Source organism: Nerophis lumbriciformis, linkage group LG03 (genome assembly GCF_033978685.3).
Source record: "Nerophis lumbriciformis linkage group LG03, RoL_Nlum_v2.1, whole genome shotgun sequence".
In the NCBI taxonomy this organism is placed as follows: Eukaryota; Metazoa; Chordata; class Actinopteri; order Syngnathiformes; family Syngnathidae; genus Nerophis; species Nerophis lumbriciformis.
The window spans coordinates 35,658,359-35,730,447 of NC_084550.2; the positions used below are offsets into that span (position 1 = coordinate 35,658,359).

Consider the following 72,089-nt stretch of genomic DNA (forward strand, 5'->3'; position numbering starts at 1 on the left):
TATATATATGTATATGTATGTGTGTGTGTATTTATGTATATTTCTATATATACACACGTATATATGTGTATGTGTATATATGTATATTTATATATATGTGTGTGTATATATATATATATATATATATATATATATATATATATATATACACATATATATGTGTATATATATATATGTTTATAAATATGTATATATGTGCATGTATATAAATGTATGTATATATATGTGTATACATATGTGTATGTATGTATGTTTGTATATATATGTGTGTATATATATGTATGTATGTATGTATATATATACATATATATATGTGTGTGTGTGTGTGTGTGTGTGTGTGTGTGTGTGTATATATGTATGTATGTGTATATATATATATATATATATATATATGTATGTGTGTATATATATATATATATATATATATATATATATATATATATATATATATATATATATATATATATATATATATATATATATGTATATGTATGTATATATATATATACATACATATGTGTGTGTGTGTGTATATATGTATGTATGTGTATGTATATACAGTATGTGTGTGTGTGTGTGTGTGTAAGTATGTATGTATGTCATTAAAAAGCATTAAATTAGATGTGCTGTAACAATGTTTAAGGTAGTTTTATCATGCAAATATCTCCAGATGTCAAAACGTAAGAAATGGACCATTATGAATCTTTCCATCCAAACTTTGCGTACAAGTGAGACATTCAGGTGTGTGGCTTTTTTCGGCTTCAAGTGAGACAAAACTCGCAAAAAAAAAACGTGCACCTGGATGCGTGGTTCTCCTTCCATGTTCGCGCTCAATGTTTTAATGCGCGGCAGCATTCCAGGCGAGTTGCAACACGGCGGCCTCGTCAACAGTCAAAGTGGCAGACGGCTCAAAAACATTCCCCGACGCGAGCTGCAAACGCTGAGTTTCAGAGCCAGGCTGGATTTAACTTCTGCAGCCTTTAGTCCCTTTTAAACATCTAGTCATGCACTTGAAAAAATAAAATAAAAACATCTGAGTGAGCTGATTTACATAAAAGAGCAGTCCGTTTTGTCAAGTAGCATCCCTGGGTAATGAAAGCAGGGATTTTATCAGGCGAGTTTATTATCATTTCCATAAACAGGGAAGGTTGGGAGAGTATACAAGTACTTCTACTCCCTTGTGCTCTCAGTAGTCATAGCTGTGATACGACAACACAGCTATTTTTATTTATTCATTAAAGTCTCCTGTTTTTCTTCTGTGTAATTCATGTAAAGCGTCTTTGAGAACTTACAAAAGCGCTATATAAATTTAATGTATCATCAATTCATCCATTTTCTACTGCTTGTCCCTTTGGGGTCGCGGGGGTGCCGGAGCCTATCCCGGCTGCATACGGGCGGAAGGCGGGGTACACCCGGGACAAGTCGCCACCTCATCACAGGGCCAACACAGATAGACAGACAACATTCACACACTAGGGCCAATTTAGTGTATTATTATTATTATTATTAGAGACTCATTTTACATTTTTTTAAAAGTTGTTATTTTAGGAGGAAAACATTTTATGGGAATAGTTGTTGTTGTATAATGAGAATAAAATAGTGTAGTTATGCTACAATATAGCGCAAATAGTACAAAACCAGTGAAGTTGGCACATTGTGTAAATGGTAAATAAAACAGAATATAATGATTTGCAAATACTTTTCAACTTATATTGAATTGAATAGATTGCAAAGACAATATATTTAATGTTCCGTTTTTTTGTTGTTGCAAATAATCATTAACTTAGAATTTAATGGCAGCAACACATTGCAAAAAAGTTGTCAGAGGGGCATGTTCACCACTGTGTTACATGGCCTTTCCTTTTAACAACATTCGGTAAACGTTTGGGAACTGAGGAGACACATTTTTGAAGCTTTTCAGGTGGAATTCTTTCCCATTCTTGCTTGATGTGCAGCTTAAGTTGTTCAACAGTCCGGGGGTCTCTGTTGTGGTATTTTAGGCTTCATAATGCGCCACACATTTTCAATAGGAGACAGGTCTGGACTACAGGCAGGCCAGTCTAGTACCCGCACTCTTTAACTATGAAGCAACTTTGTTGTAACACGTGACTTGGCATTGTCTTGCAGAAATAAGCAGGGGCGTCCATGGAAAAAGAAGTTGCTTGGATGGCAACATATGTTACTCTAAACCTGTATGTACCTTTCAGCATTAATGGTGCCTTCACATATGTGTAAGTTACCCATGCCTTGGGCACTAATACACCCCCATACCATCACAGATGCTAGCTTTTCAGCTTTGCGCCTAGAACAGTCCGGATGGTTCTTTTCCTCTTTGGTCCAGAGGACACAACGTCCACAGTTTCCAAAAACAATTTGAAATGTGGACTCACAGAACACTTTTCCACTTTGCATCAGTCCATCTTAGATGAGCTCAAGCCCCGCAAAGCCGGCGGCGTTTCTGGGTGTTGTTGATAAATGGCTTTCGCTTTGCATAGTAGAGATTTAACTTACGCTTACAGATGTAGCGACCAACTTTAGTTACTGACAGTGGTTATCCAAAGTGTTCCTGAGCCCATGTGGTGATATCCTTTACACACTGATGTCGCTTTTTGATGCAGTACCGCCTGAGGGATCGAAAGTCAAGGCCTCGCCATTTACGTGCATTGATTTCTCCAGATTCTCTGAACCTTTTGATGATATTACGGACCGTAGGGGGTGAAATCCCTAAGTTCCTTGCAATAGCTCGTTGAGAAATGTTGTTCTTAAACGGTTGGACAATTTGCTCACGCATTTGTTCACGAAGTGGTGAGCCTCGCCCCATCCTTGTTTGTGAATGACTGAGCATTTCATGGAAGCTGCTTTTATACCCAATCATGGCACCCACCTGTTCCCAATTTGCCTGTTCACCTGTGCGATGTTCCAAATAAGTGTTTGATGAGCATTCCTCAACTTTGTCAGTCTTTTTTGCCACGTGTGCCAGCTTTTTTAAAACATGTTGCAGGCATCAAATTCCAAATAGGCTAATATTTGCAAAAAATAATGTGTCTCAGTTCGAACGTTAAGTGTCTTGTTTTTGCAGTCTGTTCAATTGAATATAGGTTGAAAAGGATTTGCAAATCATTGTCTCCAGCACCTCCCGCGGTAGAAAATGGATGGATGGATGTATTGTGTTTTTATTTACGATTTACACAACGTGCCAACTTCACTGGTTTTGGGTTCTGTACAACAAAGTTAGTAACTAAAAGACATTTATTTGTATAGCACCTTTCACAGACGGAAAAAAAGTTAGGATATCAGAATCTAATATAAAAGGGCAAAATAATAACTGTTGTGCCGGATAACACAGCCGGTGTTTCATTGTTTACATTCCCGGAAGATGACAGTCAAGCTTTACCATTGGCCTGTGGAGAACTGGGACAACAGAGACTGAGTTGGATGCGCAGACGCGGTACCGTGAGTACGCATGCAGCTGCGGCTTCCAAACATTTGATCGCTTGCCCGTACGTGCGTGCCGCTATGTGCATGTCACGTACGTAACTTTGGGGACTTTGGGGAAATATATGTGCTGTATGAACTTTGGGGAGGTGAACGGTACTTTGGGCTGTGGGATTGAGTGTGTTGTGCAGGTGTTTGAGTTGTATTGGCGGGTTATATGGACGGGAGGGGGGAGGTGTTTGATATGCGGGATTAATTTGTGGCATATTAAATATAAGCCTGGTTGTGTTGTGGCTAATAGAGTATGTCTTGTGTTTCTTTACTGTTTTAGAATATAAAAACACAGTGGGAATAAACAATATTAAAACAAAATGAAAGCCAACATAAAAATCATAGCAGTCCAAGAGGAGGTAGTTACAAGCCTGATCACAAACAAGTCTTCAGATTGCCTTTGAGTCAAGTTGTTGTTGTTGGGTTTTTTTTTATAGCATATTATCAAGTTAAAATATTCAGATAATAAAATGACTTCTTTTTTTTTTTAATGAGCACTCTCAACTTATTTGCCAATAAACTACACATTATTTTCTTATATTCTGTTTTTTAAAGTGTGGCGCGAATACTACTTTGTGTATCATAGGTAATCATGAGTATGACAAGTCATTATATAGACACAAACACACACAATCATGAATTTGACAAGTCATTATATAGACACAAACACACAATCATGAACATGACAAGTCATTATATAGACACAAACACACACAATCATGAACATGACAAGTCATTATATAGACACAAACACACACAATCATGAACTTGACAAGTCATTATAGAGACACAAACACACACAATCATGAACGTGACAAGTCATTATATAGAGACAAACACACACAATCATGAACTTGACAAGTCATTATAGAGACACAAACACACACAATCATGAATTGGACAAGTCATTATAGAGACACAAACACACACAATCATGAATTTGACAAGTCATTATATAGACACAAACACACACAATCATGAATTTGACAAGTCATTATATAGACACAAACACACACAATCATGAACATGACAAGTCATTATATAGACACAAACACACACATTCATGAATTTGACAAGTCATTGTAAAGACACAAACACACACAATCATGAATTTGACAAGTCATTATATAGACACAAACACACACAATCATGAACATGACAAGTCATTATAGAGACACAAACACACACAATCATGAATTTGACAAGTCATTATATAGACACAAACACACACAATCATGAACATGACAAGTCATTATATAGACACAAACACACAGTAGGGAAGGGGGGGCCGTGCAACTATTTGGGTGTGGAATGGCTTCCAGGCACGAGGAGGGTGGGGGTTGGGGGGGGGGGGGGGGTCTGGCCCTGTTGCTGCCACGCCATTGGTGGGAACGTGGGACAAAAAAGCCTGCACCTAGCGCAGGTAAACAGACGTCCTCCAGGATTTACTGCAGCACAGACGCGGACCCGTCCGAAGCGAGGCTCTTTGTTTGGAGCAATGTAATCTGTTACTTTCCTTGCCAGTTACTGTTAGGTGTAGCGTGGTGTCAGGCAGGTGAGTTGAGGTCGTCCTCTTTGGACTGTCTTGCAGGTCTCGTCACGGTTTAGCCATATCTGTGCTTGCTCACGGAAGAGTCCGGAAAGGTGGGAAAGAAAACTTGCCATGCCCTCACCTGAATGCCAGTGGTTGTTTTGATGCGTCCGACGGGCCTGAGGCTTCCTTTCCGCTGCACGGATTAAGTATTTTTGTTGCAGCTGCGTGAGACCTCCTTGTATTCTATCCTTCATTCCACCGGAGTCTGTCTATCTCTACTAATCAGATTTCAGTGGCTTGAAGAGTAAGATACATGGAACTTGTCGTCTGGACCCCGTTTTCTTCTTGGTTTTACAGATCGTGCTTTCATCTCTGGTGCACAATAAAATACTTGCAGCAGTTCTGCACAAGCAAACCCATCCAAACCACCTCCATCATTACTGCATGGGTTGTAGCAATAAGATCCATGCCTTATTTACTGGCTAATTAAGGGAAACATGCCCTAATGTTCCAAAAACACCTTTAATTGGATCCGTCAATTATGCCCCACCCCTTCAAAAAACTACTTTTTTGTTAGTTGTCCTTCCCCAGCAGGCACAAGGCATTGATACAACATTGATTATTCATATGTTTTGTTAATTGAGTTGATGAACAACGTTGGATCCACGTTGTTGGTTGGGAAATGACCAAAATTCAATGGTCAAATCAACGTCACGACCTCATATTGAATAAACGTTGTCAAAAAGTATGTTGTTTCAACATTGTATTTGTGTTGTAGAATATTGGTTGGGAAATGACCAAATTTCAATGGTCAAATCAACGTCAGAACCCAACATTGAAAAAAAATTGTTGTTAAAAAGTATGTTGTTTCAATGTATTGCAGAATATTGGTTGGAAAATTACCCAAATTCAATGGTCAAATCAACGTCAGAACCCAACATTTAATAAATGTTGTTAAAAAGTATGTTGTTTTACTGTTGTACAATATTTGTTGGGAAATGACCAAATTTCAACGATCAAATCAACGTCACAACCTGACATTGGATAAACGTCGGCAAAAAGTATGTTGTTTGTGTTGTAGAATTTTGTTTGGTAAATGACCCAATTTCAATGGTCAAATCAACTTCAGAACCCAACATTGAAGAAACGTTAAAAAGTATGTTGTTTCAACATTGTATTTGTGTTGTAGAACATTGGTTTGGAAATTACCAAATTTCAATGGTCAAATCAACGTCAGAACCAAACATTGAAAAAAAATTGTTGTTAAAAAGTATGTTGTTTCAACATTGTATTTGTATTGTAGAATACTGGTTGGGAAATGACCAAATTTCAATGGTCAAATCAACGTCAGAACCCAACATTGAAAAAAAATTGTTAAAAAGTATGTTGTTTCACTGTATTGTAGAATATTGGTTGGAAAATTACCCAAATTCAATGGTCAAATCAACATCAGAACCCAACATTTAATAAATGTTGTTAAAAAGTACGTTGTTTTACTGTTGTATTTGTGTTGTACAATATTTGTTGGGAAATGACCAAATTTCAATGGTCAAATCAACGTCACAACCTGACATTGGATAAACGTCGGCAAAAAGTATGTTGTTTCAATGTTGTTTGTGTTGTAGAATTTTGGTTGGTAAATGACCCAATTTCAATGGTCAAATCAACTTCAGAACCCAACATTGAAGAAACGTTAAAAAGTATGTTGTTTCAACATTGTATTTGTGATGTAGAATATTGGTTTGGAAATTACCAAATTTCAATGGTCAAATCAACGTCACGACCTGACATTGAATAAACGTTGTCAAAAAGTATGTTGTTTCAACATTGTATTTGTTTTGTAGAAAATTGGTTGGAAAATTACCCAAATTCAATGGTCAAATCAAAGTCAGAACCCAACATTTAATAAATGTTGTTAAAAAGTATGTTGTTTCACTGTTGTATTTGTATTGTAGAATACTGGTTGGGAAATGACCATGTCACAATCTGACATTGGATAAACGTTGGCAAAAAAGTATGTTGTTTCAATGTTGTTTGTGTTGTAGGAAAGTAATGGGTCCCATTTTTATAGTCTTTGGTATTACTTGGCCGGGGTTTGAACTCACAACCTACCGATCTCAGGGCAGACACTCTAACCACTGAATGTTGTTTCAATGTTGTTTTCGTATTGTAGAATATTGGTTGGAAAATTACCCAAATTCAATGGTCAAATCAACCTCAGAACCCAACATTTAATAAATGTTGTTAAAAAGTATGTTGTTTTACTGTTGTATTTGTGTTGTAGAATATTTGTTGGGAAATGACCAAATTTCAATGGTCAAATCAACGTCACAACCTGACATTGGATAAACGTCGTCAAAAAGTATGTTGTTTCAATGTTGTTTGTGTTGTAGAATTTTGGTTGGTAAATGACCCAATTTCAATGGTCAAATCAACTTCAGAACCCAACATTGAAGAAACGTTAAAAAGTATGTTGTTTCAACATTGTATTTGTGATGTAGAATATTGGTTTGGAAATTACCAAATTTCAATGGTCAAATCAACGTCACGACCTCACATTGAATAAACGTTGTCAAAAAGTATGTTGTTTCAACATTGTATTTGTATTGTAGAAAATTGGTTGGAAAATTACCCAAATTCAATGGTCAAATCAAAGTCAGAACCCAACATTTAATAAATGTTGTTAAAAAGTATGTTGTTTTACTGTTGTATTTGTATTGTAGAATACTGGTTGGGAAATGACCAAATTTCAATGGTCAAATCAACGTCACAATCTGACATTGGATAAACGTTGGCAAAAAGTATGTTGTTTCAATGTTGTTTGTGTTGTAGGAAAGTAATGGGTCCCATTTTTATAGTCTTTGGTATTACTTGGCCGGGGTTTGAACTCACAACCTACCGATCTCAGGGCAGACACTCTAACCACTGAATGTTGTTTCAATGTTGTTTTCGTATTGTAGAATATTGGTTGGAAAATTACCCAAATTCAATGGTCAAATCAACATCAGAACCCAACATTTAATAAATGTTGTTAAAAAGTATGTTGTTTTACTGTTGTATTTGTGTTGTAGAATATTTGTTGGGAAATGACCAAATTTCAATGGTCAAATCAACGTCACAACCTGACATTGGATAAACGTCGTCAAAAAGTATGTTGTTTCAATGTTGTTTGTGTTGTAGAATTTTGGTTGGTAAATGACCCAATTTCAATGGTCAAATCAACTTCAGAACCCAACATTGAAGAAACGTTAAAAAGTATGTTGTTTCAATATTGTATTTGTGTTGTAGAACATTGGTTTGGAAATTACCTAATTTCAATGGTCAAATCAACGTCACAACCTGACATTGAATAAACGTTGTCAAAAAGAATGTTGTTTCAACATTGCATTTGTATTGTAGAAAATTGATTGGAAAATTACCCAAATTCAATGGTCAAATCAACGTATGAACCCAACATTTAATAAATGTTGTTAAAAAGTATGTTGTTTCAATATTGTATTTGTGTTGTAGAATATTTGTTGGGAAATGACCAAATTTCAATGGTCAAATCAACGTCACAACCTGACATTGGATAAACGTCGGCAAAAAGTATGTTGTTTCAATGTTGTTTGTGTTGTAGAATTTTGGTTGGTAAATGACCCAATTTCAATGGTCAAATCAACTTCAGAACCCAACATTGAAGAAACGTTAAAAAGTATGTTGTTTCAACATTGTATTGGTGTTGTAGAACATTGGTTTGGAAATTACCAAATTTCAATGGTCAAATCAACGTCACGACCTGACATTGAATAAACGTTGTCAAAAAGTATGTTATTTCAACATTGTATTTGTATTGTAGAATATTGGTTGGAAAATGACCAAATTTCAATGGTCAAATCAACGTCAGAACCCAACATTGAAAAAAAATTGTTGTTAAAAAGTATGTTGTTTCAATGTATTGTAGAATATTGGTTGGAAAACGTCAGAACCCAACATTTAATAAATGTTGTTAAAAAGTATGTTGTTTCACTGTTGTATTTGTGTTGTAGAATATTTGTTGGGAAATGACCAAATTTCAATGGTCAAATCAACGTCACAACCTGACATTGGATAAACGTCGTCAAAAAGAATGTTGTTTCAATGTTGTTTGTGTTGTAGAATTTTGGTTGGTAAATGACCCAATTTCAATGGTCAAATCAACTTCAGAACCCAACATTGAAGAAACGTTAAAAAGTATGTTGTTTCAACATTGTATTTATGTTGTAGAACATTGGTTTGGCAATTACCAAATTTCAATGGTCAAATCAACGTAAGAACCCAACATTTAATAAATGTTGTCAAAAAGTATGTCAACACCGTGTATGGTGAGGATGGGGTTCTGCTGACCTCGACTGCGGATGTTGTGGATCGGTGGAGGGAATACTTCGAAGACCTCCTCAATCCCACCAACACGTCTTCCTATGAGGAAGCAGTGCCTGGGGAATCTGTGGTGGGCTCTTCTATTTCTGGGGCTGAGGTTGCTGAGGTAGTTAAAAAGCTCCTCGGTGGCAAGGCCCTGGGGGTGGATGAGATCCGCCCGGAGTTCCTTAAGGCTCTGGATGCTGTGGGGCTGTCTTGGTTGACAAGACTCTGCAGCATCGCGTGGACATCGGGGGCGGTACCTCTGGATTGGCAGACCGGGGTGGTGGTTCCTCTCTATAAGAAGGGGAACCGGAGGGTGTGTTCCAACTATCGTGGGATCACACTCCTCAGCCTTCCCGGTAAGGTCTATTCAGGTGTACTGGAGAGGAGGCTACGCCGGATAGTCGAACCTCGGATTCAGGAGGAACAGTGTGGTTTTTGTCCTGGTCGTGGAACTGTGGACCAGCTCTATACTCTCGGCAGGGTCCTTGAGGGTGCATGGGAGTTTGCCCAACCAGTCTACATGTGCTTTGTGGACTTGGAGAAGGCATTCGACCGTGTACCCCGGGAAGTCCTGTGGGCAGTGCTCAGAGAGTATGGGGTAACGAACGGTCTTATTGTGGCGGTCCGCTCCCTGTATGATCAGTGTCAGAGCTTGGTCCGCATTGCTGGCAGTAAGTCGAACCCGTTTCCAGTGAGGGTTGGTCTCCGCCAGGGCTGCCCTTTGTCACCGATTCTGTTCATAACCTTTATGGACAGAATTTCTAGGCGCAGTCAGGGTGTTGAGGGTATCTGGTTTGGTGGCTGCAGGATTAGGTATCTGCTTTTTGCAGATGATGTGGTCCTGATGGCTTCATCCGGCCAAGATCTTCAGCTCTCACTGGATCGGTTCGCAGCCGAGTGTGAAGCGACTGGGATGGGAATCAGCACCTCCAAGTCCGAGTCCATGGTTCTCGCCCGGAAAAGGGTGGAGTGCCATCTCCGGGTTGGGGAGGAGATCTTTCCCCAAGTGGAGGAGTTGAAGTACCTCGGAGTCTTGTTCACGAGTGAGGGAAGAGTGGATCGTGAGATCGACAGGCGGATCGGTGCGGCGTCTTCAGTAATGCGGACGCTGTATCGATCTGTTGTGGTGAAGAAGGAGCTGAGCCGGAAGGCAAAGCTCTCGATTTACCGGTCGATCTACGTTCCCATCCTCACCTATGGTCATGAGCTTTGGGTCATGACCAAAAGGACAAGATCACGGGTACAAGCGGCCGAAATGAGTTTCCTCCGCCGGGTGGCGGGGCTCTCCCTTAGAGATAGGGTGAGAAGCTCTGTCATCTGGGGGGAGCTCAAAGTAAAGCCGCTGCTCCTCCACATCGAGAGGAGCCAGATGAGGTGGTTCGGGCATCTGGTCAGGATGCCACCCGAACACCTCCCTAGGGAGGTGTTTAGGGCACGTCCGACCGGTAGGAGGCCACGGGGAAGACCCAGGACACGTTGGGAAGACTATATATCCCGGCTGGCCTGGGAACGCCTCGGGATCCCCCGAGAAGAGCTGGACGAAGTGGCTGGGGAGAGGGAAGTCTGGGCTTCCCTGCTTAGGCTGCTGCCCCCGCGACCCGACCTAGGATAAGCGGAAGAAGATGGATGGATGGCTGGATGGAAATCAATATCAGAATCCAACATTGAATAGACGTTGTTAAAAAGTATGTTGTTTGAACTTTGTATTTGTGTTGTAGAATATTGGTTGGCAAAAAATGTCAATAGTCAAATCAAGGTCAGACGTCAACATTTATTAAACGTCAAAAAAGATGTTGTTACAACGTTATGTTTGAGTTGCTCAATATCAGGACCTAATTCAACAAGTTTTCAACGTTGTTTCAATGTCTTGTACCTGCTGGGACAGACCAACAGCAATAACAGCCCATTTCACCATTGTGACAAGAGTTTATTAATGCCACACCCTTCTTTCTTTATTCACGAAAGAGCAATTAGACCAAATATTACTCATAATTGCACGCATATGTCCCCAAAAAGTCCTCGCCTTGTACGTTTCCTCCAACAATTTGACATTTTTGCATGTATTTCCGCACCAAACAACTATTGTCCCGCATTTTGTTTTCAACTCTCCCTCTGGGAGACACTTCAGGGACCTCATTAGCATAGGATAGTCCCCACAGCGCCCTAATTGGCGCTGAACAGGCCGCTGCAAGACATCTAGCCCTGAATCACTTCTAAAATATCACCACGTCTTTTTGGTGGCTGGGAAATAAACAAACAAAACAGCATTAAGAGCAGAGAGTCATTGAGAGCGACCGCAGTGCAATAAATGTGCCGCAAGAGCAAGGTTTATTTCAGCCTATTTAATACAGGGAGCAATGAAATTGTGAAATGTTTACAAGACACCGAGCGCATAAATGCACGATAGAACAGATTCACTTTGTTAAAAATGAGAGGAAAAATTGTCCTTTGGATAGCACACAGTCATGGAGCTATTACTATAACTCAAGTTGTCCTTTTTTTCTCTCGCATGGTGAGTGTGCTGCCCCCTGCTGCTCATCAGACAGAATGCATTTTGGCATGTGGCCAGGGTTGGAGGGCCATATTCTGGCATACTTGCCAACCCTCCCGGATTTTCCGGGAGACTCCCGAAATTCAGCGCTTCTCCCGAAAACCTCCCGGGACAAATTTTCTCCCAAAATTCAGGCGGACCGTAGTGACGTGTCGACAGCCTGTTTTCACGTCCGCTTTCCCACAATATAAACAGCGTGCCTGCCCAATCACGTTATAACTGTAGAATGATCGAGGGCGAGTTCTTGGTTTCTTATGTGGGCTTATTGTTAGGCAGTTTCATTAACGTCCTCCCAGCGCGGCAACGACAGCAGTCACGTTTTCTTCTACCGTAAAGCAGTTTGTCTGCCGTAAACAGCAATGTTGTGACACTCTTAAACAGGGCAATACTGCCATCTACTGTACATGCATATGTGATATTAACATCTAGGGCTTTTAGACAGTGCAGTGCACAGCTGCGCACAGAACAAGGAGACGAACCAGAATGCATCATCAGAGAGGGTGTTCAGCATGGTTAGTAAATAGTGACAGAGAATAGAACAAGGATGGACAATTCAACCCTTAACCCTTAACCCTTAACCCTGGCTCAGGCAGTCATCCCATCCTGCCTGAAGTCATCTACAATAATCCCGGTGCCGAAGAAGTCTCCCATCACCAGCCTGAATGATTACCGACCAGTGGCCCTCACTCCGGTAATCATGAAGTGCTTCGAGCGACTTGTTCTCCAGCACATCAAGGACCATATCCCTCCAGACTTCGACCCCCACCAGTTCGCATACCGGGCGAACAGGTCCACAGAGGACGCCATCGCTGTTGCTCTCCACTCTGCTCTGAACCACCTGGAGCAGCAGCAGAGCTATGTCCGGATGCTCTCTGTGGACTATAGCTCTGCCTTCAATACAATAATCCCGGACAGACTCTACAATAAACTGGACACTCTTGGCCTCCCCCCTCTCACAAACGCCTGGATAAGGGACTTCCTAACGGACCGACCCCAGAATGTGAGACTTGGCCCGCACCTCTCATCCTCCCGCACGCTGAGCATCGGCTCCCCACAGGGCTGTGTGCTGAGCCCCCTCCTCTACTGCCTTTACACCCATGACTGCAGTCCGGCCCACAGTGACAACCTTACCGTCAAGTTCGCCGACGATACCACAGTGGTCGGGCTCATCTCCAGGGGTGACGAGGCTGCCTACAGAGAGGAGGTCCTGAAGCTGATGGCCTGGTCTTCGGAGAACAACCTCGCTCTCAACACCAGCAAGACCAGAGATATCATCGTCGACTTCAGGAGGAGCAGCACCGACCCTGCCCCCCTCTACATCAACGGCGAGCGTGTAGAGAGGGTCCACACCTTCAGGTACCTTGGAGTCCACATCTCTAATGACTTCTCCTGGACAGTCAACACCACATCAATCATCAAGAAGGCTCAGCAGCGGCTACACTTCCTTAGAGTCCTCGGGAAGTACAACCTGAAGCCTGACCTGCTGCTGACCTTCTACCGCTCGTCCATCGAGAGCCTGCTGACCTACTGTATTACGGTATGGTACGGCAGCTGCACTGCAGCAGACAGGGAAAGGCTGCAAAGAGTGGTCAAGACGGCTCAGAAGATCATCGGCCGCCCTCTCCCCTCTCTGACGGACATCTACACCTCCCGCTGCCTCAACAGAGCCAGTGCCATCATCAAGGACAGCACCCACCCTGGCTCTGACCTGTTCCACCTGCTGCCCTCTGGGAAGCGCTACAGGTGCATTAAAACCAAAACAAACAGGCTAAAGAACAGCTTCTTCCCCAGGGCCATAACCATCCTGAAGGGACTGCCCCATTGTCCCTCATAACTGCCTTCTCTTCGGTGCAATAACCCATTCCACCAACCACCCTGTTTTTTTTTTGTTTTTTTTTCATGTATATATTAATTTCACACCATATTCATTGCACTTCTACATTTTTTATATTTTTATATATTTGCACATTGTTTTTCTAGCATGCACACATCGCACTGTATGGAATGGCCTCAATCTCGTTACCTTGCGTAATGACAATAAAGCTGATTCTGATTCTGATTCTGAACAATGAGTAGATGAGTGTTATGTGTGTATATGTGTAAATAAATGAACACTGAAATTCAAGTATTTCTCTTATAAATATATATATATATATATATATATATATATATATATATATATATATATATATATATATATATATATATATATAAATATAGCTAGAATTCACTGAAAGTCAAGTATTTCTTATATATATATATATATACATATATATATATATATATATACAGGTAAAAGCCAGTAAATTAGAATATTTTGAAAAACTTGATTTATTTCAGTAATTGCATTCAAAAGGTGTAACTTGTACATTATATGTATTCATTGCACACAGACTGATGCATTCAAATGTTTATTTCATTTAATTTTGATGATTTGAAGTGGCAACAAATGAAAATCCAAAATTCCGTGTGTCACAAAATTAGAATATTACTTAAGGCTAATACAAAAAAGGGATTTTTAGAAATGTTGGCCAACTGAAAAGTATGAAAATGAAAAATATGAGCATGTACAATACTCAATACTTGGTTGGAGCTCCTTTTGCCTCAATTACTGCGTTAATGCGGCGTGGCATGGAGTCGATGAGTTTCTGGCACTGCTCAGGTGTTATGAGAGCCCAGGTTGCTCTGATAGTGGCCTTCAACTCTTCTGCGTTTTTGGGTCTGGCATTCTGCATCTTCCTTTTCACAATACCCCACAGATTTTCTATGGGGCTAAGGTCAGGGGAGTTGGCGGGCCAATTTAGAACAGAAATACCATGGTCCGTAAACCAGGCACGGGTAGATTTTGCGCTGTGTGCAGGCGCTAAGTCCTGTTGGAACTTGAAATCTCCATCTCCATAGAGCAGGTCAGCAGCAGGAAGCATGAAGTGCTCTAAAACTTGCTGGTAGACGGCTGCGTTGACCCTGGATCTCAGGAAACAGAGTGGACCGACACCAGCAGATGACATGGCACCCCAAACTATCACTGATGGTGGAAACTTTACACTAGACTTCAGGCAACGTGGATCCTGTGCCTCTCCTGTCTTCCTCCAGACTCTGGGACCTCGATTTCCAAAGGAAATGCAAAATTTGCTTTCGTCAGAAAACATGACTTTGGACCACTCAGCAGCAGTCCAGCTCTTTTTTTCCTTAGCCCAGGTGAGACGCTTTGCGCGCTGTTTCTTGGTCAACAGTGGCTTGACACGAGGTATGCGGCAGTTGAAACCCATGTCTTTCAAGCGTCTCTTGGTGGTGGATCTTGAAGCACTGACTCCAGCAGCTGTCCACTCCTTCTGAATCTCCCCCACATTTTTGAATGGGTTTTTTTTCACAATCTTGACCAGGGCGCGGTGATCCCTATCGCATGTACACTTTTTCTGACCACAGTTTTTCCTTCCCTTTGCCTCTCCATTAGTGTGTTTGGACACAGAGCTCTGAGAACAGCCAGCCTCTTCAGCAATAACCTTTTGTGTCTTTCCCTCCTTGTGCAATGTGTCGATGGTTGCCTTTTGGACAGCTGTCAAATCTGAAGTCTTCCCCATGTTTGTGTAGGCTTCAGAACTGGACTGAGAGACCATTTAAAGCCCTTTGCAGGTGTTTTGAGTTAATCAGCTGATTAGTTTGTGGCACCAGGTGTCTTCAAAATTTAACCCTTACACAATATTCTAATTTTGTGACACACGGAATTTTGGATTTTCATTTGTTGCCACTTCAAATCATCAAAATTAAATGAAATAAACATTTGAATGCATCAGTCTGTGTGCAATGAATACATATAATGTACAAGTTACACCTTTTGAATGCAATTACTGAAATAAATCAAGTTTTTCAAAATATTCTAATTTACTGGCTTTTACCTGTATATGAAATACTTGACTTGGTGAATTCTAGCTGTAAATATACTCCTCCCCTCTTAACCACGGCCCCACCCCCGACCACGCCCCCCCACCTCCTGAAATCGGAGGTCTCAAGGTTGGCAAGTATGTATTCTGGGCCCCCATTCACAAGACTCCTAAAGGGGCCCCCCCATCCCACCCTAAACCCAAAGTTGCTGCCCCAATACACACACACACACTCACTTACGTGGTATGCTTTCATGCATTAAAAAACAAATAATTGAATGTTGGAACCAGCTTTTTTAAAATGCATGTAAATAAAAAAGATTGTTTCTCAATGACCTTCCCAAACAATTAAAAAAAAAACATTTTTTTGTTTGTTTTTATTTTTTACAGGAAAGTGCCAACAAATTCATCATAAAATGACCAGGATATTGATTTAAATAACCATATAAGCTGTCATTAATATGATTTTCAATTTGTCAATTTGTTTCCTTTCTTTTAGAGCAGAGATGTAACAGCAAGTGTGTGTGTGTGTGTGTGTGTGTGTGTGTGTGTGTGTGTGTGTGTGTGTGTGTGTGTGTGTGTGTGTGTGTGTGTATATACAGTTGTGCTCATAAGTTTACATACCCTGGGAGAATTTATGATTTATTGGCCATTCTTCAGAGAATATGAATGATAACACAAAAACCTTTCTTCCACTCATGCTTAAAGGGGAACATTATCACAATTTCAGAAGGGTTAAAACCATTAAAAATCAGTTCCCAGTGGCTTATTTTATTTTTCGAAGTTTTTTTCAAAATTTTACCCATCACGCAATATCCCTAAAAAAAGCTTCAAAGTGCCTGATTTTAACCATCGTTATATACACCCGTCCATTTTCCTGTGACGTCACATAGTGATGCCAACACAAACAAACATGGCGCATAGAACAGCAAGCTATAGCGACATTAGCTCGGATTCAGATTCGGATTTCAGCGGCTTAAGCGATTCAACAGATTACGAATGTATTGAAACGGATGGTTGTAGTGTGGAGGCAGGTAGCGAAAACGAAATTGAAGAAGAAACTGAAGCTATTGAGCCATATCGGTTTGAACCGTATGCAAGCGAAACCGACGAAAACGACACAACAGCCAGCGACACGGGAGAAAGCGAGGATGAATTTGGCGATCGCCTTCTAACCAACGATTGGTATGTGTTTGTTTGGCATTAAAGGAAACTAACAACTAACAACCTGTAACACCTGTAACAAAATAATGGGGAGACTTCACTCAGGTTAACCATACCTAAATAGACACAAAATACTGCATTACACAAGACTACCCGAATGTACTCGAATGATTGAAAAAAATAAATGTTTTTAAGCTAAATTATTGGTAAACACAGTTTATGTATAATAATTTACGTAAAACCGCGAGTAATGAATAAAGTTTTCATCAATTAATATATTCTGTAGACGTACCCTCATCCGCTCTCTTTTCCTGAAAGCTGATCTGTCCAGTTTTGGAGTTGATGTCAGCAGGCCAGGGAAGCTAGGGTCGATATTCTTCTCTTGATCATCTTCGGTGGCATAAGGGACGGTGTGAGCCAAAACATCCAGGGGGTTTAGCTCGCTCGTCTGCGGGAACAAACTGCTGCCATTGCTTGCCGTGCTACCGAGGTCCTTTGTCCCTGAATTGCTCACACACTCCGGATATCCACACATTCTTGCCATCTCTGTCGTAGTATAGCTTTCGTCGGTAAAGTGTGCGGAACAAACGACTGACCATTTCGTCGGCTTTCCCCACATCCTCGTATTTTGAACAAATTTCGTCCAATTTCTTGCCACTTTCGCATCTTTGGGCCACTGGTGCAACTTGAATCCGTCCCTGTTCGTGTTGTTACACCCTCCGACAACACACCGACGATGATGTGTTTGAGAAAATGCCGGATTGCTTCCCGGTGTGACGTCACGTTGTGACGTCATCGCTCTGAGAGCAAATAATAGAAAGGCGTTTAATTTGCCAAAATTCACCCATTTAGAGTTCGGAAATCGGTTAAAAAAATATATGGTCTTTTTTCTGCAACATCAAGGTATATATTGACGCTTACATAGGTCTGGTGATAATGTTCCCCTTTAATGGTTGTGTGAAGCTATTTATTAGCAAACAACAGTGTTTACTCTTTTCAAATCAAAATGACAAAAGAAAATACCCAAATGACCCTGATCAAAAGTTTACATACGCCAGTGACTTTGATCTGATAACATGCACTAAAGTTGACACAAACAGGTTTGAATGGCTAATCAAGGTTCCAATCCTCACCTGTGACATGTTTGTTTGTAATGAATGTGTGTGTATAAAAGGTCAGTGAGTTTCTGGGCTTCTGACAGACCATTGCATCTTTCATCCAGTGCTGCACAGATGTTTCTGGATTCTGAGTCATTAGGAAGGCAAAAGAATTGTCGAAGGATCTGCAAGAAAAGGTAATTGAACTGCATAAAACAGGAAAGGGGTATAAAAAGAAATCCAAGTAATTGAGAATGCCAATCAGCAGTGTTCAAACGCTGATTAAAAAGTGGAAAATGAGGGATTCAGGTAGACCAGCAAAGATTTCAGCCACAACTGCCAGGAAAATTGTTGGAGATGCAAAGAAAAATCCACAAATAACTTCAGCTGAAATACAGGACTCTCTGAAAAATTGTGGTGTGGCTGTTTCAAGATGCACAATAAGGAGGCACTTGAAAAAAAATGGGCTGCATGGTCAAGTCGCCAGAAGAAAGCCATTTCTGCGCATATGTCACAAAGTATCCCGCTTACATTACGCCAAACAGCCCAGAGGCAAGCCTCATAACTTCTGGAACAAAGTAATTTGGAGTAATATAAATGTATATGTATAACGAATAAATGTATACGTATATATGAATATAAATGCATAAGGATTAAGGATTTGCCCAATGATAACACATAATTGCCTCTGTATTGTATTTTATACTTTTTAAGTACGTTGTTAAAAAAAACAACTACATTTTGCAGTGAAAAATTTTGCAGCTCACTCGCCAGAATATTACCGTAAAATTGAGTGTTTTTTTTTAAGCATATTACTTCAAATGTAAAAAAACTACCACAGTTTTTTTTTTTATAGAATTTAAAGTTGTATTACTGCAAATGGAAAAAGTTTTTAACAGTAAAATTCTGGTAAGGGTGAGGGATAACTTGCTTTAAAAACATAATTCGCGCAAGATATTTAAGTATTTATTTTTATTACGACGTATACATGTATATTATTTGTTGCATGTGTATGTTATATTCAGATGTAGAAGATATGCAATTAAGTATTTTTTTTCCTGTCAAAATGGAAAGAAGTAATACATTTAGAAAGACATTTCTTTATTGATGCATATTATTTCCAGCCTTTCCATCCATATAAAATGAAGTGGCCCCTGGACCTTGAAATGATCACTCTTGCTTTAGAGTAGCGATAAGATGCTACACGTAGAATTATCATTAATGGATAACTCAAATAATAATAGATCATTTTACAATTATAAGTATATCATTATTAATGCATTTCCTATAGGAGTTAAGTCCACCCGTGTCTTTGAAACTACTGTTTCTAACTTTCATTGAGGGTCCCTGACGGCATCACAGTTATGGGCATTTAGATGCAAAAGTAAAACTTGCATGTAAATTCCCCGCATGCTGCCACAAATAGATTCAAATTTTTATTATAATTACATTATTATTAGTGCATCTCCTATAGGAGTTAAATCCACCCGTGTCTTTGAAACTAGAAAAGTCTGTTTCTAACTTTAATTGAGGGTCCTTGACTGCATCACAGTTATGGGCATTTAGATGCAAACGTAAAACTTGCATGTAAGTTCCCCCCATGCTGCCACAAATACATTAACATTTTTATTATAATTACATTATTATTAGTGCATTTTCTATAGGAGTTAAGTCCACCCGTGACTTTGAAACTAGACAACTCTGTTTCTAACTTTCATTGAGGGTCCTTGACTGCATCTGTCAAGACGTGGACTATGGTGTGTTTGTTTTCCCGAGATGCAAGTAAAGCTGGACTGGTCATGGCGTGAAGGTGAATACATATTTATTTATAACACTCAAAGGAACAAAAAGCGCGCTCAAGGCGGATGTACAAACTTGACTAACGAAACAAAAATACTTGCACGTGGGCAAAAAACTGTGAACAATTAAACAAAAACACTAACTGTGGCATTAATAAACAAAAACACTAACTGTGGCATTAATAAACAAAAAACTTACTTGGCATGGACTATGAAGTGCGCAGAGGTAAAAGTGTGACAGGGGTATGAATCCGGAATGTCACCAGAAAGACAAACTGAAAACAATGAACTTAAATACTACAGACATGATTAACGAAAACAGGTGCGTGACTCAAAACGTGAAACAGGTGCGTGACGTGACAGGTGAAAACTAATGGGTTGCTATGGTGACAAACAAGAGTGCACAATGAGTCCAAATGTGGAACAGGTGAAACTAATGGGTAAACATGGAAACAAGACAAGGGAATGAAAAGCCAGAAACTAAAGAGTCCAATAACTAAACAAAACAAAACATGACTAAAACAAAACATGATTACACAGACATGACAGAACCCCACCTTACGGACGGATCCCAGATGTCCAAAAGAAATAAAATTAACAACAGTCATGGGAGGGCGGGAGGGGGACATGGCGGTGGGTCGCCAGACCAAGTGGCCCTGAATCCACCGAGGCATAGTCATGTGGCGGCGGCGAGTGGAACGCCGCTGCAGCAGGTGAGGTGGGCGACCCGGGACGGGCCACATCCGTGGCCGACGAGGAGGTGGGCGCACTTGGCGTGGCGGACGACTAGGTAGCGGCCATATCCGTGGCTGACGAGAAGGTAGGCGCGTCGTCATCGTGGCAGGCGTGGAAGCTCGGCGTGGTGAGTCAGGCGGCGAAGCTCGGCGAAGCTCGGCGTGGCGCGTCAGGCGGCGAAGCTCTCTGTCAAGACGTGGACTATGGTGTGTTTGTTTTCCCGAGATGCAAGTAAAGCTGGACTGGTCATGGCGTGAAGGTGAATACATATTTATTTATAACACTCAAAGGAACAAAAAGCGCGCTCAAGGCGGATGTACAAACTTGACTAACGAAACAAAAATACTTGCACGTGGGCAAAAAACTGTGAACAATTAAACAAAAACACTAACTGTGGCATTAATAAACAAAAAAACTTACTTGGCATGGACTATGAAGTGCGCAGAGGTAAAAGTGTGACAGGGGTATGAATCCGGGATGTCACCAGAAAGACAAACTGAAAACAATGAACTTAAATACTACAGACATGATTAACGAAAACAGGTGCGTGACTCAAAACGTGAAACAGGTGTGTGACGTGACAGGTGAAAACGAATGGGTTGCTATGGTGACAAACAAGAGTGCACAATGAGTCCAAACGTGGAACAGGTGAAACTAATGGGTAAACATGGAAACAAGACAAGGGAGTGAAAAGCCAGAAACTAAAGAGTCCAATAACGAAACAAAACAAAACATGACTAAAACAAAACATGATTACACAGACATGACAGCATCACAGTTATGGGCATTTAGATGCAAAAGCAAAACTTGCATGTAAGTTCCCCCCATGCTTCCACAAATAGATTAACATTTTTATTTTAATTACATTATTATTAGTGCATCTCCTATAGGAGTTAAGTCCACCCCTGTCTTTGAAACTAGAAAAGTCTGTTTCTAACTTTAATTGAGGGCCCAGTTATGGGCATTTAGATGCAAAAGTAAAACTTGCACGTAAGTCCCCCCTCCCATACTGCCAGAAATAGATATATTTTTACCTTTCGCCTCATCCTTGTTTGGGCTGGGTGTGAATGTTTAAAGGTGAGCTTTGATGGCATTATGACGTCTGTGTTCTAAGCTAGGTTTACTTTTGAGAAGTGACCTTGGTAGTCATTCTTAATTTGATTTATGCAACGTTATAATTGAACTATATTAGTTTTAAGTTTGTACAAAATTCTGGTCACTAGAGAGTGGAAAGAGTGGTCGCTCCCTCCTTGATGACTTTGGACTGCACGGCGCACCGAAGTCGGCCGTTCACCTTCCTGTTGGACGCGATGATGACGACCGGGCTCAGCGCGCAGTACAGCGAGGAGAAGAATATACGCAGGTCGGAAAAAAGCGACTTGCTCATGGTTTTTCTCACTGTGAGGGTGTACACCCAGATTCCGTTGTCCACGCCGTAGAGGACCACGTACAAAGTCACCAGGGCCACCACGGCTTTGGCTGCCCGTCGCTCCGAGCTGCAGCCGCCGCCTCTTCCTCCGCCTGCGCCACGAAGGCCCTTGAGCTGCTGGCTGTGCTTGTAAAGGAAATGCAGGATGATGAGGCTGGCGAGCGTCATGAGCATCATGGGCACCACGTCTCTGCCCACCTGCGCTGCCCCGTTGGCCTCTTTGGAGAGCTTGGAGGGGAAGTTGACGTAGCAGAACTGCACATTGATGCCGTGGTTGGCGGACAGCGACACGTTCTTGGCGCTGAGGGAGAAGAGAACGGCGGCCGAGGTCATGCACGTGTTGATCAGCCAGAGGGCCAGGAACACCACCCACAAGTAGCGGCCCAGCAAAGATCGGAAGGATGCCCAGCGTGACCCGGGAGGGGCGATGCTCAGGCACTGGTAGGCGCTGAGGACGAAGGTGAGCCAGATGGAGAGCGAGCGGGACGTCCGGTAGACGAAGATGACACCCTTGCAGGCGGCCTCGCTGAAGATGTCGGCCAGGCGGAGGGACGCCAGCGTCTCCAGCAGGCAACGCACGGCCACAACCACCAGGTTGACGCAAGACAAGTGCAGCACAATGGCATCAGCGGCGAGGAGGCGCTTGTCCCGGTGCAAGACAGAGAGGAAGGCCACGACGATGGCGGTGTTGCCAGGGATGCCCACCACAGTCAGGGATAAATACAACATCCCACGCACAAACTCCTCCGACGGCATTCCTGGGCGAGTGCAGACAAGAGTCCATCAAGTTGGAAGTGCCAGTGTGTCCCAGCCTCGCCTGAAGGAGCCCCGACACTCGTCTTCTTATACCTTCATGACGCCACTGTTTGCTCTCCACGCTCCATTGACTCCACACACTTGACTCCAATTACTGCACATCAGTCCAGATGGCTGCCTCCGTCCCCGCAGAGATGCCAACTGACACCGTGACAATTAATTTGTTGGCAGCAAATCATTTGGTAGAAAGGCCAGAACGCTCTCTTCTTTCGGTGCAAGACGGTTGTTTAATAGGTCAATAAATAATTGTGTGAATGTCCAACATTTTCACATACAAGATTATATACCAAAAAAACATCTATTTATTATTATTATTATTATTATTATTATTATTATTATTATTAGTAGTAGTAGTAGTAGTAGTAGTAGTAGTAGTAGTATTGTGTGAATATCCAAGTATTCACACATATAAGATTATTGTCATGTCTGTGTAATCATGTTTTGTTTTCGTCATGTTTTGTTTAGTTTAGTTATTGGACTCTTTAGTTTCTGGCTTTTCACTCCCTTGTCTTGTTTCCATGATTACCCATTAGTTTCACCTGTTCCACATTTGGACTCATTGTGCACTCTTGTTTGTCACCATAGCAACCCATTAGTTTTCACCTGTCACGTCACGCACCTGTTTCACGTTTTGAGTCATGCACCTGTTTTCGTTAATCATGTCTGTAGTATTTAAGTTCATTGTTTTCAGTTTGTCTTTCTGGCGACATCCCACATTTATGCTCTTCACATTCCTGACACTTGTTTTCATGTCCATCTTTCATGCTGCTATTTTAGTCCAAGCCAAGTAAGTTTTTTTTTGTTTTTTTTAATGCCACAGTTAGTTTTTTTGTTTCATTGTTGACAGTTTCTGCCCACGTGCAAGTATTTATTTCATTTGTCAAGTTTGTACTTCCGCCTTGTGCGCGCCTTTAGTTTGTTCTTTTTTTTTGATAATATTAAATAAATATGTACTCACATTCCCGTCTCGCCCGAGCCAACTTTCCGTTGCATTCCGGAAAAGCAAACACCCAGGACCAAGTCATGACAATTATACACCAAAAAACATCTATTTATCATTATCATTATTATTATTATTAATAGTAGTAGTAGCAGTAGTATTAGTATTAATATTATTAGTATTAGTATTATTATTGAGCGAATGTCCAAACATTCACACATACAAAATTATACACCAAAAAACGTATGTTTATTATCATTAGTAGTAGTAGTAGGCATAGTATTAGTATTAGTATTGTGTGAATGTCCAATCATTCACACATATAAGATTCTACACCAAAGAAAAATCTATTTAATATTATTATTATTGTGTGAATGTCCAAGCATTCTCACATGTACGATTCTACACCAAAAAACATCTATTTATTAGTATCATTATTATTATTAGTAGTAGTAGTATTAGTGGTAGTGATATTAATATTATTAGTATTAGTATTATTATTATTAAGCGAATGTCCAAACATTCACACATACAAAATTATACACCAAAAAACATATGTTTATTATCATTAGTAGTAGTAGTAGGCGTAGTAGTAGTATTAGTATTGTGTGAATGTCCAAGCATTCACACAGTTAAAATTCTACACCAAAAACATCATGTATTTATTATTATTATTATTAGAGACTAGACTTAGACTTAGACTTAGACTTCCTTTTTATTGTCATTCAAAATTGAACTTTACAGCACAGATAAGAACAAAATTTCGTTACATAAGCTCATGGTAGTGCAGGATAAAAAAGCAATAAGGTGCATATATAAATAAATAAATAAATATAAATAATGTATAAATATATATATAAAATAAATAAATATATATAAATAAATAAATAGATTACTGTACAGATGAACATATTGCAATTTTTCACATACGTCCACGTTTATGGATGTATGTTATATTGTCTTTTTTATTCCAGCGACTTAATCTATTTTGGGGGGAGTTGAGGGGATAATTTAATTATGATGCGTTCAAGAGTCTTACGGCCTGAGGGAAGAAGCTGTTACAGAACCTGGAGGTTCTGCTACGGAGCCAGCGGAACCTCTTTCTAGAGTCCAGCAGTGAAAACAGTCCTTGGTGGGGGTGGGAGGAGTCTTTGCAGATGTTCTGAGCCCTGGTCAGGCAGCGGTTTTTTGCGATCTCCTGGATAGGAGGAAGAGGAGTCCTGATGATCTTTTCCGCCGTCCTCACCACTCTCTGGAGAGACTTCCAGTCTGAGGCATTGCAGGCTCCAGTCCAGACAGACATGCTGTTGGTCAGCAGGCTCTATAGTGCCTCTATAGAATGTGGTGAGAATGGGGGGAGGGAGCTGTGCTCTTTTCATCCCACGCAAAAAGTGCATGCGCTGCTGAGCTCTTTTTACAAGAGCTCTGGTGTGTAGGGACCAGGTTATATTGTCACCCCCAGGAACTTGGTGCTGCTTACTATCTCCACCACTGTGCCGTTGATGAAGAGTGGAGCGTGGCTGGACTGGTGCTTCCTGAAGTCAACGATGATCTCCTTGGTCTTGTTGACATTCAGGACCAGGTTGTTGGTTCTGCACCAGTCAACCAGATGTTTCACCTCCTCCCTTTAGTCCATGTCATTGTTGTCACGGATGAGGCCCACTACTGTCGTGTCGTCCGCATACTTCACAATGTGGTTAGTAGTGGACTTGGCGCAGCAGTCATGGGTCATCAACATGAACATTAGTAGTATATATAATATTAGTAGTAGTAGTAGTAGTAGTAATAGTAATAATAGTAGTACTAGTATTGTGTAAATGTCCAAGCATTCACACGATACGATTCTACACCAAAAACCATCTATGTATTATTAGTATCTGTGGAAGTCGCTTCCTAGCAGCTCCACTGTAGACACGGCACAAGAGCCAAGTGCAGGTTTAACAAAGTTTTAATGGTTGTCACAAGATTTTCAAAAATGTCTTTCCGTATGCCGTGACGTTGCCGTCACTCCCAATCCTCTTTCCTCCTCCGCTCCCGGCTGCTTACTGTTAAAGACAACAGATGATTAGATTAACACGTACCACCTGTGAAATCTAATCACCTGCTAGCTGTGTCTCGCTGTCCCGCACATGCTCCGCCCCTAGCTGATGGTGCTCCGCCCTTGACACCCTTTGCTCCTGCAGGCACGCTAGACACACTTCCCTCCACAGTATCATTATTATTATTATTATTATTATTATTATTATTATTATTATTGTGTGAATGTCAAATAATTCTCACATATGAGATTCTACACCAAAAAAATAATATATTTATTATTATTAGTAGTAGTAGTAGTAGTAGTAGTAGTATTTGTATTATTATTGTTATCGTTTGAATGTCCAAGCATTCACACATATAAGATTCTACACCAAAAAACATATATTTATTATGTTTTTTTTTAATTATTAATATTATTATTGTATGAATGTCCAATCATTCTCACATATAAGATTATACACCAAAAAAAATATTCTATTTATTATTATTATTATTATTATTATTAGTATTATTATATATATTGTGTGAATGTCCAAGCATTCACACATATAAGACTATACACCAAAAAATCATCTATTTATCATCATTATTATTATTATTATTATTATTATTATTATTATTGTGTTAATGTCCAAGCATTCCATCCATCCATTTTCTACTGCTTGTCCCTTTCTGGGTTGCGGGGGGTGCTAGAGCCTATCTCAGCTATTCTCACGTAGAAAATTGTACACCAAAAAAAAAATCTATTTATTATTATTAGTATTATTGTGTGAATGTCCAAGAATTTTCACATATAAGATTCCACGCCAAAAAAACATATATTTATTATCATTCTTCTGCAAAGGTTTGGCGCGCTCCACAGCCCACAGTTTTCCTCCAATCGGGACCATTCTAGTATCAAAATGTTCGGCTTGACTGGGAATCATGAGCTCCCAGAACTTCCGTTTTTCCGGGTCATTTTTCCCATTGAAAATGAATGGGCCATTTTTTTAACTTGTACAATTCAACACTTTACTCACCTTGGACAAGATAAAAAAAATTCCCAGAATTCTCTGTACTTTGCTTCATTCGTCTTTTCCTCTATCCTGACTAATGTACCAGTTCTTTCAGTTGTAAATCCTCCCCACATCATGATGCTGCCACCACTATGCGTCACTTTTCGTCCTGGTGACGAGCGGTGCCTGGTTTCCTCCAAACATGATGCCTGGCATTCACGCCAAAGACTTCAATCTTTGTCTCATCTTACTTACTTACTTAGTTCCTCCCATTCCTGTTGGAATATTGGGCGATGAGTCCCCTCCATTTGTCACTGTCACTGGCGACCCTTCTTGCTCCATGCCAGCTGACTCCCATCTCTCTCAGGTCTTCCTTGGCTGTTTGTCTCCACGTCTTCTTTGGCCGTCCTCTCTTCCTCTTTCCCCCTTCTGGCACCCAATCCACTGCCACACTTGACGGTCTCTCTCTTGGCAGTCGGAGTACGTGTCCAGCCATTCTCCTTCTCATGTCAGAGACTATGTCAGACAATGGTGCTACCCCTGCCCTTCTCATCACCTCTTCATTGTTGATGTGGTCTCTCCATGAGATCCTCAAGATGTATCTGAGGCACCGTCGGTGGAAGATATCCAGCTTGTTAGTAATGCTTGATGTCTTCATCCATGTCTCACAGGCATAGGTCACTGTAGGGATGACCACTGACATATAGAGGCGCAGCTTTGTGGACGTACTGATAGATTTTGATGACCAGATGTTCCGGAGGCGTTGGAAGACTCCTGCAGCTTTTCCGATTCTGGTCTGTACATCCTTTTCTGTGTCTCCAGTGTTTGAGATGTTGCTTCCAAGATACGTGAAGTTCTCAACGTACTCTATGCCTTGTTTGCCTACGGCAGCGTTTCTCAAAGTGTGGGGCGCGCCCCACTGGTGGGGAATAGAGACATGACAGGTGGGGCGCGAGGAACGGGAGGAAATTTCATTTTTTTAAATTGTTATATTCTTAGATTATTTTTTTTTACTATGCTTTCATTTTCTATACACACTGTAAATCACTTTGTGATTCTGTCTGTGAAATCCGCTATATAAATAAATGGAAATTACCGGTACTTATTTTTACTGTAGGCTTTATATTTCTCGGTACGAGCGAAAGTTTGACAGACATAGCAACAGTAACTAATGGGGGCGGGGCTAAGCGGAACAAACTTTCGCGCGGATGGGTAGCAGGCTAATGTGTGGATCACAATTACACAAATATATACATTTGTGACTCGCACCTCAAAGGTCGTCGAGCCAGAGCCAGCGCCTGCAGAGAAACAAAAATCTGATGGGCACACACTGTGTCATTCACCGGGAAGCACTCGCGTCAAGGCAGCTCAGCCCCGAACTCAATGAGGCTTTAACAGATGTTGTGAGCGCGGTAAATTTGATCAAAACACGACCACTGAAAGCGCGACTGTTCTCTGCACTGTGTGAGGAAATGGGAGCTGATCATACAGCCGTGCTGTTTCACAGTGAAGCAAGGTGGCTCTCCTGGGGGAAAGTGCTGTCACTTGCCAAATGCATAGCTCCTCCTTTTTTTTTTGCAAAGATTGCAAAGTGGCACTTTTATTGTATTTATTATTGAACTTGATGCAAGTTATTTGATTTATTATTGAACTTGATGCAAGTTATTTGATTTATTATTGAACTTGATGCAAGTTATAACACTTTTTTTTTTTTTATTGAACTTGATGCAAGTTATAACACTTTTGTTTTATTTATTATTGAAGTTGATGCAAGTTATAACACTTTTTTTGATTTATTATTGAACTTGATGCAAGTTATAACACTTTTTTTGATTTATTATTGAACTTGATGCAAGTTATAACACTTTTGTTTTATTTATTATTGAACTTGATGCAAGTTATAACACTTTTTTTGATTTATTATTGAACTTGATGCAAGTTATTTGATTTATTATTGAACTTGATGCAAGTTATAACACTTTTATTTATTTATTATTGAACTTGATGCAAGTTATAACACTTTTTTTATTATTGAACTTGATGCAAGTTATAACACTTTTTTTGATTTATTATTGAACTTGATGCAAGTTATTTGATTTATTATTGAACTTGATGCAAGTTATAACACTTTTATTTATTTATTATTGAACTTCATGCATGTTATAACACTTTTTTTTATTATTGAACTTGATGCAAGTTATAACACTTTTGTTTTATTTATTATTGAACTTGATGCAAGTTATAACACTTTTTTTGATTTATTATTGAACTTGATGCAAGTTATTTGATTTATTGTTGAACTTGATGCAAGTTATAACACTTTTTTTGATTTATTATTGAACGTGATGCAAGTTATAACACTTTTTGATTTATTATTGAACTTGATGCAAGTTATAACACTTTTTTGATTTATTATTGAACTTGATGCAAGTTATAACACTTTTTTTGATTTATTATTGAACTTGATGCAAGTTATAACACTTTTATTTGATTTATTATTGAACTTGATGCAAGTTATAACACTTTTTTTGATTTATTATTGAACATGATGCAAGTTATAACACTTTTTTTGATTTATTATTGAACTTGATGCAAGTTATAACAGTTTTTTTTATTTATTATTGAACGTGGTGCAAGTTATAACACTTTTTTTAATTTATGATTGAACTTGATGCAAGTTATAACACTTTTGTTTTATTTATTATTGAACTTGATGGAAGTTATTTTATTTATTATTGAACTTGATGCAAGTTATACCACAGCTGCACAGTTATCTTATTTATTATTTAACTTAATGTTATTTTATGTTATTGAGTTTGAATGTATACAACTTGATGTTCAATAAATTTGAAAATGTTAAAGCTTGGCATTAGCGCTCTGTTGGGGCGATGGGGGCAGGTGGGGCTTGAAAACTCCCCCTTGTCCAAAGTGGGGGATGACAAAAAAAGTTTGAGAACCACTGGCCTACGGTGAGCAGTGGAACGATTTGGTCTTGTGCGACGGTCATGGCCTTGGTCTTCTCTTGGCTTATATGTAGGCCAACTTTTTATCCTTGCTCATGCAGATTGTTGGTCAATTTTTGGAGCGCAGCGTAGGATTGGCTAAGCAGAGCCAAGTCGTCCGCAAAGTCCAGATCTGCCAGTCTGCCCCCTCCCCACTTAATGCCGAGGTTTGCTCCGACGACAGACTTCCTCATGACAAAGTCTATGACAATGATGAACAGTAAGGGAGACAAGATACAACCCTGTCTTACCCCGGTCACAATGTCAAAGTCGTCGGTTGTGCTGTTGGTGGTTTTCACTCGACAGGTGGAGTTGTGGTACAGGGCTCTGAAGATGTTGACGTACTTTGATGGTATACCGTATAGCTGGAGGATCTGCCACAGTGATTCCCGGTGGATGCTGTCGAAGGCTTTCTTGAAATCGATGTAATTGATGATGAGGGGTGTCTGGAGTTCTTGGCACTGTTCTATGATGTTGCGAATAGTGAAGATCTGTTCCGCGCAGGACCTTACCTTTCGGAAGCCGGCTTGCTCTTCCCTTAAGATGTTATCTACCTCGTCTTTTAGGCGTTGGAGCAGCACACTACAGAAAACCTTGCCTGGGATCAACAGCAGTGTGATGCCCCGCCAGTTGTTGCAGTCTGCGAGGTTTCCCTTCTTTGGCAGCGTCACTATAACCCCCCGTCTCCAGTCGGCAGGGACCTCTTCGGCATGCCAGATCAGGTTGAACAGGTGCGTGAGTCTCTCCACGACCACCTCTTGACCGTGCTTCAGCAACTCAGCAGATACCTCGTCGAGCCCTAGTGCCTTGCTGTTCTTAAGGCTCTTGATTGCTTGGGCAACCTCGGTCCTGGTTATCTCTTCTGAGGTAACTGTCAGAGCTGGGGCTGGTGTTTCCCGATCAAAAAGAAAGAGAGTGGGAGGTGTTGGCTGGTTGAGAACTTCTTTGAAGTGCTCCACCCACCTTGCCTCCTGTTCCTCGTCGCTTAGGAGTGCCCTGCCATCCCTGCTCTTGATTGGCACCCCGGAGCTGCTCCTGGAGCTGGTTAGCTACCGCACAATCGTGTAGAGTGTTTTAGTGTTGTTTTTCTCTGCTGCCTCTTGTGCTTCTTTTGCTTTCTCCTTCAGCCACCTCCATTTGTCTTTCCTGCGGCTCTTTTTTACTTCCCGGTCCAGGCGTCTGTACTCCTCGTCTTTCATCCTCCAGCATCGGAGCCTCCTCTTCTGTTGTTTGTCTCGTCAGACCAAATAATTTATTTTGTAATAGTCTGAGAATCTTTCAGGTGCATTTTGGCAAACTTTTGACTAAGAAATGTCTACCGTCCGGCCACTCTACCATACAGGCCTGATTGGTGAATTGTCCTTCTGGAAGGTTCTCCTTCTCCACATAGGAATGCTGTAGTTCTGATCGAGTGACCATCGAGTTCTTGGTCACCTCCCTAACTAGGGTCCTTCTCCCCAGATTGCTCAGTTAAGACCTCCGGCCAGCTCGAGGAAGACTTCTTCCATTTATGGATGATGTAAACCACTCTGGTCATTGAGACCTTCAAGGCAGCAGATATTGTTCTGTACCCTTCCCCAGATTTGCGCCTGGAGACACTCCTGTCTCAAAGGTCTACAGACAATTCCTTAGACTTAATTCTTTGGTTGTGCTCTGTCACGCACTGTCAAGTGTAGACCTTACATTTAGACAGGTGTGTGCCTTTCCCAATCATGTCCAACCAACTGAATTCGAGTCCCGGGTGGAACAGAAAGGCAGGGACTGAACCACGCGGGTTCCAGTAAGAGTGAGATTTATGTGTGGCTGGACCATGTGTATGTTGGTAAACCTCACTCCCTGACAACCTCAAGAGCAATGCTGGCTATTGGGTCGATAGCTTGGGCTTTTAGCTCGCTAATTACCACGCTCATCTTGCATACCTGATGCATCCATGGTCCATTCTTGTAATGATGTGGATATCATGGATATGGTGACCGGAAATTATCTTAATTATAAATATGGAGTCTTACAAGATGGTACCCATCAAAGTTTTCATTTACTTTTATCAGTCCAGAAGCAGAATGTGTTTCCACCGCCATGTTTGACAGAAGGCTTGTTGATGTGTGGGCCTCCAAACACAGCCAGTTAAGTCGACGCCAATAAGCTCACTTACAAAATAATTTATTTCCCCATCATGTGTTAAAACCCAACAAAAGTCATGACTTTATGCAGTTTGATGAGTTTGCCATTTTCTTTTTTTCAGTTTCAACTATAGAGACGTCCAAATGTGTTTGTATTGTTTCATTTAGCGTGAGGGTCGGCAACCCAAAACGTTGAAAGAGCCATATTGGACCAAAAGTACAAAAAACAAATCTGTCTGGAGCCGCAAAAAATGAAAAGTCTTATATAAGTCTTTTAATAAAGGCAACACATGACGTAAGCGTCTATATTAGCTATATTAGCCTACTATCAAAATGACTGTGTCGCAGGTTGAAGCAAATCTTCGTTGACAGAAATGTTGAAATTGAATATTTGTTCTACACATTTTTACAACATTAGAAACCATTAGTAAATCAGAGGCTACTCAGAAGGTGAGATAACTCCTGGAAATTACTGGCTTTTAATGGCCAAAGGTATAGATGTGTGTGTCCAAGTTAAAGGAAACGGCAGGCTGTCATCTTTTAATAGATTCATTACAATCTTTGGCAAGCAAGGTAATGTTTGCTGTGGTCTGGAACAACATGGCACACAAACAACTATCTGAAATGCAGCCAATATTACATACAGATAATGTGTCATGAGACATGCAAATAAAAATTATATACTAAGAGGATAAAAGTAAAGGATATCAAATGAGCTCAATTATACCTATGTACATACAGCTAGCCTAAATAGCATGTTAACATTGATTAGCTTGCAGTCATCCTGATTAGCACTTCACACAAGTCAATAACATCAACAAAGCGCACCATTATGCATTCACGCACAGTATAAAATATTTGGTGGACGAAATGAGAAAAAGAAGAAGTGGAAGATTTTACATGTAAACAAACTTGGCCCTTATGTGTGAATGTGAGTGTGAATGTTGTCTGTCTATCTGTGTTGGCCCTGCGAGGAGGTGGCGACTTGTCCAGGGTGTACCCCGCCTACTGCCCGTGTGCAGCTGAGATAGGTTTATTATTAATGTTAACTTTTAAGTACATGATCCAAGGTGTTCACAGTAATGCTTATTTTATGAGTCATTGACAAATACAGAAGCATAGGTTCCCAGTTGAATTTTTTGTTCAAGCTGTGGTCATTTAAACCTCTGGTTTGATTTGTGTAACCTTGTGTGCGCTATTCCATCAGACATCATCATTCTAGTTCCACTGGAGTGGAACATCTCCACTGAACAGTCCCTTCCTGTGTTGTATGTTGCGGCACTGACGCCACAGCGGCCTCTAGTGGTGATAAATGGAACCCTGCACAATATGCAGGACTTTACCTTTTTGTTGACGTTTTCAACGGTCGTTCATTTGACATCTGCCCTGATTCAAATATTATTAACATTTTTATTATTATAATATATTAGCTTTTGTTATACTTTATAGATCCGAGTACAAAGACACCTCAGTTTTAGTGTGGCTCGGTTTTGGGTGAACATGATTGGCCCTAGTGTGTGAATGTTGTCTGTCTATCTGTGTTAGCCCTGCGATGACGTAGCAACTTGTCCAGGGTGTATCCCGCCTTCCGCCCTAATGCAGCTGAGATAGGCTCCAGCACCGAACGGGACAAGCGGTAGAAAATGTATGGATGGATGATTGATTGATGTCCTTGAAGTCCCAAATTTTTAAAGTGTCGTTGAACGCACCACGCTGCTACGGTATGCATAGCCAAACGTTTGAGGGTAATATGGCGCTTAGCTCAGTAGTTTTGTAGTGCGACAAGCTAATTGCAACAGCTGACAGCGATGTGCGATGCGGCTGATTTTCTTTCCGATCCATACCAAGTAAAATTCAGACGCGGGGATACCGATCCGACATCGATACTTTGCGCACGTTGTATACCTAATGTGTCAGCTAAAATTTCTAAAAGTTAGGTATTTTCAAATAACATGTTAATCCAAAAAACAGTAAAAATGTAGGAAAAAAGAGCAAAAAATCATAATGTTATGAAAAAAGACTAGATGTGACTGATCTAATTATTTAAATAATAGTATACTATAACAAAGTTTTTAAATATCTATATATACCAGAGGTGGGACCAAGTCATTGCTTTGCAAGTCACAAGTAAGTCTCAAGTCTTTACCCTCAAGTCTCGAGTCAAGTCCCGAGTCAAGACAGGGCAAGTCCAAGTCAAGTCCAAAGTCAAGACTGGAAAGTCTCAAGTCAAGTCCCAAGTCCTGCATTTTGAGTTTCGAGTCCTTTCAAGTCATTTAACCACAGACTAATATATTTACACAGATTGTGTATGCTTTTAAAACGCTGTATTTATTTCTTAAAACAAGTGCATTTGAAATTGCAGGGAAAAAGATAGTGCTGACATTGCACTTCAAAATAGCACTATTAACCAGTCATTTTAAACATGTAACTCATTCCTTTACAGAATAAACACATTTGAAAAAAAAACAAGTGCAACTGTACTTATTTGCACAAAAGTGTTAACATTGTATTTCCATGGCATATTGCATTGTAACTAGTTCCACAGCAGTTTCTATCCTGTTCTTACCTTATCTCATTGATCTCATCTCATACTGTATGTGTGTTTATGTGTGCGTACACATGAAAAACATAACAAATATATGAACATAACAATGAACAGAGTTGTACTTTTTAGATGTCAGGACCCTATGCAATATGTACACATATTCTTAATATAGTATACATTTTAACTGACCTTTATTTGACTATGTTTGTCTTTTTGTAGGTGGCTAAAATACGCGGTGCTGCTGACTGCCGTCTAACGTTATGTTACTGTGTGTGATACATTGACTAACGTAACGTTATGTATAGGTACCTCATGAAACCCTGCTTAAAAAAAAATCACTTGACAAAAAGTATGAATAAGGTAGCAAACTGCAGTGGACGCAACAGATTGCCGTGTTTGCAATGACGTTATAACCATAGACATCTTATAAGTAGACGCAGCATTGGTTGCTGTGACGTGAGCAATTTGGCCGCCATCTTGAAGTGCTGATGAGGAGCCGGCGAGCAGCCGAAACTGACAAATGACAGGTAGAAAACAAAGATGGTGGTGTTCACCGTTTTCCTGCTCAAATGAGCGGACTGTTGAAAATAGGAATCGGGGGATTACTTTTCACAAGTGAGATTTAACATTAACGTACTATTGGTTGTATTCTATGAAAATAATATTACCACAGAGTTGAGAAGGATCAAAGATCTTCAATATTTGTATGTGAAAATCACAAAGAAATCTTCTGGGTGAGGACGACCCCCCTACAGGGGTTTGGTTTACAAACTTTCAGCCCCACCTAAAACAAAATTCACCAGCCGCCACTGATTATGATGCATTCTCATTTTAGGCAAAGTATAAGACAATACTTTCTTAACAGTATAATTGTAACCAGGAATCAGTCTTCAAGTAACAATATTCAAATACTAACATTGTTGGGTTGAACAGAATTTGGTTTTATTCTGAATCCAGTGAAACAGATTGGTGGTTTTAGCTGATATGAAGACTTTCAGGTGTTTATATATGTTTAAGTATTTGGCAGACGCTTTTATCCAAAGCGACTTACATAAAATAATACATATAAAACAATCACTGCAAACATTATCATTTAAGGGAAGAATGTAATAGAAAATATCAATACAAAGTGTCAAGACAGAATAAACTCTCTGCTGCTGAAGCAACAGAGATACAGTCTATAGGTCCCTAAGATATATAGATATCTAATGTATTCATACATTGTTTATGTAGGATACACACATATGTATGTATAACCTAATCATATTGTTTCTTCAATTTAAAAATAGATTACCGTTTTTTCCCCCTTCTTTGGGATTATATTCCCAGTTTTGATCTCGGACGTCTGATCATTTATAGTGTATAAGAATATTATATTACTGTTAAGCAAACTATGAATAATAAAACACGCCAAAACATGTGTCTGTTATCATGGCTACACGTATGACAAAAAAGGGGGTGAAAATCAGTCGTATTCAGTGAGGTAAAATGAATTAAATGCGCTGACAGTTCATTGCTCCTGCCAAATTAATTGCACTGAGTGGAGCGGATCACCACTCCAAGATGGCGGCCACGCGCCTCGTCTGCGCCAGTAGGCAGTAGCGCTCGATGCTGCGTCTACTTATAAGATGTCTATGGTTATAACGTTAGCAGTGAGTTTGCAGCCTCACTGATTTAACTACACAGCAAATAAAAGTCACGTTACTTAGCCAATAAACGTTATCTTACATTCAGAACTTACCCTTCTTTGTGCAACTTCAAATGTCGAACGAAGTTGGAAGTTGTTGCGTCTCCGTCTGTAATATTCGAACTGCGTGATTTGCATACCGCAATTCGTTTTTTGTTGACCAAGTCGTAGTTTTTATACCCGAACGAAACCAACTTTAACATAATTGTTTATCACTGGCACGTTGTTGGACAACTCTAGTTCATTGGTTGTCCTGCAATTTGATTGGATGAATGCTGTGTGATGAAAACAGCGTATATCTAATTTGATTGGCTGTTGTACTGACAGCACACCAGCTGACAGGAACAACACGCTGATAGACAGACGAAGAAAATGAAAATACGGAGCGCTCTCAAATAACTTTTTAAGCTTTGGATTTTGGGGAAAGTGGCAAGTCATGTCAAGTCATGTCAAGTCAAAAGGCTCAAGTCCAAGTGAAGTCACAAGTCATTGATGTTAAAGTCTAAGTCGAGTTGCAAGTCTCTTTACATTTTGTCAAGTCGAGTCTAAAGTCATCAAATTCATGACTCGAGTCTGACTCGAGTCCAAGTCATGTGACTCGAGTCCACACCTCTGATATATACTATATGTTTTTATCTTCTTTTTTAAATATCAAAATGAGACTTTGATTGGTCACATCTAGTCCCAGACTTAGATCGGTCACATCTAGTCTTAGACTTAGATCGGTCACATCTAGTCTTAGACTTAGATTGGTCACATCTAGTCTTAGACTTTGAATGGTCACATCGAGTCTTAGACTTTGATCGGTCACATCTAGTCTTAGACTTAGATTGGTCAGATCTAGTCTTAGACTTAGATTGGTCTGATGTAGTCTTAAGAATTAGATCAGTCACATCTAGTCTTAGACTTAGATTGGTCACATCTAGTCTCAGACTTCGATCGTTCACATCTAGTCTTAGACTTAGATCGGTCACATCTAGTCTTAGACTTAGATCGGTTACATCTAGTCCCAGACTTAGATCGGGCACATCTAGTCTTAGACTTAGATCGGTCTGATCTAGTCTTAGACTTAGATCGGTCACATCTAGTCTTAGACTGAGATTGGTCACATCTAGTCTTAAACTTAGATTGGTCACATCTAGTCCCAGACTTAGATCGGGCACATCTAGTCTTAGTCTTAGATCGGTCTGATCTAGTCTTAGACTTAGATCGGTCACATCTAGTCTTAGACTTAGATCGGTCACATTTAGTCTTAGACTTAGTTCAGTCTGATCTAGTCTTAGACTTAGATTGGTCAATTCTAGTCTGAGACTTAGTTTGGTCACATCTAGTCTTAGACTTAGGTTGGTCAGATATAGTCTCAGACTCAGATCGGTCACATCTAGTCTTGGACTTAGATTGGTCTGATTTAGTCTCAGACTTAGATTGGTGACATCTAGTCTCAGACTTTGATTAGTCACATCTAGTCTTAGACTTTGTTTGGTGTGATTTAGACTTAGATCGATTTGATCTAGTCAAAGTAATAATAATAATGGATTAGATTTATATAGCGCTTTTCTAGACACTCAAAGCGCTTCACAGAGAAGTAAGAACCCATAATTTATTCGCTCCACATTCACACCTGGTGGTGGTAAGCTACATTTGCAGCCACAGCTACCCTGGGGTAAACTGATGGAAGCGTGGCTATCATTCATCCATTCAACCATCATTCATTCACCAGTGTGAGCAGCACTGGGGGCATGGGTGAAGTGTCCTGCCCAAGGACACAACGGCAGTGATTTGGATGGCAAAAAGAGGGGAGCAAACCTGCAACCCTCAAGTTTCCGGCACGGCTGTCAGTCATATCTAGTCTGAGACTTAGGTCGGTCACATCTAGTCTTAGACTTAGATCGGTCACATCTAGTCTTAAACTTAGATCAGTCTGATCTAGTCTTAGACTTAGATTGGTCTGATCTAGTCTTAGACTTTAATCAGTCTGATTTAGTCTTAGACTTATATCGGTCTGATCTAGTCTTAGACTTAGATCGGTCACATCTAGTCTTGGTCTTAGATCGGTCACATCTAATCTTAGACTTAGATCGGTCACATCTAATCTCAGTCTTAGATTGGTCACATCTAGTCTTAGACTTCGATTGGTTTGATCTAGTCTTCGACTTAGATTGGTCTGATCCAGTGGTTCTCAAACTTTTTTTGTCATCCCCCACTTTGGACAAGGGGGAGTTTTCAAGCCCCACCTGCCCCCATCGCCCCAACAGAGCGCTAATGCCAAGCTTTAACATTTTCAAATTTATTGAACATCAAGTTGTATACATTAAAACTCAATAACATAAAATAACATTAAGTTAAATAATAAATAAAATAACTGTGCAGCTGTGGTATAACTTGCATCAAGTTCAATAATAAATAAAATAACTTCCATCAAGTTCAATAATAAATAAAACAAAAGTGTTATAACTTGCATCAAGTTCAATCATAAATCAAAAAAAGTGTTATAACTTGCATCACGTTCAATAATAAATCAAAAAAACTGTTATAACTTGCATCAAGTTCAATAATAAATCAAAAAAAGTGTTATAACTTGCATCAAGTTCAATAATAAATCAAATAAAAGTGTTATAACTTGCATCAAGTTCAATAATAAATAAAACAAAAGTGTTATAACTTGCATCAAGTTCAATAATAAATCAAAAAGTGTTATAACTTGCATCACGTTCAATAATAAATCAAAAAAAGTGTTATAACTTGCATCAAGTTCAATAATAAATCAAATAACTTGCATCAAGTTCAATAATAAATAAAAAAAAGTGTTATAACTTGCATCAAGTTCAATAATAAAAAAAAGTGTTATAACATGCATGAAGTTCAATAATAAATAAATAAAAGTGTTATAACTTGCATCAAGTTCAATAATAAATCAAATAACTTGCATCAAGTTCAATAATAAATCAAAAAAAGTGTTATAACTTGCATCAAGTTCAATAATAAATAAAACAAAAGTGTTATAACTTGCATCAAGTTCAATAATAAATCAAAAAAAGTGTTATAACTTGCATCAAGTTCAATAATAAATCAAAGAAAGTGTTATAACTTGCATCAAGTTCAATAATAAATCAAACAAAAGTGTTATAACTTGCATCAAGTTCAATAATAAAAAAAAAAGTGTTATAACTTGCATCAAGTTCAATAATAAATCAAATAACTTGCATCAAGTTCAATAATAAATCAAATAACTTGCATCAAGTTCAATAATAAATACAATAAAAGTGCCACTTTGCAATCTTTGCAAAAAAAAAAGGAGGAGCTATGCATTTGGCAAGTGACAGCACTTTCCCCCAGGAGAGCCACCTTGCTTCACTGTGAAACAGCACGGCTGTATGATCAGCTCCCATTTCCTCACACAGTGCAGAGAACAGTCGCGCTTTCAGTGGTCGTGTTTTGATCAAATTTACCGCGCTCACAACATCTGTTAAAGCCTCATTGAGTTCGGGGCTGAGCTGCCTTGACGCGAGTGCTTCCCGGTGAATGACACAGTGTGTGCCCATCAGATTTTTGTTTCTCTGCAGGCGCTGGCTCTGGCTCGACGACCTTTGAGGTGCGAGTCACAAATGTATATATTTGTGTAATTGTGATCCACACATTAGCCTGCTACCCATCCGCGCGAAAGTTTGTTCCGCTTAGCCCCGCCCCCATTAGTTACTGTTGCTATGTCTGTCAAACTTTCGCTCGTACCGAGAAATATAAAGCCTACAGTAAAAATAAGTACCGGTAATTTCCATTTATTTATATAGCGGATTTCACAGACAGAATCACAAAGTGATTTACAGTGTGTATAGAAAATGAAAGCATAGTAAAAAAAAATAATCTAAGAATATAACAATTTAAAAAAATGAAATTTCCTCCCGTTCCTCGCGCCCCACCTGTCATGTCTCTATTCCCCACCAGTGGGGCGCGCCCCACACTTTGAGAAACGCTGGTCTGATCTAATCTTAAACTTAGATAGGTCACATATAGTCTTATACTTAGATCGGTCATATCTAGTTTTAGACTTAGAGCCGTCCCATCTAGTCTTAGACTTAGATCAGTCTGACCTAGTCTTAGACTTAGTTTGGTCACATTTAGTCTTAGACTTTGATTGGTCACATCTAGTCTAGCGGTTGGTGCCAAAACCTCAAACATTTATACTCCAAAACCAGGAGGGTGTGTCTGGGCAAGGATGGATGTTTTAAGTGTTATTTAATTGTCTCTCAATAAGCAGAGGTTTTCTAACCTGACTCTGAGCCCGAAGGCATTGCAAACTCCTTCCAGATAGCAAAAAATAATGAACCAATCAGGATCGCCAGGCAGGATTTCATGGATGTGACGTAGCGCCAAAGCGACTGTTTGATTCAAACAACAATGGCGCCACGTAGCCCTCGCTGCGTCGAGTGCTGACATTGATTTTGCTATTGCAACTGTTTTGTCGAATCTATCGAATATTAATTATTTAAAAGATGAACAGAGATTGGTTTTGAAGGCATTTATTGGTGGCAAATATGTTTTGGCTCTTCTTCCGACCGGGTTTGGATTTCCCAGCGTCGCTCTCATCAGCGCAGTGACGTGCGGTGAGGTTGATGGCTGGTGAGGCACTGACTTCATCACAGTCAGATTTACAAACATATGAACCCTAAAGAGTATCTTATTCACCATTTGATTGGCAGCAGTTAACGGGTTATGTTTAAAAGCTCATACCAGCATTCTTCCCTGCTTGGCACTCAGCATCAAGGTTTGGAATTGGGGGTTAAATCACCAAAAATGATTCCTGGGCGCGGCGCCGCTGCTGCCCACTGCTCCCCTCACCTCCCAGGGGGTGAACAAGGGGATGGGTCAAATGCAGAGGACAAATTTCACCACACCTAGTGTGTGTGTGACAATCATTGGTACTTTAACTTAACTTTAACTTTACACATACAAACTGTAGCACACAAAAAAGCATATTTAATAAAAAAAACGTTATTTTGGTCTTACCTTTACTTATAAATGCGCCGCTGTTGTGCTGGATTAATGAACCCCCTGATGGGAGTGTTATATCAACTAAAGCCCTCACTTAAACTTTCCACGTGCAAGATTGAATCTATTTAAAAAAGTGTAACCGAGGGTTTATAAATGTCGCCTATACTGTATGAAACTACAAAATAACAAACACGGAGGCTCTAGTTTACACGAGGACCACTTTATTTACCTTCTTTCAAAAACTTCCGCTCCACTCCAACGTGTCAAAATTCCGCTCTTAGCGCCTTCAAAATAAGAGCTCAAGGCATATACTGTATAACAGCGCATAACAGGAACTGAACATCACAAAGAGGAAAGCCCATAAAAATAGGTTACAAAAGTTATTTAATAAGAAGCCAAAAAGTACAAAAACAACAATGTTCGTGTTGGAGGAGTTGTGAATTAGGTACACCTGCAGTCTGCAGGTGTACCTAATGTTGTGACCCTGCAGTCATTCACAACTCCTCCAACACGAACATTATTGTTTTTGCACTTTTTGGCTTCTTATGAAATAACTTTTTTAAATAGATTCAATCTTGCACGTGGAAAGTTTAAGTGTGGGCTTTAGTTGATATAACACTCCCGTCAGGGGTTGCCGTGCATTCTACGGCGGGGGTGCAGGAGGCGAGCCTCAGCCAATGCGTCTTTTGCAGCCGTTTTATGATCGCTCAGCACAAGAAATACGTTACACACATACAGTTGTTGACAAAATACACTGTACATTATATACCTCAGCTAACTAAACTATGGAAATGTATAATATAGTTCATATAGCAATACGGTCTCACTGCACAGCAGACCAGCAGTTAGCCGAGTCCGTCCATGTTGAGGCACTGAGTGACGTGCCTCGACTGGCTGCTGTTCACCGCACCGTCTCTTCTCTGTATTTGAACGGCAAATGTGAAAATTCAGCGATTTTGAATAAAAATAATCTAAAACTGGTGAAGTTAAATGGAAAATAACTTTATAGTATAATCACTGGATACATTTAACAATTTAATATATATTTTTTTCTTTTTACATTTTTTTTTCTTTCCATGGTGGCAGGTGAGGCCCCGCCTCACCTGCCTCTAGTGACTGCACGTCACTGCATCAGCGTCACGGTTGATTTCAATGTGAGTGGGTGAAGTAGCACGTCATTCAAGATAACGGACAAGTGGTTTATCCAATCACATTCAATGATTTTTTTTACAAGGCCCCGCCTTCTGAAATACATCTCCTATTGAGAACTCCCAGATCCTTGTGTAGAGCTCAGCGAACTACAAGGATCTGGCGAGAGTCAGGTTAGAGGTTTTCAACAACAAATATAATATTGATGTTGTACTTATACTACACAAACTTCAAATTAGTCACTAGATGGCAGTAAAAGGACTTACTTAGATATCATTGTCAAATGAATGTGGTATTTTAATTAGCTATGAATAATAATAGTAATTCATTACAATTGCAGAAAGAATCACGATTAAAGACTTCCTTGTTTTTCTCTGCTCTGTTGTCCACAAGTTGCAGACATTCTCGGTGTATGTTTTACGCTTAAAAGTGTATGTGTCATGTCTGTGTTGATCATGTTTTTGTTTTAGTCATGTTTTGTTTTGTTTAGCTATTGGACTCTTTAGTTTCTGGTTGTTCACTCCCTTGTTTTGTTTCCATAGCAACCCATTAGTTTCACCTGTTCCACGTTTGGACTCATTGTGCACTCTTGTTTGTCACCATAGCAACCCATTAGTTTTTACCTGCCCTCACGACTCACGCACCTGTCTTTAATCATGTCACTATTATTTAAGCTTCCAGTTGCCAGGCTGTCTGTCTGGTGACATCATACCCCTGACACACACCTGACACTCTACTTCATGCTCGGTTCACGCTGCTTTCTTCATAGTCCATGCCAAGTAAGTTTTTGTTTATTAATGCCACAGTTAGAGTTTTTGTTTCATTGTTCATAGTTTCTGCCTTTGTGCAAGTTTTGTGTTTATAGCCAAGTTTTGTACCTCCCACTGTGAGCGCATTTTGTTTGTTCCCTTTTTTTGAGTGTTACAAATAAATCATGTACTCCCCTTCACGTCACGTATGGTCCAAATCATTTGCACCAAGGGAGAACAAATCACACCATAGTTCTAGTCATGACAGTATGTCCACTTTTAACATTAATTTATGTTGCATTTAGCCCCACATGACAAGAGAATTTGAGAACTGTTGAGAGCGATATACAGCGGTACATTTTGTTGGTGAATTAGATAACTTCAAGCACATTTTGGACAATGATGATAATCATTGTCCAAAATGTGCTTGAAGTTATTGGTAGCCCATCAGTTCATGTTTAAAGGGGAACTGCACTTTTTTGGGGGGAATTTTGTCTATCATTCATAATCATTTTGAGGGACTTTTTTTTAGGATTCTAAAGATCAAAAACACGTTTGCAAGATGCGGCTAATGAGAGTTACTTATGTTGCCTTAAAAGCCCTCTAAAAAAGTGTTTTTGAACCATCGGGCCGGCGCTTATAAAATATGTGGTTCTCAGCTGTGGTCCTCCATTGTAATTCATTTTCCCACTCCTTGTGGCAGTAATGACAATCACATTCAAACAGAAGAAGTCTGGAGCTAATGTTATAGACAAGTTTCTTAAGTGCATAAATTATGACTTAAGTGTTGAAGCTGTATTTTTATTTGTACTTAAATGTTATTGCCCGTTTATTTAAGATATATATATATATATATATATATATATATATATATATATATATATATATATATATATATATATATATATATATATATATATATATTATCATTATTATTTCTAATAGTTAGAATGTATTTATTTGGAGCACTGTGTATTTGTTTGTATTTGGTTTGTTTTGTTTTGGTTTTGTTTTATCAGAATTTTAGTCCCTTCTTTTGCAGTACATTTGATTATTTTTTTATTGTGATCAGCCAGACCTAAGCCTTGATATGAATCTTTGTAATTTCATATCATTTGACAAGGCTTATCCTGTTAAACTGTAAGTAGGTTGGATATAATTATTGAATTATATTGATTAAAATTAAGAGTAAGATTACTAATTTTGAGTTAATATTTGAGTGGTCCCTGGGACCCTTTGTAGTTGGGCCCCGAGGTCCAAAAATGTTGAAAACCCATCATGCACACTGTTTTTCAACCACTGTGTGCCGTGAGATACAGTCTGGTGTGCCATGGGAGATTATGTAATTTCACCTATTTGGATTAAAAATATTTTTTGACAACCAGTAATTATAATCTGCAAATTATGTGGCGTTGTTGTGTGTCGGTGGTGTACAGAGCTCGGCAGCGTAACCGTGTAATGCTCTTCCATATCAGTAGGTGGCAGCCGGTAGCTAATTGCTTTGTAGATGTCGGAAACAGCGGGAGGCAGCGTGCAGGTAAAAAGGTGTCTAATGCTTAAATCAAAAATAAACAAAAGGTGAGTGCCCCTAAGAAAAGGCATTGAAGCTTAGGGAAGACTATGCAGAACGAAACTAAAACTGAACTGGCTACAATGTAAACAAAAACAAAATGCTGGACAACAGCAAAGACTTACTGTGGAGCAAAGACAGCATCCACAAAGTACATCAGAACATGACATGACAATCAACAATGTCCCCACAAAGAAGGATGAAAATCACTTAAATAGTCTTGATTGCTAAAACAAAGTGGATGCGGGAAAATATCACTCAAAGGAAGACATGAAACTGCTACAGGAAAATACCAAAAAAAAAAGAAGACACCAAAATAGGAGCGCAAGACAAGAACTGAAACACTACACACAGGAAAACAGCAAAAAACTCAAAATAAGTCACGGTGTGATGTGACAAGTGGTGACAGTACACCTACTTTGAGACAAGAGCTATAGTGATGCATGCTTGGTTATGGTTTAAAGTCATATCCAACAATTGCGACCACGACTTTTTACTGTCAACTGAGTTTCGTTTTTTAAATGATTTCTGCTGGCGGTGTGCCTCCGCATTTTTTCAATGGAAAAAAATGTGCCTCGGCTCAAAAAAGGTTGGAAAACACTGCTCTAAAACAACTTCAAAACCTTCCATCAACATTTTACATACACACTGCAATTAAATATATATGATGCAGTAACAGACACGTTCATAACAATGTCATATGTTTTATATACACACTGCACGTTTATATATAATGTAGTAACAGACACCTTCATAACAATATGTAATATATACAATATACACACTGCAAGTATATACATAATGTAGTAACAGACACCTTCATAAAATATGTAATATGTACAATATACACACTACATGTATAAATATATATATATATATATATATATATATATATATATATATATATATATATATATATATATATGTGTGTGTAATATGTACAATATTTACCATATTTTGGTAATTTTTAGCATTACTGGGAATTATTTCCTGGGTATTCTGATTTCAGTGCCCATAACAACTCACTTCCTACTTCCGTCAACAAACATGTGTGTTCTAATCATGGCAGATTTCGTAATAGATGACGAAGATGACTATTTTTGGACAAATGAGGATTCACAGCCATATCTTTTTGAAGCTGAACATACGGAAGATGAACTTCTGGTTATAAAAGCGAGCACAAAGAGAGGGCGAAATGTTGGAGCAGTCGGAAGCCGGGAGAGTCAGGACCGACACGACTTGAAGCTGCAAATGTGAAACTATGCCGACATAAATGGTATGCTTAACCAAAATTACCTTGGAAAAAAAGTTCCCATCTAGCTTGACTGCGGCCCTTTAAAGGGGAACATTATCACCAGACCTATGTAAGCGTCAATATATACCTTGATGTTGCAGAAAAAAGACCATATATTTTTTTAACCGATTTCCGAACTCTAAATGGGTGAATTTTGGTGAATTAAATGCCTTCTCGGAGCGATGACGTCACAACGTGACGTCACATCGGGAAGCAATCCGCCATTTTCTCACTTTCGTCGGTGTGTTGTCGGAGGGTGTAACAACACGAACAGGGACGGATTCATGTTGCACCAGTGGCCCAAAGATGCGAAAGTGACAAGAAATTGGACAAAATTTGTTCAAAATACGAGGCTGTGGGGAAAGCCGACGAAATGGTCAGTCGTTTGTTCAGCACACTTTACCGACGAAAGCTATGCTACGACAGAGATGGCAAGGATGTGTGGATATCCTGCGACACTCAAAGCAGATGCTGACATCAACTCCAAAACTGGACAGATCAGCTTTCAGGAAAAGAGAGCGGATGAGGGTATGTCTACAGAATATATTAATTGATGAAAACTTTATTCATTACTCGCGGTTTTACGTAAATTATTATACATAAACTGTGTTTACCAATAATTTAGCTTAAAAACATTTATTTTTTTCAATCATTCGAGTACATTTGGGTAGTCTTGTGTAATGCAGTATTTTGTGTCTATTTAGGTATGGTTAACCTGAGTGCTAAAATCGTGGAAAAATATATGTTCTTAGCGCGCCTGAAATGGGCTGTCTGCACTCTCAAAGTGCATGTCCGTTTTTTCGACTGTTTTCCGTACCTTGGCCTCGTCGGTGTGTTGTCGGAGGGTGTAACAACACGAACAGGGACGGATTCAAGTTGCACCAGTGGCCCAAAGATGCGAAAGTGGCAAGAAATTGGACGTCTGTTCCGCACACTTTACCGACAAAACCTATGCTACGACAGAGATGGCAAGAATGTGTGGATATCCTGCGACACTCAAAGCAGATGCATTTCCAACAATAAAGTCAAATAAATCTGCCGCCAGACCGCCAGGAAAAGAGCGCGGATGAGGGTATGTCTACAGAATATATTAATTGATGAAAACTGGGCTGTCTGCACTCTCAAAGTGCATGTTGTTGCCAAATGTATTTCATATGCTGTAAACCTAGTTCATAGTTGTTAGTTTCCTTTAATGCCAAACAAACACATACCAATCGTTGGTTAGAAGGCGATCGCCGAATTCGTCCTCGCTTTCTCCCGTGTCGTTTTCGTCGGTTTCGCTTGCATACGGTTCAAACCGATATGGCTCAATAGCTTCAGTTTCTTCTTCAATTTCGTTTTCGCTACCTGCCTCCACACTACAACCATCCGTTTCAATACATGCGTAATCTGTTGAATCGCTTAAGCCGCTGAAATCCGAGTCTGAATCCGAGCTAATGTCGCTATAGCTTGCTGTTCTTTCCGCCATGTTTGTTTGTGTTGGCATCACTATGTGGCGTCACAGAAAAATGGACGGGTGTTTATAACGATGGTTAAAATCAGGCACTTTGAAGCTTTTTTTAGGGATATTGCGTGATGGGTAAAATTTTGAAAAAAACTTCGAAAAATAAAATAAGCCACTGGGAACTGATTTTTAATGGTTTTAACCCTTCTGAAATTGTGATAATGTTCCCCTTAAAAAGCCCTCTAAAAAAGTGTTTTTGAACCATTGGGCCGGCGCTAAAAAAATATGTGGTTCTCAGCTGTGGTCCTCCATTGTAATTCATTTTCCCACTCCTTCTGGCAGTAATGACAATCACATTCAAACAGAAGAAGTCTGGAGCTAATGTTATAGACAAGTTTCTTAAGTGCAAAAATTATGACTAAAGTGTTGAAGCTGTATTTTCATTTGTACTTAAATGTTATTGCCTGTTTATTTAAGACACATATTATATATATATATATATATATATATATATATATATATATATATATATATATATATATATATATATATATATATATATATTATCATTATTATTTCTAATAGTTAGAATGTATTTATTTGGAGCACTGTGTATTTGTTTGTATTTGGTTTGTTTTGTTTTGGTTTTGTTTTATCAGAATTTTAGTCCCTTTTTTTGCAGTACATTTGGTTATTTTTTATTTTTGTGATCAGCCTGACCTAAGCCTTGATATGAATCTTTGTAATTTCATATCATTTGACAAGGCTTATCCTGTTAAACTGTAAGTAGGTTGGATATAATTATTGAATTATATTGATTAAATTTAAGAGTAAGATTACTAATTTTGAGTTAATATTTGAGTGGGCCCTGGGACCCTTTATAGTTGGGCCCTGAGGTCCAAAAATGTTAAAACAACTTCAAAACCTTCCATCAACATTGTATATACACATACATTATATATATATCATGCAGTAACAGACACCTTCATAACAATATGTAATATGCACAATATACACACTACAAGTATATATATATATATATATATATATATATATATATATATATATATATATATATATATATACAAAATTTACCATATTTTGGTAATTTTTAGCATTATTGGGAATTATTTCCTGGGTGTTCTGATTTCATTCACTTCCTACTTCCGTCAACAAACGTGTGTTCTAATCATGGCAGATTTCGTAATAGATGACGAAGATGACTATTTTTGGACAAAATGAGGATTCACAGCCTTATCTTTTTGAAGCTGAATATACGGAAGATGAACATCTGGTTATAAAAGCGAGCACAAAGAGATGGTGAAATGTTGGAGCAGTCGGAAGCCGGGTCAGTCGAGTTAGGACCGACACGACTTGAAGCTGCAAATGTGAAACTTTGCCGACATAAATGGTATGCTTACCCAAAATTACCTGGGAAAAAAAGTTCCCATCTAGCTTGACCACGGCCCTTTAAGATGTTAATGATTGATTAGGAAAAAATACAAAGTTAAAATAATGTTCGTTGCCATCAGAAAGCTTTGATTCTAAAAGCTGAGAGTACATCGTTGCGGGGAATACCGAGAAGAACGTGCTTGAACTTGTCATTTTAATGAGCTCTCTGAACATGTAAACATGTTAAACGCACATTCGCAGGTTTGTTGCAACAAAGTCAACCTTGTGATTTAAATGAATAACAACAGCTTGTCCCTGTGTCCCCAATTAGTTTGAAACATGTGTTGTTTTTGCGCTAATTGTCCTGCTGCTCCGCGTTAATAAACGAGCTCCCGGGACGTTGAGAAATGCACGTGAAAAAAACAGCAAGTGTGCACATGGAAACCTCATGATGGCTCATTCAACAACAATAACACACAAGCTGCAATGTCACTCTTCTGGGAAATGTTATTAGAAGACTTTAGAAGATTGACACACCCGTGTAATGATGGGAATGGCACACAAGCTCAAGATACTCATACACTACTCGCTGACATGCGCTACACCTGCATAATCCAGTAAAGTAGCAGTAGAGTGGACAAACAAGTTGCCTCTATATTGAAGCTGTTATCATATATATCTGAAAATGACACCAAAAGACTTCAAAAGTTTGCAAATAAATACAAAACCCACTGGCACGTTGTGAAATTCTTAAATAAAAACAGAAAACAATGATTTGCAAATCCTTTTCAACTTATATTCAATTGAATAGACTGCAAAGACAAGGTACTTAATGTTCCAACTGAGAAACATTTTTTTTTTAATGCAAATAATCATTAACTTAGAATTTAATGGCAGCAACACATTGCAAAAAAGTTGGCACAGGGGCAATTTTACCACTGTGTTACATGGCCTTTCATTTTAAAAACACTCAGTAAACTGAGGAGACCAATTTTTGAAGCTTTTCAGGTTTGATTCTTTCCCATTCTTGCTTGATGTACAGCTTAAGTTGTTCGACAGTCCGGAGTCTCCGTTGCGGTAATTTAGGCTTCATAACGGCGTGGCGCAGTGGAAGAATGGCCGTGCGCGACCCGAGGGTCCCTGGTTCAATCCCCACCTAGTACCAACCTCGTCATGTCTTTAAGGTTTTACTACTTACGTATAAAATACTACACGGTCTAGCTCCATCCTATCTTGTCGATTGCATTGTACCATATGTCCCGGCAAGAAATCTGCGTTCAAAGAACTCTGGCTTATTAGTGATTCCCAGAGCCCAAAAAAAGTCTGCGGGCTATAGAGCGTTTTCTATTCGGGCTCCAGTACTATGGAATGCCCTCCCGGTAACAATTAGAGATGCTACCTCAGTAGAAGCATTTAAGTCCCATCTTAAAACTCATTTGTATACTCTAGCCTTTAAATAGCCCCCCTGTTAGACCAGTTGATCTGCCGTTTCTTTTCTTTTCTCCTCTGCTCCCCTTTTCCTTGAGGGGGGGGGGGGGGCACAGGTCCGGTGGCCATGGATGAAGTGCTGGCTGTCCAGAGTCGTGACCCGGGGTGGACCGCTCGCCTGTGCATCGGCTGGGAACATCTCTGCGCTGCTGACCCGTCTCTGCTCGGGATGGTGTCCTGCTGGCCCCACTATGGACTGGACTCTTACTATTATTATCGCTGTCAGCTCTGTTCGTTTTTGTGTTTTTTGCGTCTATTTTCGTCTCTGTCAGCTCACTGCTTGTGTATGACCGCCAAACACTGTTGGATCTTTGCCCCTCTCCCACTGATATGATCAACTTCGACGTTGGTTTTTCGACGTCCCAGTCAGCTTTTTCACCTGGCCGGATTCCTGCCTTCCTTTCCCGCCCCCTGGCTCCTCTCCCCCGGCGGAAGCGTCTCCGGCGCCGCGGTAAACGTGGCGGCCAGCTGGTGAAAGTTAGGGCACTCCTGGCCCGGCTTCCCGTGGCTCCCCGAAGGATGAATGGTGCGGTATCCGGTCTCCTCCTGCACCCACGCTCGCTCGATCCGATCGGCTCCTGGCTGGTTCCTATCGTTGGTTTGGAGGAAGAAGCTTGCCGTCGTCGCTCCTGCTGTCCCCGCCCCCGGAGGCGCGGGGTGGATCACCGCCACCTGCGGGCTGTGTGTCGGGCCCCACCCGGATTAATTGCGGCCTTGGACGTGCTGGCCCCCGCCAGGTTCGGTCTTGTGAACGCAAGATCTTTGACAAACAAAACTTTTATCCTGAAGGATTTCTTCACTTCCCGCGGACTGGACTTCCTCTGTGTGACGGAGACATGGCTGAGAGCCGGTGAGTCCGCCCCTCTTAATGAACTTCTGCCTTCGGAGTGTTCCTACTTTAATTCCCCACGGCCGTCCGGTCGAAAAGGAGGAGGATTAGCAGTCGTTTTTAAAAATGACTTTAAATGCCGTCAGATCCGCCTACAATCCTCCTTTTCAAGCTTCGAACTGTGCATGTTTGAACTGGGTCTTTCTGATGTCGTCCTGTGTGCCGTCATCTATCGACCACCTAAGTACCACAAAGACTTTATAACTGACTTTTCTGAATTTCTGGCTGAAATCCTGCCCAAATATGATCGTGTCCTTATTGTGGGTGATTTTAATATTCACACCTGCTGTCCAGATGAGCCGCTTTCCAGGAGCTTCCTGAATATAATCGACTCATTTAACTTTGTACAGTCTGTGTGTGGTTCTACACATGAACGCGGGCATACACTCGATTTAGTGCTCTCGTATGGTTTGTGTGTTTTTAATTTGGACATTTGCGACGCTGTGTTCTCTGATCACATGCCGATCCTGTTTGATATTGCCACGCAGTGTCCAGTTAAATTGTGCGCACCGCCCCAACGCTCTCGCATGTTTAATTCTTCGTCTCCTGCTCGGTTCTCCTCTATTTTTTTGACTCTTTGTGATGATAATTCTGCAGCATCTGTGTGTCTGAATACTGAAGAGTTGGTTTCTGGGTTCAATTCTATCTGTTCACAAACACTGGACACGATCGCGCCTTTCAAATGCCGCCGCGCTAAAGCCACGCCTCAACCCTGGTTGAATGACGTCACTCGGGCTGCCAGGCGCGTATGTAGAAGAGCAGAGAGAAAATGGAAAAAAGACAGGCTGCATGTGTCCTTTGCCATTTTTAAAGAAAGCCTGTTTTCCTTTCAGATGACTGTAAAAGCAGAAATGAATATATATCTATCTCAGATTATATCTTCTAACTGTAACAACCCCAGAGTTCTGTTTAAAACTATTAACACTGTCATTGATGCTCCCAAATCTGCTGGTTTTGATGCTTCTTTTGAATTCTGTGAAAATTGTCTCCATTTTTTCACTGACAAAATTGTGTCAACTAGAGCCAGTCTATCTCAGCCTTCATATGACCCTTCTGTTCCCCTGCATTTCTCTTCTGTTTTCCATCAGTTTGAGCCGGTGTCCTTTTCTTTTTTAAGTGACACAGTTAGTCATATGAAGCCCTCTGGTTCTCCTGCAGATGCCCTCCCACCTCGCCTGTTTAAGGAGGTACTTGCTACTATTGGATCAAGTGTCCTTAACATTATCAATAGTAGCCTCTCTTCTGGAATAGTTCCAGTAGAGTTTAAACATGCAGTGGTACGACCTCTACTTAAAAAACCCAGCCTCGACCCCTCTCTCCTCTCTAACTTCAGACCTATCTCTAATCTTCCATACATTTCCAAAATATTAGAGAAGGTTGTCTACAGTCAGTTGCTGCCCTTCTTAGAGGATAATGGTATCACTGAGCTGTTCCAGTCCGGTTTTAAAGCCCTCCACAGCACAGAGTCAGCGCTTCTAAAAGTTTTTAACGATATCCTCCTGTCCACTGATTCTGGTAAATATGTTGTCCTGGTGCTTTTAGATCTGTCTGCTGCGTTCGACACCGTCGACCACGCCACCTTAATCACTCGTCTTGAGAACTGTGTGGGCATTAAGGGCGCCGCCCTCAACTGGTTCCGGTCGTACCTAACCGACAGGAGTTTTTGTGTAAAAGTAGACAGTTTTATGTCGTCCACAGCTCCTTTACCACATGGGGTCCCCCAGGGTTCAATCCTTGCCCCAATTTTATTTGCGCTTTACCTTCTCCCCCTTGGTTCTATTTTTAGGAAGTACAGTATTGCATTTCATTTTTATGCCGATGATTGCCAGATTTATTTTCCCATGGCACAAAATAACACGGTTCAAAGTCTTATTGACTGCCTGCACGACATCAAAGTCTGGCTTTCAGCTAACTTCCTGAGCCTAAATGAAGACAAAACAGAAGTTATGTTGTTCGGTCCAAGTCGCTCTCCCTCCCCCAACGTTGACCTCGGCACTCTGACCCCGTATCTCAGCGACTCTGTCACAAACCTGGGGGTAAAGTTTGACTCAGATTTTAAATTCGAAAAACAAATCAGCAGCGTCGTTCAAAAAAGCTTTTATCAATTACGCCAAATAGCGAAAGTGAAACCGCTTTTATCAAGACATGATCTTGAGAAATTAATCCACGCTTTTATCTCGACTCGTCTTGATTACTGTAATGCCCTGTATGTTGGCATTAGCCAGGCCTCCCTCGCCCGCCTGCAGCTCGTACAGAACTCTGCTGCTCGTCTGCTAACACAGACCCGCAGACGTGAGCACATCACCCCTATTTTAGCGTCCCTTCACTGGCTCCCTGTGCGTTACCGAATACATTTTAAACTCCTTTTATTTGTTTTTAAATGTCTAAACAACCTCGCGCCAACCTATCTCTCCGACCTCCTTCAGCCTTACTGCCCCACCCGATCCTTAAGATCAGCCGATCAGCTGCTGTTGACGGTCCCTGACACAAGGCTGAAGCTTAGAGGTGACAGAGCTTTCGCCGTTGCTGCTCCCAAGCTCTGGAACGACCTACCCCTGAGTGTTAGACAAGCCTCCTCTCTTCCTGTTTTTAAATCTCTCTTAAAAACATACTTTTATTCCATGGCTTTTAACACTGAGTGATATCCATCCTGCAATGGCGCCCCATAATACACCTGCTGTGATCCTGTTTTTATGTTTTTATGTTTTTATTAATTCTATTTTAATTATTTATTTTTTATCATGTTCTGTTTGTGTTGTGTTGTGTTTGCTCGGTACTCGTTTTATCTTTTAACCTGCTCATTGTACAGCACTTTGGCTACCCCTGTGGTAAATTTTAAATGTGCTTTATAAATAAAGTTGATTTGATTTGATTTGATATTATGTTGGATCCACTATGGACTGGACTCTCACAATATTATGTCAGACCCACTCGACATCCATTGCTTTCGGTCTCCCCTAGAGGGGGGGGGTTACCCACATATGCGGTCCTCTCCAAGGTTTCTCATAGTCATTCACATCGACGTCCCACTGGGGTGAGTTTTTCCTTGCCCGTATGTGGGCTTTGTACCGAGGATGTCGTTGTGGCTTGTGCAGCCCTTTGAGACACTTGTGATTTAGGGCTATATAAATAAAGATTGATTGATTGATTGATGTCTGTTGTGTCCTGAGCAAGACACTTCACCCTTGCTCCTGATGGGTGCTGGTTAGCGCCTTGCATGGCAGCTCCCTCCATCAGTGTGTGAATGTGTGTGTGAATGGGTAAATGTGGAAGTAGTGTCAAAGCGCTTTGAGTACCTTGAAGGTAGAAAAGCGCTATACAAGTACAACCCATTTATCATTTATTTATTATAATGTGCCACACATTTTCAATGGGAGACTAATCTGGACTACAGGCAGGCCAGTCTAGTACCCACACTCTTTTACTATGGCATTGTCTTGCTGAAATAAGCAGGGGCGTCCATGAAAAATACTTTATCTTGGATGGCAACATATGTTACTCCAAAACCTGTATGTACTTTTCAGCATTAAAAATGTCTTCACAGATGTGTAAGTTACCCATGCTTTGGGCACTAATACACCCCCATACCATCACAGATGCTGGCTTTTGAACTTTGCGCCTATAACAGTTCGGATGGTTCTTTTCCTCTTTGGTCCGAAGGACACTACGTCCACAGTTTCCAAAAACAATTTGAAATGTGGACACGTCAGACCACAGAACACTTTTCCACTTTGCATCAGTCCATCTTAGATGAACTCGGGCCCAGCGAAGGCGGTAGAGTTTCTGGGTGTTGCTGATAAATGGCTTTCGCTTTACATAGTTCAGTTTTAACTTGCACTTACAGATGTAGCAACAAAGTGTAGTTACTGACAGTGGTTTTCTGAAGTGTTCCGGAGCCCCTGTGGTAATATCCTTTACACACTGATGTCGCTTTTTGATGCAGTACCGCCTTTGAGATCGAAGGTCACAGGCATTCAATGTTGGTTTTCAGCCTTGCCGCTTATGTGCAGTGATTTCTCCAGATTCTCTGAATCTTTTGATGATATTACAGACCGTAGATGGTGAAATCCCTAAATTCCTTGCAATAGCTCGTTGAGAAATGTTGTTTTTAAACTTTTCGACAATTTGCTGACACATTTGTTCACAAAGTGGTGACCCTCGCCCCATGAATGACTGAGCATTTTATGGAAGCTGATTTTCTACCCAATCATGGCACCCACCTATTCCCAATTAGCCTGTTCACCTGTGGGATGTTCCAAATAAGTGTTTGATCAATCAATCAATCAATCAATCAATGTTTATTTATATAGCCCTAAATCACATGTGTCTCAAAGGGCTGCACAAGCCACAACGACATCCTCGGTACAGAGCCCACATAAGGGCAAGGAAAAACTCACCCCAGTAGGACGTCGATGTGAATGACTATGAGAAACCTTGGAGAGGACCGCATATGTGGGTAACCCCCCCCCCCCCCTCTAGGGGAGACCGAATGCAATGGATGTCGAGTGGGTCTAACATAATATTGTGAGAGTACAGTCCATAGTGGATCCAGCATAACAGTAAGAGTCCAGTTCCGTGTTGCATTTTGGGAGTCTGAGCCTTCCACTGAACGTGCTCATTCTCCCCGCAAGGTCCGGGTGTAGTGGGTGGGAGGTGTTGTCCATTATGGCTAGGAGTTTTGCTAGACTTCTCCTCTCTGACACCACCGCCAGAGAGTCTAGCTCCACTCCCACCACGTTACTGACCTTCTCTACCAACTTGTCCAAACATCAAACATCAAAGAACACAAAGGACATTGAAGACATGAAAAGAACAGAGCTGATGCAACCTGCCACTTCTACACACAGCCACAAAAGTAAAACAACAACAAACAAAAAAAAACATACACTGTGGTGGCCTCTGCGGTGTTCCACGCTGGGTTGGGGTGAGCATGGCCAGAGACAGGAGCAACCGGATGGATGAGTGAGGATAAATAAATGATAAATAAATGGGTTATACTTGTATAGCGCTTTTCTACCTTCAAGGTACTCAAAGCGCTTTGACAATATTTCCACATTCACCCATTCACACACACTGATGGCGGGAGCTGCCATGCAAGGCGCTAACCAGCAGCCATCAGGAGCAAGGGGTGAAGAGTCTTGTCCAAGGACACAACGGACGTGACTAGGATGGTAGAAGGTGGGGATTGAACCCCAGTAACCAGCAACCCTCCGATTGCTGGCACGGCCACTCTACCAACTTTGCCACGCCATCCAAAGAACCCGAGGTGTCTGATACCTGCTCATTCAGCCAAGACACTGTGAAGCTTGTCCGTCCCGGCGCTCAGCCCCAGCTCCACAGCCCTGTCTCTTCACCTGCATCGCCTCCAGTCATAAGTTGAAAAGGATTTGCAAATCATTGTATTCTGTGTTTATTTAAGATTTACACAACATGCCAACTTCACTGGTTTTGGGTTTTGTAAGTGTGCCGCTGGCACATTAGCATTAGGGGTGATTGCATCATACCTTATAGCTATTCAGCCTACCATTGTAAGTTATGGTTTATTTACAACGCCCATCGTTGCGCTCCTGCTATCTGGGTATTAAACAGTACCGGGATTCAAAGTAGCCTAAAAGGCCCAAAAGTCCCCAAAGTTACGTACGTGACATGCACATAGCGGCACGCACGTACGGGCAAGCGATCAAATGTTTGGAAGCGTACTCACGGTACCGCGTCTGCGTATCCAACTCAAAGTCCTCCTGGTAAGAGTCTCTGTTGTCCCAGTTCTCCACAGGCCAATGGTAAAGCTTGACTGTCATCTTTCAGGAATGTAAACAATGAAACACCGGCTGTGTTTGTGTTGCTGCATGCCGGCCGCATTACACCGCTTCCCACCTACAGCTTTCTTCTTTGCTGTCTCCATTGTTCATTGAACAAATTGCAAAAGATTCACCAACACAGATGTCCAGACTACTGTGGAATTTTGCGATGAAAACAGACGACTTAATAGCTGGCCACCATGCTGTCCCAAAATGTCCTCTACAATCCGTGACGTCACGCGCAGACGTCATCATACCGAGACATTTTCAGCAGGATATTTTGCGCGAAATTTAAAATTGCACTTTAGTAAGCTAACCCGGCCGTATTGGCATGTGTTGCAATGTTAAGATTTCATCATTGATATATTAACTATCAGACTGCGTGGTCGGTAGTAGTGGGTTTCAGTAGGCCTTTAATCATTGTTTTGTTCTTAAACTGTTTTACACACTTTATGTATTTTATCAAGATTTGAATGTTATATTATGCAAAACTAGTGTTAGCAATATTACATATAATATCTTATGTAACATGCATGTAATTCTGTGTCGTACTATAATGGATAGAAACCTCACATTTGCAATTTTTGAAAACCAGGGTAAATGTTCAATTTCTCTTATCTATTTGTGCCGCTGATATGTCGACATGGGAAGTGGCTTGCATCACACTACATAACTATTCAGCCGACCATTCTAAGTTACGGTTCGGTTACGGCCATCTTTGTACTCCTTCTGCTAGCTGGGGGATTGAACGGTACCGTGATTCAAAGTAGTCTTGTAGATAGTTTTAAAAAGCCTTTTATTTAGTACATGTAAACTATTTGCATCAAAAATAATTTTGACATTTCGAAGTGTAATAGATAATAATATATTGTTATGTATTGCAGTGTGATGCCGTGTGACCGTGCTTTATCAGTATCATGCTTCAAACCCCACTTCGAAAAATCCAGACTTCCTCATTAAGTCCCTTAGGGGCGATGGATGGCTGACTAGCGCTTATAAAGCAGCAGCCAGCCTCCGTAGCTCCCACTCCCTTCCCTCTGTTGCAAGTTTTGTTGATTCTACGTAACTTGTTTTTGTGTGCTATGGCTATGAGTTTTTTTTCCCTTGGCCTCAGTCTGGACCCCCTCCCTGGAGTCCAGCCTTTGACTGAATTTTTTTAGCCCCTCCCCAACGTTTACCTGTTTCTCACTTTTTTTTTCTCCCTGTAATGTTTGTCTGATCTTGAATGGGATTGTGCTGAAAATCTCAATTTCCCCTCGGGGATTAATAAAGTATTTCTGAATCTGAATGAATCTGTATAAAAATAAAAGAACTAAAAAATTGTTTGTATATTGAAGTTTTTTTTTTTTACGTATTGTGCTACTGAATTATTGTTGCTGATCACTATCATTATTAATTAACCAGTATATTTATTTTATTTTTCAGTATCAAATAGTTTAAGTCGGTCAAAAAATGTAACACAGTTTAAGTAAGATTTTTATTTTTTTTTTCAGGCAAATTGATGTATTGGTCTAAAACAGGGGTCGGCAACCTTTACCAGTTAAAGAGCCATTTTGACCAGTTTCACAAATTAAAGAAAACAATGGGAGCCACAAAACTCTTTTGAAATTTAAAATGAAATAACACTGCATACAAAGTTTTTTTTTTTGCTTTGTGCTTTGTATAAACCAGGGGTCTCACACACGCGGCCCGCACCTTAATATGAAAATGTAATGTTAGTGCGGCCCGCGAGTTTTATATGAATTGACGCTTGACAGCATCACTTGTCAACCCTCCCGATTTTTCCGGGAGACTCCCGAAATTCATGGCAACTATTCTCTCAAACGTCTGCTGATTTTCACCCTAACAACAATAATAAGGGCGTGCCATGATGGCACAGCATTTAACGCCCTCTACAACCTGTACAAACAGCGTGCCAGCCCAGCCACACGTTGTATGCAGCTTCTGCTTACATACGTAAGTGACTGCAAGGCATACTTGGTCAACAGCCACACAGGTTACACTGACGGTGGCCGTATAAACAACTTTAACACTCTTACTAATATGCGCCACACTGTGAACCCACACCAAACAAGAATGACAAACACATTTCGGGAGAACATCTGCACCGTAACACAACATAAACACAACAGAACAAATACCCAGAATCCCATGCAACTCTAACTCTTCCGGGCTACATTATACACCCCAGCTACCACCAAACCCCGCCCACCTCAACCGACGCACGGGGGGGAGGGGGATGATGTGTGGGGGAGCAGGGTTGGGGAGGGTAGCGGGGGTGTATAATGTAGCCCGAAAGAGTTAGGGCTGCATGGGATTCTGGGTATTTGTTCTGGTGTGTTTATGTTGTGTTACGGTGCAGATGTTCTCCCGAAATGTGTTTGTCATTCTTGTTTGGTGTGGGTACACAGTGTGGCGCATATTAGTAAGAGTGTTAAAGTTGTTTTATCTGGCCACCGTCAGTGTAACCTGTGTGGCTGTTGACCAAGTATGCCTTGCTGTCACTTACGTGTGCAAGCAGAAACTGCATACAACATGTGTCTGGGCTGGCATGATGTTTGTACAGGTATGCAGCTGAGCCGCATCAGAGTGGTCAAAGAGCCGCATTCGGCTCCGGAGCCGCGGGTTGCTGACCCCTGGTCTAAAACAATGTTGATAAAGTTATTCTTTGTTATAAGTTGATTTTTTTTTATTTCCTTTACCTCGAATGTTGATAAGGATACAATGCTATGCAGAGGTGTACTTATAACAATTCTATAGACCACTGATACTATTTATAGTCGCGGCAGGGAGCGCAAAATGTTTTCTTTTTTGTAGGAGGGGCGTAAAACGTGGCATAGTGACAATTTAATTGACGATGGCGTGGATTTGTTTTCGCTGCCGGGCTCCGTCCACTATGAATAGGTACAAATCATTACTGACCAATCCAGCACTTCAGGATGTCATTATCATCATTTGTACCAATTATAATACAAATCTGAACTTCTGGAGCCGCGTTATCAACGTCTGGCGTTTTGTGGCGAACCATCATATCAAAGTTTGACCCAGCTACACACAAAAAAGTTCTAGACCTTCATGCTTTTCCGAGTTTCCATCTGTTTTGTCGTGTAGAATGATGTCTGCTCTGCTTGCTTTGCTCCTCGGGCCCTAATAACAGTTTGTCCCTATGTTCCCAATTAGATAGAAACATGTGTTGTTATTGGGCTAATTGTCTAGCTGCTCTGCGTTAATAAATGTGCTCCCGGGACGTTTAGCGTACGCACGGAAAAAACAGGAACGCTGCACATGAAACTCTCCCGATGGCTCATTCAAAAATAATAACACGCATGTTGAGTTGTAACTCTTCGGGGAAATGTCATCAGAAAATTGACACACACGCACGTATTTATGGAAATGGCTAAAGATACTCATACACTACTCGCTGACAACATTCGGTACACCTGCAAAATCCTTTAAAAACTGAAATATCACTTAATGAATGCAGACTTCTTTATGTGTGTTTGTTTCTCCATCCAACCATGTTAAATACCATACTACTTTTTGGTTTGGTATGGTATGGTATAGTATGGTATGGTATTGTATGGTACCACACCTAGATACCATGCTACTTTCTGGTTTGGTATAGTATAGGGATGTCCCGATCCGATATTTGCAAAAAAATGCGTATCGGCAAGGCATGGGAAAATGCCGATCCAGATCCAGTTAAAAAAAAAAACTCTGCTCCGTGTTTTCCAACGCACCTATTTAAATAGTACATTCCACTTTTCTGCTGCTCCCTAATTTCCGTTCCGCATTTTCCAGCACACCTTCAACACATCCACAGGTCTGTGGATTCTCACGTAGTTGCTTTTAGCTGCTGGCATTACACGACAGGCTCTTCTCACTCTTTTCTGTGTCTGTGCTTCTCACAGACAGCAAGTGCACCTTCTTACACACGTCACATACTGTCACGTCATACGTCACATACGTATACGCCCTCTCCCAGCAGAGAGGTAGCAGCATGGCTAACGTTAGCTGTGATGCTAGCGCAGCCGTGTGACCAACGTTCTCTCTAAGGTGCGCGCTTGTGCAATTGCGCACTGTTTAAACTTCCTCTGCGCATAGCAATTATATGCCACGCACAAAATCAAATAAAAAAATAAGCGCATAACAATTTTCGACACACGGACACGACAGAGAAAACAGTTTTTGTCATCATTGTTCAAATATTATAACGTCTGTCGAGACGCTTATCTCCGTTCGGTGCCACACGCCCACACCATCAAAATGCAGAGGCAAAAATTTCCAGATCAACACCGTATGAAAAAATTAGTGATTTTTTTAGTTGTGATTTCCTTCTCTGCATGAAAGTTTAAAAGTAGCATATATTAATGCAGTATGAAGAAGAATGTTTTAATGTAGACATGCAAGCCTTGAAAGAAAATGTTGAAAATCAAGACTACATTTCCTGCAAATGGGTGCATTTCTACCCTATATTTTAACTTTAGATTTATTCTCATATCAAACTCTTTTGGTTGTCTTTTTGACACTTACATCCGGCGCCCCCCTCCACACCCTGGATTATAAATAATGGAAATAATTCAATGTGATTATCTTGTGTGATGACTGTATTATGATGATAGTATATATCTGATAGTATATATCTGTATCATGAATCAATTTAAGTGGACTTAAACAAGTTGAAAAACTTATTCGGGTGTTACCATTTAGTGGTCAATTGTACGGAATATGTACTTCACTGTGCAACCTACTAATAAAAGTCTCAATCAATCAATCAAAACACATAGAATCATCATACTGCTGTGATTATATGCATCAAGTGTTCATTCAAGGCTAAGGCAAAATATCGAGATATATAATGTGTATTGCAATATGGCCTTAAAATATCGCAATATTAAAAAAAGGCCATATCGCCCAGCCCTAGTTCAATGATGCCATTTCTGTTTGTCATGTATAATTTTGTCTATTTTGTGTTTATCCTTGAATAAACAGGTCAGTTTCTTGTTACCAACCATTGTGTATTATTCAAACTCCCCTAATTCAGCTGGCTAGTTGTTATCAAGAGTACTAAAACCCTTTTCAACATGATTCTGACAACTAAGTAGGCTAAATAACTTTAAACTTTAATACATGCTTGTATAGGCCATTATCGGTCAGTATCGGTATCGGTCAGTATCGGTATCGGACCGGAAGTGCAAAAACAATATCGGTATCAGATCGGAAGTGCAAAAACCTGGATCGGGACATCCCTAGTATAGTATATGGTACGGTATGGTACCATACCTAACATGCCATTTGTTAGATACCATACTACTTTCTGGTTTGGTATGGTATGGTATGGTATAGGGATGTCGACAAATGCGTTAAAATGTAATATCGGAAATCATCGGTATCGTTTTTTTTATTATCGGTATCGTTTTTTGTTTTTTTTAAATTAAATCAACATAAAAAACACAAGATACACTTACAATTAGTGCACCAATCCAAAAAACCTCCCTCCCCCATTTACACTCATTCACACTCTTTCACACAAAAGGGTTGTTTCTTTCTGTTATTAATATTCTGGTTCCTACATTATATATCAATATATATCAATACAGTCTGCAAGGGATACAGTCCGTAAGCACACATGATTGTGCGTGCTGCTGGTCCACTAATAATACTAACCTTTAACAGTTAGTTTTACTAATTTTCATTAATTACTAGTTTCTATGTGACTGTTTTTATATTGTTTTACTTTCTTTTTTATTCAAGAAAATGTTTTTAATTTATTTATCTTATTTTATTAATTTTTTTAAAAAGTACCTCATCTTCACCATACCTGGTTGTCCAAATTAGGCATAATAATGTGGTAATTCCACAACTGCATATATCTGTTGATTTTGGTATCGGTTGATATCGGTATCGGTAATTAAAGAGTTGGACAATATCGGAATATCGGACATCGGCAAAAAGCCATTATCGGACATCCCTAGTATGGTACCATACCTAACATGCCATTTGTTAGATACCATACCACTTTCTGGTTTGGTATGGTATGATATAGAGCTGTAACGATTCCTCGAGTAACTCGAGTAATTCGATTACAAAATATATTCGAGGAATTTTGGCTGCCTCGAGGCGTCGTTAAGTTTTTTTGTTTTTGTTTTTGTTTTTTTTACGGCATTTTGCCTTGTTTAGTAGTCAAAGCTCACGTTTCGCATGGACAGTTTAGGTATTGCACTGCGTGTTAACGTCACAGATCATACGCCCCCTGCACTGCACAACACCGCTCTTTTAAATACGCTTGAGTTTAGTCAACTTTTTCGCCAACATAACTCACAATGGCAGACGCCGCAGAAAGCAGTGGACAAGAGCCATAGCAAAACGAGGGACTTAAATAAATGATAAATGGGTTGTACTTGTATAGCGCTTTTCTACCTTCAAGGTACTCAAAGCGCTTTGACACTACTTCCACATTTACCCATTCACACACACATTCACACACTGATGGAGGGAGCTGCCATGCAAGGCGCTACCAGCACCCATCAGGAGCAATGGTGAAGTGTCTTGCTCAGGACACAACGGACATGACGAGGTTGATACTAGGTGGGGATTGAACCAGGGACCCTCGGGTCGCGCACGGCCACTCTCCCACTGCGCCACGCCGTCCCATTTAAGAAGCGACAAAAGTTGTCTAAGGTGTGGGAACACTTCACACAAAAATCGAAGGAAAACGCAGTTGTATGAAAACATTAATTTTGAAGTAATTTTATATATATATGTGTTTTCATCTCAAACATGTTATGATGGCAAAATGAACATCCATTACTATTTTGCATGCAAAGAATGCAATTAACTGTATTGCATTCTTAAAAGTTTAAACTGTTGTCGTCATTATTCAGTGGTTTGTCTTTTTGTATTGTTTATGTATTGTTGGCTGGTTGAAAACAGCGGATTTGCGTGGAGAAAACACCATTTAAACGGCAACATATAATAATCATCAAAAACGCACGAGAGACAAGAACTTCGTTTATGCGGTCAGACCACATAGCACATAGGGCTGTGAGCGCACCTGTTTTTATTAGCACACACAAATTGGCACAATCAACCACGGACGCATTTCAGCTGTGCGTGTCAGCCTTCAATCATGAAAACAGACATTTAGGAAATATAAGCCAATTAGGCCAAATGCAATAATTGAGGGCACATCTTAACATGTATAATTAAACCTTAATTAAGCAAAAATATTGCTCTGCACCAAATAATAATATAAATCAATTTAATAAAGTCAAAATACAAATAAGGCATCAAGATGTTAAGTTCCTGTTATGCGCTGTTATATAGTGTATGCCTTGAGCTCTTATTTTGAAGGCGCTAAGAGCGGAAGTGATGACACGTTGGAGTGGAGAGGAAGTTTTTGAAAGAAGGTAAATAAAGTGGTCCTCGTGTAAACTGGAGCCTCCGTGTTTGTTATTTTGTAGTTTCATACAGTATAGGCGACATTTATAAACCCTCGGTTACACTTTTTTAAATAGATTCAATCTTGCACGTGGAAAGTTTAAGTGAGGGCTTTAGTTGATATAACACTCTCGTCAGGGGGTGCATTAATCCAGCACAACAGCGGCTCATGGACTTATTTTATAAGTAAAGGTAAGACCATAATGACGTTTTTTTTAATTAAATGTGCTTTTTTGTGTGCTACAGTTTGTATGTGTAAAGTTAAAATTAAGTTAAAGTACCAATGATTGTCACACACACACTAGGTGTAATGAAATGTGAGGGGAGCAGTGGGCAGCAGCGGCGCCGCGCCCGGGAATAATTTTTGGTGATTTAATAACCCCCAATTCCAACCCTTGATGCTGAGTGCCAAGCAGGGAAGAATGCTGGTATGAGCTTTTAAACATAACCCGTTAACTTCTGCCAATCAAATGGTGAATAAGATACTCTTTAGGGTTCATATGTTTGTAAATCTGACTGTGATGAAGTCAGTGCCTCACCAGCCATCAACCTCACCGCACGTCACTGCGCAGCGTGAATACACAAGTCACTGATATATATCTGCAAAAATCAGATACGAGCAACAAATCCAACTTTGTAATGGAATAGATCTATACTTTATCAAAAAAACATTGCTCGAATGATATCAAGGATTATTCATCGGTGGAGTTCCCAATCATGTTAAACTATCGTTTGCTCCATTCTACACGACAAAACAGATGAAACTTGTAAAAGCATGGAGGTCTACAACGTATTTGTGTGTGGCTGGGTCAAGGACATTGGTATCAAGACTCTCCCAGATAAATATGCATCGTTTTTGCTCGGGTAATGTTGTATTTCATGATTTAACTGTGCGTCTACTGCCATGTTTGTTGTTGTTGTTGTTGCACGTGTTGTTTACGAGTAGCGTGTTTTTCCCATCTTTATCAAAATATAACTATAGATGTCAACATTGAGTATGTGCTGAAAGATTCATTTATGATTGTTTATCAAAATATAACTATAGATGTCAACATTGTGTATGTGCTGAAATATTAATTTATGATTGAGATAGGCTCCAGCACCCCCCGCGACCCCAAAAGGGACCAGCGGTAGAAAATGGATGGATGGATCCATCCATCCATCCATCTTCTTCCGCTTATCCGAGGTCGGGTCACGGGGGCAGCAGCCTAAGCAGGGAAGCCCAGACTTCCCTCTCCCCAGCCACTTCGTCCAGCTCTTCCTGTGGGACCCCGAGGCGTTCCCAGGCCAGCCGGGAGACATAGTCTTCCCAACGTGTCCTGGGTCTTCCCCGCGGCCTCCTACCGGTCGGACGTGCCCTAAACACCTCCCTAGGGAGGCGTTCGGGTGGCATCCTGACCAGATGCCCGAACCACCTCATCTGGCTCCTCTCGATGTGGAGAAGCAGCGGCTTTACTTTGAGCTCCCCCCGGATGGCAGAGCTTCTCACCCTATCTCTAAGGGAGAGCCCCGCCACCCGGCGGAGGAAACTCATTTCGGCCGCTTGTACCCGTGATCTTGTCCTTTCGGTCATAACCCAAAGCTCATGACCATAGGTGAGGATGGGAACGTAGATCGACCGGTAAATTGAGAGCTTTGCCTTCCGGATCGATACAGCGTCCGCATTACTGAAGACGCCGCACCGATCCGCCTGTCGATCTCACAATCCACTCTTCCCTCACTCGTGAACAAGACTCCGAGGTACTTGAACTCCTCCACTTGGGGCAATATCTCCTCCCCAACCAGGAGATGGCACTCCACCCTTTTCCGGGCAAGAACCATGGACTCGGACTTGGAGGTGCTGATTCTCATCCCAGTCGCTTCACACTCGGCTGCGAACCGATCCAGTGAGAGCTAAAGATCCTGGCCAGATGAAGCCATCAGGACCACATCATCTGCAAAAAGCAGAGACCTAATCCTGCAGCCACCAAACCAGATCCCCTCAACGCCTTGACTGCACCTAGAAATTCTGTCCATAAAAGTTATGAACAGAATCGGTGACAAAGGGCAGCCTTGGCGGAGTCCAACCCTCACTGGAAACGTGTCCGACTTACTGCCGGCAATGCGGACCAAGCTCTGGCACTGAGCATACAGGGAGCGGACTGCCACAATCAGACAGTCCGATACCCCACTCTCTCTGAGCACTCCCCACAGGACTTCCCGAGGGACACGGTCGAATGCCTTCTCAAAGTCCACAAAACACATGTAGACTGGTTGGGCAAACTCCCATGCACTCTCAAGGACCCTGCCGAGAGTATAGAGCTGGTCCACGACCAGGACGAAAACCACACTGTTCCTCCTGAATCCGAGGTTCGACTATCCGGCGTAGCCTCCTCTCCAGTACACCTGAATAGACCTTACCGGGAAGGCTGAGGAGTGTGATCCCACGATAGTTAGAACACACCCTCCGGTTCCCCTTCTTAAAGAGAGCAACCGCCACCCCGGTCTGCCAATCTAGAGGTACTGCCCCCGATGTCCACGCGATACTGCAGTCTTGTCAACCAAGATAGCCCCACAGCATCCAGAGCCTTAAGGAACTCCGGGCGGATCTCATCTACCCCTGGGGCCTTGGGATGATTGTTTATCAAAATATAACTATAGATGTCAACATTGTGTATGTGCTGAAAGATTCATTAATGATTGTTTATCAAAATATAATTATAGATGTCAACATTGTGTATGTGCTGAAAGATTCATTCATGATTGTTGTCTTTGGTAAAAACTTAACTCTTTTAGGTTTTGCTCACATTTGCTTTATTTTATTTAAACTCGCCAAGTTGGTGCTTTATAAAACACCCATAGCAAAAATGTGTCTTAAGAAATAAGAATAATATCAATACGTCGCTTAAATGGGGAATAATAAACGTTAAAAGTCGATCAAACAAACATTTAACAACGTGAACACTGCAAACTCATGCATTCTTCCACTCTGCTCCTTTGGACTGGTGTGTGAGTTGCTTTTCTCGTCGTTGTTTTGTAAAATCTTGCACTCTTCCGACCTTTTTGATTACCTTTTTGAGGAACTCTGAAGAAACGTTTATCCTTATTGCAATTTAAACAGTTCGTACAGCTGAAAACAATGCAAGCAGAGGGCATTCTTCTTAGAGAAAGGCTAAATGGCGCCTAGTACCCATTGAGAACAGAGCTAGCTTGACCACCACACATATTCAATGAGCCGGACATGACGTCATTTTGAATCAAATCAAATCAAATCAAATCAACTTTATTTATAAAGCACATTTAAAATTTACCACAGGGGTAGCCAAAGTGCTGTACAATGAGCAGGTTAAAAGATAAAACGAGTACCGAGCAAACACAACACAACACAAACAGAACATGATAAAAAATAAATAATTAAAATAGAATTAATAAAAACATAAAAACATAAAAACAGGATCACAGCAGGTGTATTATGGGGCGCCATTGCAGGATGGATATCACTCAGTGTTAAAAGCCATGGAATAAAAGTATGTTTTTAAGAGAGATTTAAAAACAGGAAGAGAGGAGGCTTGTCTAACACTCAGGGGTAGGTCGTTCCAGAGCTTGGGAGCAGCAACGGCGAAAGCTCTGTCACCTCTAAGCTTCAGCCTTGTGTCAGGGACCGTCAACAGCAGCTGATCGGCTGATCTTAAGGATCGGGTGGGGCAGTAAGGCTGAAGGAGGTCGGAGAGATAGGTTGGCGCGAGGTTGTTTAGACATTTAAAAACAAATAAAAGGAGTTTAAAATGTATTCGGTAACGCACAGGGAGCCAGTGAAGGGACGCTAAAATAGGGGTGATGTGCTCACGTCTGCGGGTCTGTGTTAGCAGACGAGCAGCAGAGTTCTGTACGAGCTGCAGGCGGGCGAGGGAGGCCTGGCTAATGCCAACATACAGGGCATTACAGTAATCAAGACGAGTCGAGATAAAAGCGTGGATTAATTTCTCAAGATCATGTCTTGATAAAAGCGGTTTCACTTTCGCTATTTGGCGTAATTGATAAAAGCTTTTTTGAACGACGCTGCTGATTTGTTTTTCGAATTTAAAATCTGAGTCAAACTTTACCCCCAGGTTTGTGACAGAGTCGCTGAGATACGGGGTCAGAGTGCCGAGGTCAACGTTGGGGGAGGGAGAGCGACTTGGACCGAACAACATAACTTCTGTTTTGTCTTCATTTAGGCTCAGGAAGTTAGCTGAAAGCCAGACTTTGATGTCGTGCAGGCAGTCAATAAGACTTTGAACCGTGTTATTTTGTGCCATGGGAAAATAAATCTGGCAATCATCGGCATAAAAATGAAATGCAATACTGTACTTCCTAAAAATAGAACCAAGGGGGAGAAGGTAAAGCGCAAATAAAATTGGGGCAAGGATTGAACCCTGGGGGACCCCATGTGGTAAAGGAGCTGTGGACGACATAAAACTGTCTACTTTTACACAAAAACTCCTGTCGGTTAGGTACGACCGGAACCAGTTGAGGGCGGCGCCCTTAATCAACAAGATGCAAACCTCTGGTACATTCATGCACAGGAAAGCTAGATCTGACCAGAAAACAACTCAAAAAAAGACTCTGACGTTCTCAAATCAGATTATTTGGGCAGATGGGGCCCAAAGTTAACCTGTATCACAATGAAGACTAGAGATGTCATGAGCCGTGGTCCGGATCATATTTAGTTTAGTTATGTTCTGTTAGTTTTGGACTTCCTTAGTTCTTAGTTGCACTTCCTTGTTTGAGTTTGTTACCATGGTTACTTATTATTTTCACCTGCCCCTTGTGTTCCCGACGCGCACCTGTTTGCCATCACGGACACTATTTAAGCATGTCTTTCTGTTCATTCGTCCTGGCTTCCTTGTTTGCGGTAAGCAACAGTTACGTTTATGTATCCTGTTCTAGACTCTGTGCCTAGTTGTCTCAGTTCTGTGTTAAAGGGGAACATTATCACCAGACCTACGTAAGCGTCAATATATACCTTGATGTTGCAGAAAAAAGACCATATATTTTTTTAACCGATTTCCGAACGTGACGTCACATCGGGAAGCAATCCGCCATTTTCTCAAACACCGAGTCAAATCAGCTCTGTTATTTTCCGTTTTTTTCAACTGTTTTCCGTACCTTGGAGACATCATGCCTTGTCGGTGTGTTGTCGGAGGGTGTAACAACACGAACAGGGACGGATTCAAGTTGGACCAGTGGCCCAAAGTTGCGAAAGTGGCAAGAAATTGGACGTTTGTTCCGCACACTTTACCAACGAAAGCTATGCTACGACAGAGATGGCAAGAATGTGTGGATATCCTGCGACACTCAAAGCAGTTGCATTTCCAACGATAAAGTCAAAGAAATCTGCCGCCAGAACCCCAGGAAAAGAGAGCGGATGAGGGTATGTCTACAGAATATATTAATTGATGAAAACTGGGCTGTCTGCACTCTCAAAGTGCATGTTGTTGCCAAATGTATTTCATGTGCTGTAAACCTAGTTCATAGTTGTTAGTTTCCTTTAATGCCAAACAAACACATACCAATCGTTGGTTAGAAGGCGATCTCCGAATTCATCCTCGCTTTCTCCCGTGTCGCTGGCTGTCGTGTCGTTTTCGTCGGTTTCGGTTGCATACAGTTTATACCGATATGGCTCAATAGCTTCAGTTTCTTCTTCAATTTCGTTTTCGCTACCTGCCTCCACACTACAACCATCCGTTTCAATACATGCCTAATCTGTTGAATCGCTTAAACCGCTGAAATCCGAGTCTGAATCCGAGCTAATGTCGCTATAGCTTGCTGTTCTATCCGCCATGTTTGTTTGTATTGGCATCACTGTGTGACGTCACAGGAAAATGGACGGGTGTATATAACGATGGTTAAAATCAGGCACTTTGAAGCTTTTTTTAGGGATATTGCGTGATGGGTAAAATTTTGAGGAAAACTTCTAAAAATAAAATAAGCCACTGGGAACTGATTTTTAATGGTTTTAACCCTTCTGAAATTGTGATAATGTTCCTGTGGAAGTCCCTTACTTCCGGGTTCTTCTGGACCCCAATCATGGACATGACAGCTCCTTTTCAGGGTTGAACACTGTTTTATTTTCAGTCTTTTTTGTGCTTTTCAGCAAATGTCTTTTTGTTCGTCTGTCTCGCTCTCGCTCTCGCTCGTGCTCCACCTTCTCTCTTCTTCCCGACTGCTGCTTTTAACAGAGCGACAGGTGATCAGACAAACACACTCAGCTGTGTCCTCCACTCACCTGTCGCTAATCTCGAAGCCGGTCCCGACACGTCCCGCCTCGCTGCAGGTCCGCAGGCCACGCACCTCACATACCTCCACCGCCAGACTCAGGCCGGGACGCTGTCCCGGCCTGATACCAACGGGTGATCCGCGCGTTGGCATCTTTCATGCGGTGGAGCCACTGGAGGGGTTTGTGGTCCGAGCAGAGGCTGAATGAGCGCCCCAGGAGGTAGTATCGGAGGGCCCCGACCGCCCACCTGATGGCGAGGCACTCCCTCTCCACTGTGCTGTACCTTGCCTCCCTTTCGGACAGCTTCCGGCTGATGTAGAGAATGGGTCGGTCGACGCCCTCCACCTGCTGGGACAAAACCGCTCCCAGTCCTCTGCCCGACGCGTCAGCCTGCAGACAAAACGGGAGAGAAAAATCAGGCATGTGCAGGACCGGCTCCTCGCAGAGGGCCTTCTTAACCCTCTCAAATGCCTGCTGGCACTGCTCCGTCCACTAAACCAGATCTGGAGCACCCTTTCGGGTGAGGTCAGTTATTGGGCTGGTAAGGTCCGCAAACCGGGGGATAAACCTCCGGTAGTAACCCGCCAGACCCAAAAACTGCCTCACCTCTTTTTTCGTCTTGGGGTTTGGGCAGGTCGCAATAGCCGCTGTTTTATCTACCTGCGGCCGCACCTACCCTCCTCCCAAGTGGTACCCCAGATACTGTACTTCCCTCTGGCCAACTGCACACTTCGCCGGGTTGGCGGTGAGCCCTGCCTGTCTCAGGGACTCGAGCACTGCCCCCACCCGCCGCATGTGTTCATCCCAGCCGCTACTCTGGATGATGACATCATCCAGGTAGGCCGCAGCGTATGCAGCGTGGGGTCGCAGCACACGGTCCATGAGGCGCTGGAACGTGGCGGGCGCACCGAACAAGCCAAACGGAAGTGTCACAAATTGGTACAAACCTTCCGGAGTGGAAAAGGCCGTTTTTTCCCTGGACTCTGGTGACAAGGGAGTCTGCCAGTAGCCCTTGGTTAAATCCAGTGTCGTGAAGAAACGAGCAGCGCCCAGCCGATCCAGGAGCTCGTCGACCCGAGGCATTGGGTACGCGTCAAAACGTGAAATTCCGTTCACCTGGCGGTAATCCACACAGAACCGCACAGACCCATCCTTCTTCCCTACCAGAACAATGGGGCTGTGGGATTCTTCTATTACCCCCAACTCCAGCATGGATTTTAAATCCTCCCGAACTACTTTGCGTTTGTGTTCGGGGAGCCTGTAGGGCCGAGACCGCACCGTAACACCCGGGCTGGTCTCAATATGATGCTGGATGAGGTTCGTGCGCCCGGGCCGAGGGGAGAACACATCAGAAAAGCGCTGCTGCAGTTTAGCAACATCCGCTCTCTGCGCTAACGTGAGCTGATTGTCACAGAGGAGGGGAAGGGCGGACCAGCGCGCGGGAC

The 72,089-nt window shown here is 41.0% G+C and overlaps 1 protein-coding gene across 1 annotated transcript; it reads right to left on the reverse strand.

The window, feature by feature from the left end:
- Window positions 1-19,901: 19,901 nt before the first annotated feature.
- Window positions 19,902-22,854, reverse strand: ora2 (olfactory receptor class A related 2). Its single transcript, XM_061929006.1, has one exon. The coding sequence runs from the start codon at window positions 22,813-22,815 to the stop codon at window positions 21,850-21,852; it is 966 nt and encodes a 321-aa protein (XP_061784990.1). The 5' UTR covers window positions 22,816-22,854; the 3' UTR covers window positions 19,902-21,849.
- Window positions 22,855-72,089: the final 49,235 nt, after the last annotated feature.

Bases quoted from the DNA above. Each gene is read 5' to 3' on its own strand.
- ora2 (XM_061929006.1), bottom strand. From the start codon at position 22,815: ATGCCGTCGGAGGAGTTTGTGCGTGGGATGTTGTATTTATCCCTGACT.